General features: G+C 36.3%; 1 non-coding gene and 1 pseudogene across 1 annotated transcript; both read left to right on the top strand.

Annotated features, from left to right (window-relative positions):
- Window positions 1–9,172: 9,172 nt before the first annotated feature.
- LOC138148967 (U6 spliceosomal RNA) lies at window positions 9,173–9,279 on the top strand. Its single transcript, XR_011165215.1, has one exon. It is a non-coding gene; the product is annotated as a U6 spliceosomal RNA (small nuclear RNA).
- A 21,429-nt stretch (window positions 9,280–30,708) lies between these two features.
- On the top strand, window positions 30,709–36,927 carry LOC138148873 (palmitoyltransferase ZDHHC9-like; annotated as a pseudogene).
- Window positions 36,928–72,089: the final 35,162 nt, after the last annotated feature.

The following is a 72,089-nucleotide window of genomic DNA, read 5'->3' on the forward strand; positions in this document are numbered from 1 at the left end:
CACCTGGACTTGGTATTCCTGTTTTTAGTACATAGTGGCCATTCAAAACATGATATATATTCAAGAATCACCAGCAAGTCCTCAAAAGAATCAATTTGCTTGTTCAAATTTACAGCATTGTCTGGGATGTTCTACCCAAACTCCAGGGACTTCTTCACCATGAGAGATGGTTGCTACCCTTAGTTGTTTCTCTGGGAGGACCTGAATACAATGCCCTTTTGCAGATATTTATTGAAAGCACAGGCATAACTCAATGGCAAGCAGAAAGTTAGCAAACAAGCACTTATTAATCTTGTGCTATGTGGCAGGCACTCTGTTAAGGATACAAAGACAAAATGAAAACAGCCTCTGCCCTCACACTCCAGTAGGGATAATCATGTGCAAAAAGAGGGACAGGATGGAGAGGAGGACAAAGGCAGGGTAGCTAAATCTAGAGAATAAGGGATAGACAGTCTGGGACCCTTCCACAAAATTAAGATTTCAGGAAGAATTAACCAGTGGGAGAATGGGATAGTAGAAGTAGAGTCAAGATGAATCTGAGGCATGGTGGTTAAATCCGGAGAACTGAGGTTGACTGACTGGGGGCCCTTCTCAAAAAGGGAAACATTCATTTCAAAGTTGACGAGAAGGTAACAGCTTTAAAAGTAAGAGTTCTTCAGAAAGTTCAATGTCTTTTGCTCCTGGGAACTAGATTTCTCCTGCTGGCATGGAATCTTACTGTTTTTCACCTGGTGCCTATGTTCACTCTGCATTCATAAATCATAATCTCAAGTTTTATAGGGAATAAAGAACATAGTATTTCTGAGATGCTTGACCTCCTTTGAAATACATTCTTAAACTAATGAAGGTAAGCCAAGATAATACCAGTATTTTGATAATTTTATAGTCTCTATATATAATTGTATTGTATATAGAGTTGGAAAGAAACTTAGACATTATTAACATGATCAACTTTCCACACAATCTAAAAACTCATCTTGAAACCTCTCCAAGAGTAATCCCAGTCCTACATGTACTCTTTCTGTGACATAAAGTCTTCTTTCTCCCATTGTGTCCCTATAACAAGGTTCCTGGTTGTCAGGAAGAGTTTTCTAGTCTGAGGTGAATTCTAAACCCATCATTTATTGGTCCTAGCTCCATCTCCTCAAAGTGTAGAGCACAGTTTTCTCATCTATCAAATGAAGAAGTATCACAAGATGACTTGGTTTCATATAAACAGCTATTAAACTGGTTCTCATCATCCTGCACTTACACAGTTCATTACTTTTGTTGCTATCCTAAATGTAAAAGTTGGCATTCATCTGTTTCCATTTTCATTTTGTTGCTTTGGGGATAGAATTCTAGGCTATCCAGAAATTGCTGAATTTTGTTTATTTCCATTTAGTTAGTAATATTTTTCATAGGGTCATATATTATGTACAGAGCTTAAGGAAGACTTACAAATCATCTCATCTAACATCCATTTTGCAGACAATGAAACCAAGAGTCATTGAGTTCAAGCATTGTTCTAACAATTTTAAATACTTTGTTTTTCAAATAAACTAGTAATTAAAAAATTCTTTCCTTCCTACTTTGAATTCTTCCATATTGAATTGAGCCAATTGAAAAATAAAATTTTTCAATGCATAACTACATAATCTGGGGGAGGAGGGAGTTCACATTAGATATACTTGAAAATATCTGGTGGAATTTTAATTTATTATTCCTTTGTCAGAAGGTGAGAATCATGCTTCATTTTCATTCTTTTGGACTCATGGTCATTCACTGCAGTGATTATCATTTTAAAGTCTTCCAGACAATCTCTATGGTCCCATTCAGCCATAAATCCCTGTGATCCTATGAACTCAACAGTGAAGAAGAAATGGGATCTTTGATAGAGTACAGAGTAACAAAATGGAGAAATAATTTTGAAGTAGGGAAAGATAAGCCTAGAAGAGAATTATAATTGGATTTCTGGACTAAGCATAGAGCATGGTAAGGAAACTGAGTCCCTGTTAAAGAGGATAAATATTGTGCTAAGGAAAAAGAAGAAATTAAGAGAGGTGTGGTATGATGGCAAAGAGAACTTTTGCTTACCTTAATATTTGTGTCTACAATGGTCTTCCTGAATTCCTTAGTAGAGATTCAATGGAAAATGACATCTCCCATCATAAAATCAGGCCCAGGATATAGGATGCTCATGTCTTCTCTCCTCTAATAGTAGCAGCTTACATTTGTATAAGACTTTAAGCTTTTTGCAAAGTGTTTCCAAACGTAGCATTTTATCTTTGCAACAGCATGGGGGAGAAGGAAGGTGCTATTATTGTCCTCATTTTTTTAGTATGAGGACATTGAGAGTGATGGAGGTTGAATAATTTGTCAAGTATCATATAGCTAGAAAGTGTCTGAGGCTGGATTTGAATACAAGTTATCATGATTCTAAATCCAACACTTTATCCACTGTGCCACCTAATTGCCTGATGTACTAGTAAAACCTCCCCTAGATAGGCTGCTCTTACATGCATAGTGGCATTCTTTTTGTTCTCTTTTATCTTGAAAAGACATAATCTTGCTCAAGTTCATTCCAAGATCAGAATGAACTTCCCTCACCCTTCACTCCCACATCATATTCCTGAATCCTTGTGAGAAACTCCTCCAACCCTCTTTCTCCACAGTTCAACAGCTCCAAAATGTGGATTCCATGATAAAACAGAATGGAAACTGAGGAAATTTCAAAGTGGTTATGTTTTTGAGAGAGAGAGAGAGACAGAGAGAGAGACAGAGAGAGAGAGAGAGAGACAGAGAGAGAGAGAGAGAGAGAGAGAGAGAGAGAGAGAGAGAGAGAGAGAGAGAGAGAGAGAACCTGTTTCTACAGGCAAATCTAGTCTCTGACTACCCAAAGATGCACACACAGACTCATCTTACAGGAAATATTGATCACATACTTAAGCAATGTGGTTGGAAGAAGAGAAAAAATATTGTAGATGCAATCAGGGAAGCACTGTCTTCTGAAAGATATAAAGAGGAAATTATAGAAGAAATTTTAGTTGATGGTAATTACCAAGAATCCTGAGCTAACTATATTGCAGGATTTCTAGTATAATTAATCTGTGACAATAGGCAGCCCAGTTGGATTGATGCTTCATGAACCAGGGTAAATGCTTGTTTTCATAACATCTGAAAAGTTTTTTTTTTCTTGTTTTAAAATTACACAGTCAAAAATGCTTTCCAATAGCAAATTAAAAACCAATAATTCATTTGTCTATCATTTTAGTTGAGAAATATTTTTTCTAATATCTAGATTTTTAGTTGAGAAATTTATTTGACTTTGTGAGAAAATTGTCATGATTTAGAAAAGGAAATGATGGAAAGAAGTGTTCCAGATTTCAGAGCTGTGAAAAATATGTCATTATAGACACAGTTCTAGTTCATCAGGCAATTTAAAACAATCTGAGAATGAGTTACATTCATTATTTAAAAATTTCATGACAATGTCTCTCACTTGTATTCACTAGAGATTTCGTAAGTTCATGAGATCGACACTCCAATTATCACATTTTTATGGCATATGATGAGCAAATCAGATTTCCATTGTTAAATCAAAAACTATTCTAACAGTGTGAGGAATATTGCAGGTTGACATGGAGCAAGATAGATATGTGGTATTGGAAAGAATGCTGAGACTTTTGTCAGGATTTTTGTTGTTATTGTCCAGTCATGTCTGACTCTTTGTGACCCCATTTTTTGTTTGTTTGTTTGTTTGTTGTGCAAAGGTACTGGAGTATTTTACTACTTTCTTCTCCAGTTCAGTTTATAATGGATTAGGACACAGAGGCAAACAGGGTCAAATGGCTTACCTAGGGTCAAAAAGCTTGTAAGAGGCAGGAGTTGAACTCATGAACTCCAGTCTTCCTGATTCTGAGCCCAGTGCTCTATCACTGCCCCACCTCTATTCAAATCCCAGTTCTGCATTTTATGTCTATGGGACTCTGGTTGAGACTAATTTTTTTCTGAGCCCAAGTTTAATCAAAATACTGCTTCCATCACATGATATTTATGAGGCAACAACTGTAGGAAAGTAAGTTGTTCTGAGGATAACACTGAAACAGTCTGTCACTGAACCCCATAAATAGAAAATTAAGTGCTCCTGGCCATATATTTAAGAGAAGACATGATGTTGATATTGGCAATTCTATACTAATATTCTATTGCAATTCTCAAGTGTAGGGTCATATGGTATTACAAATTACATAGGACTTAAATGGGGTTTGGTTTCCATAATTCAAATCAATACAAGGCAATGGAAAGGACACCCCAAGTGTGACAAATTGATACATTATAGGCAAATATCAAATGATTAAAGATTGAATGCAAGTAAAAACAAATAAATGCATTGGCCTTTTGCAACTGAGAGCACAATAAAGTGGAAAAAATGTCAAAGAAAACCACTTCCTTCACCTCCAGGGAAACCTATTAACAACTTAACCTTATTGTCAGCAATATTATTAAGCCAGTGCATATCTGCAGGGTCACTTCTAGCATATTCATTTGGCACCAGAAAGTGGTCCCATATGGATCTATAGACCATGCCATATCACCTCTGTGGAGTAAAAGTAAAGTAACTTATATAAAGTACCCAAAGCCTTAGAAGTAATTAATGTCTCCATTAGTAGAGGGGAGTGCAGAGGTTGGAAGGGGAAGATCCTTTTCAAGTCTCTGCTCTTCACTTGCTTCATTCCTTAGCCATCCTTTGTGGTCAATTAAAGTAATACTTGCTATATGAGAAGCAATATTATTCTTGAGTTTACTACCTTTGTAACCTTGCACAAGCTGTTTTTCCTCTCTGCACCTCAGTAGGAAATGAGGTCAATAAGTGAGAGAATCTTTTTGATCCTATTGAGCTCTAAAAGAATGAAGGTATAGTTTATTCTCTTTTTAGCAATTAATTACTTCACTCTTGGATCTCTATAGTTCTTGATTTCACAATTCTCTAACATGCTAGTTACCTAATATATTGTATTATATTTATTTTTTATTTACATTTTTTAAAGCTCATCTGCCTATATTATAGAGCAGGAGAAGTTCTATCATGGAAGGCACTTTACCTTACCTAATTTTTCCATCATTCCTATAGTCATGAACAGTACTCTGCACATTATAGATATTTAATATTTATCAAATGATAAAACTATGGACTGATTCAATGATTAAATTACATAGGTTGTAATCCATACATTCATTCTCTGTGACCACTAATAGCACACTGGACTGGGAGTAAGGAAGATCTAATTTCAAATCCTGCTTCAGGCACTTACTAGCTGTTTGATGCTTGGGATTTCAATTAATTTCTGTTTCCTCAATGTCCTCATCTGTAAAGCGGAGGCAATAATAGAACAAACTTCCAAGGGTTGTTGTGAGGATAAAATGAAAGAATATTTGTAAAGTGCTTTACAAACTTTAAAGCATTATATAAATGCTATTATTACATCATCATTAATAGACATTAATATTATAATTTTGCTTTACTAAATAAATATTTTCAAAACTCATTTCTTATTAATTAGTTTGGGAAGAATATATATTTTCCAAAAAGAATACTGAAGAGGACATGAAGGAGTTCATAATGTCCTACTATACCACCCATACATGTGCTCTCTTTTCCTTTTAATGAGTGAAATTCCTATCAAGGGTTTTATTTTTTTTCCAGAATTTACTAGTTGCTGGTAAGATATAGGTTTATAATTTGAGCTAATTTTCCACTAGTAGCAATAGCCTACACTGAGTTACACATATCTCACCAGTGAGGAACTCAGCAATAAAAAAAAATAGATTGTATCTTTCCTTTCTGTACGTTGCCTTCAGAATTTAGCAGAGGGACTTAAATATAATTGGCATGCAATTTATTTTGGTCAATGAGTTCATTTATTTAATGTGTCTCTGTTGTGATGAAAAGTGTATATCTTGGACATGCTGAGTATTGCATGAAGTGTGTAGGTGTGAAATAAGTGCTTTTGCTTGTTTTCTTTCATTTTCGTTTCCCTATATAAAGCCAACTGGACATTGTGAACCAAGTGTTCCTTCCTTTGTGGATGATTCTTTCTTCACTGTGCTACATGCATTGTGCCTCACTTTATGGAACAAATATAGTATTCTGGCCTATGTTATGATATCTCTATGTCATGGTTATACTTAAAATCTGAACCATATGAATGATCACATAGCTAATAATGAAATAACTATTCAAGATCAGTTGTGGTCACCAAAAAAGAAGTAAATCAGTTACATAGTGGGAGTGCACATTCTATTGTTTAGGTGGCAAGTATTGTATTTCTCTTTGTCTTCATTTCTGTTGCCAACCAGCTGGTTAATTCTTATGGTTCATGCTTTCCCTCTTGTAAACCATGGTTACATGGCTAGATGTTTCATGACTAAAAAAAAATGGTAGTTTCCTGAATGCAGTGGAAATTAATCTCAATTTCCTTCTAGTTAATATCCCATGTCTATTTCCTGCAATGCAGGTGAGGGATTATGATCCCCCAAGTCCCCTACTTTCCTTGTCCCTGTTCTGTTCCTATGGATTTCTAGGTTACAGAAAAACTGCTTAACCTTGAATCTACTCTTTGGCATTTTGAATGCAGATGTCTAATGAGTTATTTGTGACTGGACAATTATTTCAAATCTCTGGGGATGTTATATTCTCTCTTTAATATTTAGGTTCTTCAGGGGTGTCTAGGTGGCACAGTGAATAGAGCACCAGCCCTGGAGTCAGGAGTACCTGAGTTCAAATTCGACCTCAGACACTAAACCCAAAAACTAGCCGTGTAACCTTGGGCAAATGACTTAACCCCAATTGCCCTACCTTCTCCCTCCAAAAAGCTAAAGAATAATTTCTTCCATTTGTTCCTAGGCCTAATCAATTATGTCTCTGACTATAATTCTTTGCCTCAGTAATATTTATATTGGCCCTGCTAAATTAATGTCATTGCGTTAATCTGACTTCTGGTATGTTTATTCATTCCTTTCAGATCTCTTAATTTGGTTTTGTCTATACTACCTTTGGGGTAATTCTTAGGTCTAGGTATCCAATGCTGTATCCCTATATTCCCAGCCTAAGTTACTGATAGTCTCTGTATTCAGCTACCACCCAAGAATAAAGCTCAGTTTTAAGTCAAGAACAACTCCAATAGTTTTATCTTGGTCTAGTCACCTATTTCATATTTACTGTGTTAGGAATGAAATTGCATTTTGTTCTTTCATATTGGTGGCAGTGAAATCACTTATAACCTATATTTCTCTTTCTTAAGGATTTACTCATAAGATCATAGATTTTGGAGCTAGAGGGACTTAGAAAAAAAAGAAAATTATCTTACCACTTGCTGAAAAATCAAGAACCCGAGGTAGATAGGTCAAGTGACTTACTCAGGAAAGACTGATGAGCAAATAATTATCTGAGGAGGGATTCAAAACCTAAGATTGGTGAGTCTGCATCAGTTCTCTGGTCACTATCCTATTGTGTTAATAATCCTACGTTGTCAATTTATATTGGTATTTTCACCCCTAGTGTTCTATGCAGATGATATCACAATTTACCTTCTAGATGCTAGTTGGAATAAACTATTTTAATTTAAGGAAAAATGAAGAAAAATAAAATGTGTCATCTGCAATAATGAAGACAAAATTTCTTTTCTTTTTTTTTTTAAGCAATCGGGGTTTATTAACTTGCTCAAGGTTATATGGCCAGGTATTTCTGGGTGGATGCTAAGTGTCTGAGCCTGGATTTGAAACCCAGGTCATCCCGACACTGGTGCCGGTGCTATTACTGGCTGTGCTACCTGGCTGCCCTGAAGACAAAACTTCTTTAATTTCCTCAAAGACTGAGATGAATTTTTGAAAGATGAATGTTTACTTCAAACTGTCACAAGTCTGACAATGCCAGGATTAGTTTGGTTTTCCTCTAAATTGAGTTAGATGAAATTATGCCTCATCTTCTTGCTGTCATGTGATGGCCTGGAACTATAAATAGTACTAATATGTCTGCCTTTGCCCACTTGGATGTACATATGACTAGTGAGCACCAACCAAAATTAAATTAATTAAATGAGTTTTTATTTGATTTTTAACCTTTTAAGCACTCTAAAATAGGAGAGGCAGTCTGAGAGAGAGAGAGAGAGAGAGAGAGAGAGAGAGAGAGAGAGAGAGAGAGAGAGAGAGAGAGATGAGTAAAATGCCAAATCATATCTGACCCACAGGACAACTCAGATAAGACTTGGCAAAAAAGCCCTTTTTTGACCCAAGTACAAGTTCCTGATAGTGAATGAAATATATGAATATGATATTGATAGTTAATGAAATATAAATCACCAACTTTAAACTCCTGAAGATAAGTAATTTTCTTTAAACTCAAAAATCCTATGTTCATCAATAGGAGATAAAATTTCTTCTGTAGGATAATCACTGATTTCCTGTAACCCAGCAAATTACTTAGGATTCCTATGCCTAATTTCTCCAACTTGTAAAATATAATATAATATTGCAAATCCATAAGAACATTATACTTGGAACATTTCAAAACTCATCTGGACCTCCCAAAGTAAGTCACACTAGGCATTATCTAGTGTTTTACATATAGGTTCTTGACCTTTAATGTTTTATAAATTGCTCTGGCATAAGTATAGGAAATAGGAAAAGTATCAATCAACAGGGAGAGATTGAAGATAAGTGATAGAGAGATATAATGAGGATAACAGAGTGGGTGTTCTCTTGGAGGAGATGTGATGGTATTGGATCACTTGATAAGATACAGTACTTTGAAACAAAGGAAACCTAAGACTTGGGAAAGTCTTTAACTGGATTAAAATGTAGTACTTCTACTTTGAACTATATGAATTTGTGTTACAATATATAATTTGCATGTGGGTCATCTTTAGATTATTTTGTGGTGTTTATGGGTTCATTTCTATTAAATATGCTGTTATCTCTCAAGGTATAATGTAACCCACGAGGAATAATTCATTTGCTTCCCTTTTACTTTCTTTGCATGAGGGAGAAATAGTACAGCTTCATTGGTCTCAGATTAACAGTCCCTCCCCATTATACATAGTGACTCCTGTTAATCACAATATGAGAGAACCTCTCTATCTATGTTTGCTAATAGGTAAGCAGCATACCATGAATTTTCTACAGGAATATTAAGGTGCTTTGTTTGGAAGCACATTTACTAAAATTAGATTGTTGTATAGAAGATTAACATGGCTCTTGTGCAAGTATGACATGAAAATTCATGAAGCATTACATATTTTTTACACCCTTGGAACATAAAAATTCCTACAGAGTTAAAAAATAGGCTAGAGAAAACTCAATTGGATTTTATTTGAACTTAAAAAAAGTTGTGACCAAACAAGTTAACAGCAAAAATCTACTTGATTTTAAAAGATAAAGGTGAAAACTACATTATAGTGAGTTTCCACAATGAATTAATATCAGTATGCAACATAAAATGCAAAATATGACACAGCATTCAACTATTCAATGCTAATACTGAAGGATTTATAATTTATATGAGTAATAAAAATGAAAAGGGAATTTATAATGAATAAAGAAATATGGGAAATTGGGGGCGCCTAGATGGCACAGGGAATAGAGCACCAGCCCTGAAGTCAGGAGAACCTGAGTTCAAATTCGGCCTCAGACACTTAACACAAAATCCTAGCCTTGTGACATTGGGCAAGTCACTTAGCCCCAGTTGCCCTCCAGAAAGCAAAAAAAAAAAAAAATAGAAATGTGGGAAATTATTAGAAATTTGTTTGCTCAATTATATGTCAACAAAACTGACAATGCAGTTGAACTGTATTTATACTTACAAAATATAAAAGACCCTAATTAATAGAATATGAAATTAAGGATTTACATTGCCAAAAGTCAGAAAAAATAAATTTAACAAACCAAAGTAAGTTCTTAAATGTGGAAATATAGGGGCATATGTATTTTTCAGTGTGTATTTGTGAGCACAAACATGTATATGTAGAGACATACTTATATGTACATATATAATTTTGTAAACTAAATAAATATATAATGTCAATACATATGCTTGTGTGTCTGTATGTATGTTTGTGTACATATAACTAGCACACTTTCTCACTCCTTTTTTATAATCTTTTGTGAAATTATATTAATTCTCCCTTTAGAAAATCTTTCACATATGCTTCTTTCTCTCTTCTGACACTGCCACCATTCCAGTGAGGGCCCTCATGACCTAATACATGGACTACTACAATAACTCTGCCACAAGATTCTCTTTATTCTAGTCCATCCTCCACTCAGCTGCCAAAATGATTTTGTAAGCCACGTGTTTGAACATAGTATTCCTTCCTAATCTATAAATTCCAGTGACTCTCTGTCACCAACAGGATCAAACAAAAAATCCTCTGTTTGAAATACATAGCCCTTCATAATCTGTCATTTTCTCCACCAACCCTGTCTTATTACACCTTATAGTCCTTCATGTACTCTGTAATTTAGTGACACACCTCCTTGTTTATGGCAAAAGTAACTCTATATCCCTAATCCTTGTATTTTGATTGTTATTTCCTCCCACTCATAGAATGTGCTTCTTCCTAATCTCTATTTCCTACATTCACTAGATTATTTCAAGTTCAAGCCAAAAGTTCCACCTTTTACAAGAAGTTCCTTCTAATCCCCCTTAATTCCAGTGAATTCCCTCTCTTAATGATCTCCAATTTATCTTGTCTATAACTTGTTTCTATATAGTTGTTTATGTGGTGTCTCTCCCATTAGACTGTGAGCTCTTTGAGAGCAATGCCTTTTGCCTCTTTTTGGAAACTTTAGCCTAGTGACTAATACATGATCAATAATATTCATTGAATGACGGACAAAAATAAAACTGTTTTGGCTAAAATTAGATGGGAGTGCAGGTGACAGAGGGAAATTTTTGCACCAGGTTTTTCTGATGAAGGTCTTATTTTCAAGAACAAAAGAGAACTGCTTCAAATTTTAAGACTAAGATCAGTTCCCAAATTAGTAAATAATCAAAACATTTGGATAGGCTTATATCAAATTAAGTCATTTAAGCTACCAAAAGTCATTTTAAAATGCTGTAAATCTTTTACACTTATATAAATGAAAATTAAAGCACCTCTGAGGTTATATTTAACACCTATCAGAATAACAAATTTACAAAAGATGGAAAATGACAACTATTGGAAAGGCTAGAAGAAAACAGACACACACACACACACACACACATTCACCCACTCCTGGTGGTGCTGTGAATTGACTCAAATATTATGGGAAATAATTTAAAACTGTACCCTAAAATTCATTTTCTTATGTATGCCATTTGTCCCATTATTAAGCCTATAGTTCCAAAGAAATGAATTAGGAAGAGGATCCAAATATTTTAGGTAGATTGATATAGATAGTTTATAGATATAGAAAAATCTATCTATGGCTTTTTTCCTTCCTTTCTTTTTTCCTTCTTTCCTTCTTTCCTTTCCTTCCTTTCTTCCTTCTTTCCTTTTTCTCTTCCTTTCTCCCTTTCTTCCTTCCTTTTTGGAATGGTGGAGAGCTAGAGACAAGAACCAGAGCAAAGAGATGGAATGTCTTATTTCTGAAAACATAATGAGGTCAGTGTCACTTGATTAAAAATTAAATAGTAGGAATAAGTTTTAAGAAGACAGGAAAAATAGGAGGGCATTGGTTATGAAGAATTTTTTGAATACATTTTGTTTATTTCCTTAAATATTTACAAACTTTTTTTTATTTTAACAATCCTTATTTAAAATTTTAATTTTTCAATTCTGCCCTTGTCTCTTGCTACTCTCCCTCCCAATAAGAAGAAAAGCAATATAATATAAATTAAACATGTGAAGACATGCAAAACATGTCCATATTACCCAAATTTCAAAAGAAAACACACATATACACAAAAAAAAAGAAAAATAAAGGAAAAAAAAAGTATGCTTCAACCTGTACTCTGAGTTCATCAGTTCTCTTTTCTGGAAATGAATAACACATTTCATTGTGGTTCTTTTTTAATTGTCTTGCATGATTCTTTTGATCATAGTACCTAAATTTTCACAGTTGATCATTGTTACAGTTTTGCTGATACTGCGTGTCATGTTCTCCTGGTTCTGCTTACTTCACCTTGATTCAATTCATTTGAGTCTTCCCAGGTTATTCTGAAACTATCCTGTTCATAATTTCTTAAAGCACAATAGTATTACATCACAATATATATCACAACTTTTTCAATCCCACTTCAATTGTCAGGCATACCCTCAATTTCCATTTCTTTGCCATTACAAAAAAAGGATGCTATAAATACTTTCATACAAATGGTTCCTTGTCCCTCTTCATTGATTTCTTTGCTCTTGTTGAATCAGAAGGTATTCAGAGATTTATAACACTTTGGACATTATTAATTTATTCTCCAAAATGATCAGAATTGTTCACAACTACATCAACAATGCCAATTAGTATGCCTTTTTTATAGTCTCTCCATATTTTTTATTTTTCTTTTCTGTCATATTAGTTAATCTAATTCATGGTATCTCAAAATTGCCATAATTTGTCTTTCTCTGATCAGCAGTTATTTACATATTTTTTTTTCATATGACTATATACACCTTTGTATTCTTCTTCTGAAAACTATCTGTTCACATCCTTTGATAATTTATCAACTGGACAACTGGAGAATTTCTATTTTTTTTTTAGAAATTTGGGCCATGTCTTTACATATTTGAGAAATAAAAATTTTATCAGAGAAGATTCCTGTAATTTTCCCCTAGCTTCCTACTGTCCTTCAAATTTTGACTGCATTAGTTTCATTTGGGCAAAAAATCTTTTGTAACTTCATGGAATCAAAATTATTCATTTTACTTCATGTGAATATTTCTATTTTTGTTTTGTCATAAAATCTTTATCCATATATCTGACAGATACATTTTCCCATACTTCCCTATATGCTATCATTCTTTTAAATATAAAACATTTATCCATTTTGACTTTTTTCTTGATTTACAGTGTGAGATACTGGTTTCTGACATCTTTCTATCAAACTGATTTTCTATTTCCCCCACAATTTTTTTTAAAATGGTGAATACTTAACTGAAAAAGCATATATCTTTGAGCTTAACCAACACTTGATTATCATGGACATTTACTATGTTTATTGTATACCTAAAGTATTTAATCAGTCCACCACTCTAATTTTTAGCCTGTACTGTTTTAATTATCAATACTTTGTAACAATGTTTGGACTCCAGCACTTCTAGGCTGCTTTCTTTTACATTGATTCCCTTGATTTTCTTAACCTTTTGTTCTTTCAGATGAATTTTGTTACTATTTTTTTATAGCTCCTTAAAATAATTCTTTGAAATTTAGACTGATATGATCTTGAATAAGTATATTAATTTAGGTAGAATTGAAATTTTATTACATTTGTTTAGTCTTCCAATGAGCAAGTAATCATTCTCCAATTGTTTAAATCTGTCTTTATTTCTGTGAAAAATGAATTGAATTATGTTCATATAGTCCCTAGGTTTGTCTTTGAAGATAGACCCAAATATTTTAAATTATATACAGCCACTTTAAATTGTATTCTCTATTACTGCTAAGTTTTGTTGATAACATATAGAAATACTGATAATCTATGGGGGTTATTTTATATCCTACAATTTTACTTAAGTTGTTAATTGTTTATACTATGTTTTTAGTTGATTCTCTAGGGTTCTCTATGAATACCACTGCATTATCTTCAAACAGTGAAAGTTTTGTTTCCTCATTCCCTATTTGTGTTCCTTCAAATTCTGTTTCTTATATTTGTTATAGCTGACATTCCTGATAAATATTGAATAATAGTAGTGATAAAAGGCATCCTTGTTTTCCTCTTGATTTTATTGGGAAGATTTCTGACAAATCCCAGCTAAAATAATGTTTATTCTTATTTTTAGATAGATATAATTTATTTTTAGAAAGGTCCATTTATTCTTATGCTTTATATAATTATATTTAAATATGGGGTGACTTCCTTTACATTTTCTCATTGATTCTTTTGATATCCTTGACTTTTTGTTCTTCTAGATGGGGTTTGTTAATCTTTTTTTACTCTATAAAATAATTTATATGACTTTTTCTGTTTTCGTTATTGATCTGGTCAATTATGCTTATGGTTTTTCTAATATTGAACTAGCCCTGTAATCCTGTTATAAATGTTACCTGGTCAGAGTATGTGATCTTTGTGATATATTGCCAGAATCTTCTTGATAGTATTTTATTAAAATATTGACATTGATATTCATTAGTAATATTGACCTTTAGTTTCCTTTCTCTGTTTCTGTTTTGCCTAGTTTAGGCATCAAAACCATATTTGTGTAATAAAAATACTTTGATAGGACTCCTCCTTTACCTTTTTTTTACAAAAGTATACATAGTATTTTTCTTGTTTCTTAAATGTTTGGTAGAATTTACTTATAAATTGATCTGGTGCTGGTGACTTTTCCTTAGGGAGCTCATGTATTTTATGATCAACTTCTTTTTCTGAGGTAGGATTATCAAAGTATTTTATTTCATCCATTAACCTCCACAATTTATATTGTATAAATATTCATCTGGAGCGGCAGCTAGGTAGCACAGTGAATAGAGTGTTTTGCCAGAAGTCTGGAAGATTCAACGTTGTCAGTTCAAATCTGGCCTCAGAAACTTACTAGTTTTCTGAACCTGTACAAGCTACTTCACCCAGATCCCTCAGTTTCCTCAGCTTTCACCTATAAAGTGATTTGGATAATAAATTGGCAAACCACTCCAGTATCTTTGTCAAAAAATAAATGTGGTCATGAAGAGATGATCATGAATGAAACAACTGAATAACAAGAAAAATATTAATCTAATTAACTCAAATCATTTATTTTACCATCATATAATCAGGTAAAATAACTCCTAATAATTCCTACAATTTCACCTTCATTGATGGTGCATTCACTCCTTTCATTTTTGATACTGTTAATTTCTTTTCTTTTTTATCAAGTAAAATTTGTTTCCTCTAGTTTTTTTCCCCAAGAAACAAGTTATTACCAGTTTTATTTATTAGTTAATAATTCTTTATTTTCAGTTTTATTAAACTTCCCTTTGATTTTCAAGATTACGATTTTGTTGTTTAATTGAAGATGTTTAATTTGTTATTTTATTAGTTCATTTTTCTTAGTTGCAAGCCCAATTCACTCATCCTTTCTTTTTCTTTTTTGTTGATGTATGCTTTTAGAGATATAAAATTTCCCTTAACTACTTCTTTGCCTTCATTTTACAACTTTTGGAATACTGTCTCATTGTCATTCTCTTTAAGGAAATTAAGTATTGTTTCTATGATTTATTCTCCAATTCATTCATTTTGGGGGATTAGATTATTTAATTAGCATTAATTTTTAAGATATATTTTCATGACCCTTTATTGAATGTAGTTTTTAGAATTGTGGTTTGAAAAATATTCATTTAATATTTCTCCTTTTCTAGGTTTTTAAGGATTTTCTTTTCTGATACATGGTTAATTTTGTGAAGGTGCCACTTATAGCTGAAATAAATTAGTATCCCTTTATATTCCCATTATATTTTTCCAGTGTTCTACCATTTCCATTGCTTTTAAGTGTTCTACCATCTCCATTCTCTTTCACTTCTCTTTTCTTTCATTTATAGTTGGATCTATCAAACTTTGAGAGAGAAAAGTTGAGATCCCATACAATTGTATCTTTGTTATTTCCTCTTATAATTCATTTAACTTTTTCTTTAAGAATTTGGATGCTAGAACATTTTGTCCATATATTTTTAATATTGATATTACTTCATTGTCTATGGTGCCTTCTTGTATAATGTAGCTTTCCTGCTTATCTTTTTTAATTGGGTCTATTTTTCTTTTGCTTTGTCAGAGATCATCATGATTATGCCCTATCTTCTCCCTGCAGCTGAAGCATACTAGAGTTTGCTGCAGCCCCTTATTTTAACTCAATGTATGGGTTTTGTATTTTAAGTGTGTTTTCTGTAAATATTTTTTTAGATTTGTTAACCCATTCTGCCATACACTTTCTTTTTAGTGAATTTTTCCCATTCACATTCACAGATATGACTGAAAATTGTGCATTTCCTTCATCCTATTTTCTTCTGTTTATCTTTTTTCTCCATCATTTAATCCTGTTTTTTCTCTAAAATTCATTTTGCTTTTTACCACTGCCTTTCTTTATCCTTCCTCTTTTTTATCACTCCACCTTTCTCTAATCCCCTTCTTTTCCTCCTTCCTTGTTGGGTAAGATACTTCTATACCCATCTTAATGTATGCATGTCTACCTGTGTGTGTATTCATCTCTTTAAGCCCATGTAGATGAAAGTGAGGTTCAAGTATTACACCCCCTTCCAGTTTTCTTCTTCACTGTAAAAGCTCTTCTTTGAGTGCCTTTTTATGTGAGATAAGCTTGCCCATTCTTCCTCAATCTTCACCTTCTCCCATTACATCCATTTTTACCATCACTTCATTATTCATGTCCTCTGTCTACGAAGACTCCTTTTGGTTGCTCTAAAAATGATAAAATTCTTAGGATTTACAAATTTCACCTTCTCATATAGAAAGGAACAAAACTTTATTGAGTCTATTATGATTATTCTTTCATTTTCACCTTTCTATGCTTCTCTTGAGTCTTACATTTGACAGGTAAAATTCCTATTTAGTTCTGTTCTTTATGTTAGATATCCTTGAATGTCATTTTTTCATTAAATGTTCATTTTCCCTCCAAATGTTTATACTTAGTTCTTCAAGGCAGGTTATTCTTGGATGTAATCCTAACTCTTTTGCCTTCTGGAATATTATATTCCAAACCCTCTGTTCCTTTAAATAGTGCCTGCTAAATTTAGTGTGATACTGATGGTGGTGCCATGATATTTTTATGTTTTCTTTTGGCCTGCTTGAAGTATTTTCTCTTTCACTTGGGATCTCTATAATTTGACTATAAGACTCCTAGGAGTTTTCAATTTTGGATCTCTTTTAGGTACTGATTGATGTATTCTTTCCATTTCTATCTAAACCTCTGGTGCTAGGAAAGCAGGGAAGTTTTTTTTTTCTTTATAATTTGTTGAAATGTGATGCTCAGGTTCTTTCTTTAATCATAGCTTTCATGTGATAAATATAATACTCAAATTATGTCTGCTTAATCTATTTTTTAGGTCAGTTGTTGCTTCCAATGAGAATATATTTCACATTTTTTTTGTTCTTTTGACTTTTATTCATAGGTTTCTTTATATGTTATGTAGCCATAAGCTTCCATGGGTAAATTTTAATTTTTAAGCAGTTATTTTCTTCTGTTACCTTTTGATTTTTTTCTGCCATTTGACATTTGTTTTTAAGATGTTATTTTCTTTGATATTTTTGTGCCTTTTTGACTAATATGTTCATTTCATTCTCAATTTTCTTTCCTAACTTACATTTCTTTACCCAATTTCTTCCATCATTCTTATTTGATTTTGAAAATTCATAGTAAACTTTTGTGGTTGACTTCTTTGTTGTTTGCTCATTTTCTAGTCTATTTCTTTATTTTGAACTTTACACAGGCTTTTGTTTGTTTTTACACTGTTGTTTTCAGAGCTAGTTCTGGGGCTTTAGAAGTTTTCAGTGCTTCAAAGGTGGTTGAATTTAGGCACAGTGGTGGTTACTGCTCTCCTGGTTTGTGCTCTGGTGCTTATCCATGAAGAGCCCCTCATCCCTTGGGATTTCAATTGATTATGCTCATCAGGACCCTTTCTTCTGAGGGCCTAGAAACAATACTATTCCTCAGGGTACCTGTTCCCCCCAGGATCACAATTGATACTATTCCACAGGGTCTCTGCTCTCTCTTTACTGAAAGGGCTTTTTCTCTGCCCTTGAACTGTGACCTAGAAGTAGGTATAAGAATCAAGTGACCCAAAAGCATCGAGTCCTACTCTGGGGCTATTTCAGAAAAGTTCCCTGTAATCTCCTTTTGGCCACATGACATATCTCCTTACCATCTCTGATTTGAGAGTCTCAAAGCTGTTGATGCTCCTATTGTCACCAACAAAATTCATCACTGATATTACATCTATGTGTGCTCTGTTTCAACCTCCACCCCATGTTACAGATCTCTCCTTCTGACCTCCTAAGTTGTCTTGGACTCAAAGAATGTCTCATTGTGACTTCTTGTTGCTTCTTTCACTCTAGAATTTAATTTTAGCTATTATGTTAAAGTTGCTTGAAGGAGAATAATAAAAAAATAAATAATAAAGTTGTTTGGGAGAGGTTAACTGAGCACTTTATCCATTCCTTCATCTTGCCTCTGCCTTGAGAAATCCTACAAAGGGTTTTGAATGCCAATGAGCACATTTTGCATTTGAAACTAGCGATAATTTGGGTCCAATGGATTTTGTTGAGAAGGGGAATTCTGGTGATATGGTCATTTTTGAGAAATATTTCAAAGGTCAAAATGGCAGCCTTTGGCATCAGATGCCATGAGGCATGACAGATAGTGAAGAGTCAAGGATGACATGTAGGTTGTAAACCTGAGGTACTGAGAGTATAATATTGCCCTCTTCAGTAATAGTGAATATAGTGGGAGGGATACAATTTAGAGGGAAAAAATAATGACTTTGGTTTTAGATATGTTGAGACTAAGATGTCTAGTATACATCTAATTTGAGGCATTGTAAAGGTAATTGGAGATGAGAGATTAGAGACCAGCAGAAAGTTAAGGAAGGTTAGGCAAATTTGCAAATCATAAGTATAGAGATGGCAATTAAATGCATCACAGATGATAAGATCACCAAGTTAAGTAATATATATGGAAAAGTGAAAAGTCTCCCAGACAGCATTCTATGAGGTATCTACAGGTATATGTGGATGGGGATACAGCAGATGAAATTGAGGAGGAACAGTCAGATGGGTAAGATGAGAACTAGTAGAGACCATTGTCCTAAAAATATAGAGAGATTTAAATATCAATGAGTTAAGGGTGATTAATAGTGTCAAAGACCGAAGAAGAGTCGAGAAGAATAAAGACTGAGACAAGGCCATTAGGTGTGGCAATGAAGAGATCATTGGTAACTTTAGAGAAACCTATTTCAGCATCATGATGAGTTTGGAAGTTGGACTGTAAGCAAGTAACAGAGAAGGTGGAAGTACCTTTTACACACATCCATTTCAAGGAGTTAAGTCATAAAGGTTAGAAGAGATATAGAATGATACCAGGGATGAAAGAATAAAGTAAAGTTTGGTTCGGTTTGCTTTTGAGGATGGGGGAGATATAGGTTTGTTTATATGAAACAGAGAAGCAGCCAAAAACAAGATTAAAAAAATAAGTAAGAAAGTGGGGATGAAAGAAGAAGTAATGTGTTGGAGGAAACAGTTTAGTTTTGGTAAGGAATAAGGCACCTTATCATATGAAACAGAGATGAAGGCATCTACTGGTAGAAGGCACTTAAGTGAAAGTATATGAGAGATAGGGGAGAAGAGGGATAACACTTTTTCTATAATATATAAGGTAAACTTCTCAGTTGAAAGATTTGGGGTAGGGGATCTGTGAAAAGTTTAATGAGGAATGAGAAGGTTGGAAGAGTTGCTGTGCAAAGTGGGATAGTAATTTGATAAAAGAGGAATAGAAAGATTATCTAGTAGTAGTGACAGGCCAGTTGAGGGTATTAAACATAAATCTGCAGGCCCACTTGAGGTTGTGTAACATAAATTTCCACATTGTTGCATGATTCCAAATCATGGAATAACACCAACAAACATACTTTATAGATAATGTAATTCAATTCTCTTATTTTTCTGATGAAGTCTTGGGAAAATAACTTGTTTAATATCATATAAAAAGGAAGTTAGTAAGATTGGATTAAACTCAGTTATCAGCTCCACACACAATGATTTTTCCACCATAATATCCTGTCACATCAGTAGTAGAAGGATTACTAAATACCTTTATTATGAAGAATTAGGGGATAATTAGTCAAATAGAAAATAATTGTGACTTATTTAAATGAGAGAGAGATAGAGGTAAAGAGAGGGATTTTTCTTTTATTTTCTTTATGATAGAGAAGATAGAGTCAAAGTGACTTAGTAAAGGCAGTGACTGGCCTGAGTTCTCCCACAACCCCCTCCAAATACCTTTAGAAAATTATTTTAAACAAATTCTAGAGTAGCAGGACCCACAAAAAAGATGGAGTGAAAAAAAATATCCCTACTTAAGAGAATTTGGGAGATAAGCAGGAAAGGACTATTGCACCAGGCCAGAAGAGGAGCATAGTCCAGTGCAGGCCCCACCAGCACAAACCTGGCCTCATAAAACCCAAAGCAGACTTCAGGGAGGATAAATCAGTGGCAGAAGTGGCACTTGCTAGACCACTCAGCCCATAGATGCCAAAGACACCTTAGAAGGTCAGCAGGAAAATTCTGTCACACCTGGGTGAGAGTGGAGTATAGTCCAATGCAAACCATGCCTGCATGGCCCAGGTCCCAACAAACCAGGACCAGCCTTTGGGATTGACTGAATCAGCCATCTCAGTGGCAGCTGTTGCTTCCAGACCTCTCAATACACAGATGTCAAGGAGGTAAAACAACTGGTCAGGAGATCAATGGTATCTCTGCTAGCACGGAGGCAGGATCCTGTCGCTTTGCCCATATTAACATACTGATTGGCAATCCAGGGTGAAGAAGAGTACTAGCATAGCAGAGCTTGTGGCAGCAGTAGAGGGGATTCCTCCTCACAGTTCCATGGTAGAAAAGAATGCTTGTGGTCCCTCTGAGACAACAGTACAGGCCAGGAAAGGAGGAAACATCTCTCCTTAGATCATACCACCTTGAAAGAAATGAAAATGTAAATTTGCCTTGCTATATCTTTGAAAACAGCTGCAAAAAACTCCTGAAGCTTGGGAAAATATTCCCTCCATCCTGGAATCAGAGCCCTACTTTAAAAAGAGTTTAAAAGTCAAGTAATAGACTGGAGAAATGAGAAAACTACAGAAAAACATTTTGAACATAGAAAATTACTAGGGTGACAAGGAAGATTAAAACACACACTCAGAAGTCAAGAAAGTCAAAGCTCCTACATCCAAAGCCTACAAGAAAAATATGTATTGGTCTTAGGCCATGGAGAACTCGAAAAGGATTTTGAAAGTCAAGTAAGAGAGATAAGGGGAAAAAAAACTGGGAAAAGAAATGAGAATGACGCAAGAAAATCACAAAAATGAACCAAAAGCTTGGTAAAGGAGACACACACACAAAAAAAATACTGAAGAAAATAACACCTTAAAGAAACAGACAAGTTCAAATAGTAGAAGAGGCACAAAAAGCCAATGAGGAGAATGCCTTAAAAAAGCAGAATTGACTCAATGGAAAAGGAGGTCTAAAAGCTAACTGAAAAACGCATTCCTTAAAAATTATAATGGAGCAAATGGAAGCCTATGGATGAATGGGAAATTGAAAACAATATAATAGAAAATGAAGACAATGTGAACTATCTCATTGTGGGAAAAAAAAGCAACTGTCCTGGAAAAAAAATTCTGGGACTGATAATTTTAAAATATTGGACTACCTGAACCCCATGATCAAAAAAAGACACTAGATGTCATCTTTCCAGAATTTATCAAGGAAAACTGTCCTGATATCCTATAAACGGAGGGTAAAATAGAATTTAAGAGAATATACCAATCAGTTCCTGAAATAGATCCCAAAATGAAAAATGCTAATAATATTATAGCCAAATTCCAGAGTCCCCATGTCAAAGATGAAATATTGCAAGTAGCTAGAAGGAAATGATTCAAGTGTCATGGAGCCACAGTCATTATAACACAAGACAGTGGCTTCTATATTAAAGGACTAGAGGATTTGGAAAGTGATATTTCAGAAAGCAAAGGAGCTCAGATTACAACCAAGAATCAATTACCGAGCAAAACTGAATATATTGTAGGGGTGGGGAGGGGAGGCAGGAATGGACATTCAGTGAGGTAGAGGATTCTCAAACATTCTTGATGAAAAGACCAGAGATGAGTAGAAAACTTGACTTTGAAATACCAGACTCAAGAGAAGTATAAAAAGGTAGAAATAATAAGATATTTAATCAATTTAGACTGTTTACATTCCTACATGGGAAGTTGATATTTGTAACTCATAAAAGTTTTCTCATTTTTAGGGTAGTCAGAAGTAGTATATATAGACAGAGGGCATGGGTGTGAGTTGTATATAAAGGGATGATATCTATAAAATAAAATTAAGTGGTGGGAGAGGAATGTACTTAAAGAAAGAGATAGAGAAATGTAGAATGAATTAAATTATCTCACATAAAAGAGGAAATAAAAAGAAGGAAGCAAGAAGACCTCATCACAATCGACTCAAAGAAGGAATAGTATACACATGCAATTGAGTATAGAAATTTTTCTTACCCTATAGGAAAGTAGGAGAGAAAGGGGAATGATAGAAGGGCAGGCATAATGGAGAAGGGGGTAGTCAGAAGCAAAATATTTTTGAGGAGGGACAAGATGAAAGGATAGGTAATAGAATGAATGGGGGGAACAAGATGGAGGGAAATACAGTTAAGAAAAGTAATGGTGAAAAATATTTGAAGCAAATTTCTCTGATAAAGCCCTAATTTCTTAAATATATAGAAAACTGATTCAAGTTTATAAAAATCAAAGCCATTTCCCAAAAGATAAATGATCAAAATATATAAAGTTTTCAGTTTAAGCAATCAAAGCTAATGATAGCCATATAAAATGCTCTGATTCACTATTGGTTGGAGAAATGTAAATGAAAACAATTCTTAGGTACTACCTCCTACCTATATATACCTGGCTAACTGACCAGAAATTGTAAATGAAAAAATGCCGGGGGGGGGGAATGTGGAGAAATTGAGATATTAATGCATTGTTGATGTAGTTGTGAACTGATTCAGCCATTCTGTAGAACAATTTGGAACTGTTCCCAAAGTTCTACACCATGAATACCCTTTGACATAGCAATATCACTACTAGGTCTGTATCCCAAAAGAGATAAACAAGGAAAAGAACCTAAATATACAAAAATATTTGTAGCAGCTCTTTTCTGAGGATAAAGAATTAGAATAATAAAAGATAGAAAGAATTAGAAATTTAGGAGATACCCATCAATTGGTGAATGGTTGAACAAATTGTTGTATGGGGTTATGATGGCATGATATTGTACTGTAAGAACTGATGAGGATACTGTCAGAAAAAAAAAAAAACCTGGAAAGATTGTATAGGCTGATGCAAAGTGAAACGTTCTGTATACAAAGTAAGAGCAAAATTTTAAGATGATCAGCTATGAATGACTTAGCTATTCTCAGCAATAAAATGATCCAAGGCAAATCTGAAAGACTTATGATGAAACATGTTATCCATCCCTGGAGAAAGAACTGATGTTGTCTGAATACAGATTAAGGTATCCTTTTTATTTGCTTTATTTTTCTTGAGATTTTTTGTCTGTTTTCTTTCACAATGTGACTTTATTATTTTATTATTATTTATTATATATAATTATTAAATATTATATATGTATAATCTATATAAAATTGTTTGTCTTCTCAAAAGAGTTGGGAGGGAAGGAGAGAATTTGGAACTCAAAGTTTTAATATGAATGTTAAAATTGTTTTACATGTAATTGGGGGAAAATAAAATACTAAATACAAGCTAAACATTTAAAATTATTTTCTCATGAATCTGGAAACAATAGAGTTGATGATTTCCTATGTTTCTTTTGTTTTTTTTTGTTGTTTTCCTTCTTGAAATGATAATTTTGAAATATCCTTTTTTCTGACTTTTGCATTCTATTAAAGAAAATTGGGTAATGGGTACTACAAAATGTTTGATATTGAATGAGTTTTCAGTGATGATACAATTTGACAGGTAAGCCTTATCTCCTACTCACTGATACATTATGAGCAGATCATATTTAGTAAAAATCAAATTTATAATTAGTTACGGGGTAGATTTTTTAAAAGTCATCAAATGGCTGTGAGTTCCTTTTTTGTTTTTGTTCAAAGTGAAAAAATAATGTTAAGAATATGTATTTTGGCCCCTAGTAGGAAAAAAAACAACAACATTATTTCAAGATGATCCCTAAGAAATCCGTTTAAAAACTCATAGTAAGCTTATATAAATTGTTCTGTTACAATTCATAGATAATAATAGGTACCAGTTTCCAACTGAGACACCATGTTTTTGGCAGTGTAAGTAGCGAATCACATATTTAAAGGTTATGATTTCTAATCACATCATCCCAGAACCAGATGGGATGTAAAGGTGTTATCTAATCCAACCCACTGCCACCAGGCTAATCTACAACAAAACTATATTAAATATATATTAATAAATATTTTCTTAAAGTTATTCAGGGGATGCATTTTATAAACTTCCTTGGAAGCTTATTCTCACATATTATAATTTATTTATAACTGAAGTCTTCTGCCTTACCACTGCTCCACCATGGATTTCTTCTTCAAGGAAGGATAGAGAGATGGAATAGTTATCAAATGAGCTTTAGAAAGTATCCCAGGATTTCTAGTGAGAAGGACGGGAAACAGAATGGTTTTCCATAAGCTATTGATTACAAAAAAATGGAATATCAAAATAAAATACTTAACATTTGGGAGATGCACCTTTTCATAAGGCTAATCATGACAGAACCGCATGGGCATTTCTCCTATCTTTTGTAGAGTAGAAGGATGCACAGTCAGTTTACTTCTCATTATATTCCTTCCTTTGTATGTAAGCAAGATAGATTCCCTCCTTTTGTCATTTCTTTTTCCACACAACTTTTTCCATTACCTTTAACCTTTCCTTATACAATCTAATTTCCATTCATTTAATGAATGTTACTAATGAACATTTCTTGAATCACACCACTTTAAACTTTGCTTAAGGGCTTTAAAATTCCATATCCACCACTGACTTGCAGATTCACATTCCATAATTCACTTTCCTCCAGCCTAAGAGGATGCTAACCTACATTTGTCATAGGCTAAGTGTGGAGAATACAAATGAAGAGGTATTGTAATTTACTAAAAAAAAAAAAACCTGCTGATGCTGCATAGATTTAAGACCTAGTATCCTAGTCATGCCTTTCATCTGCAGTAATGGGAGGGAAAAGACTAATACCTCCCATGCAAGGAGCAGTTAAATTTAATTCTTTCTTTCTATTTCAGTTCAAAAACATTTACATTTCTATCATTTACATTTTCTGACTTACTAACTGCTAAAGTGAACAAAGAAAGTCAATATATTGCCATTCTTCCCTCCTATCCTTCCCCCCAAAAGAGCAAAATAAGTCAAACCCCCAAATTCAGAACTGACTACATTCTCTATTTCTCAACAAAAAGTATGAATTCATGAGAAAACAAAAACTCAATTTGGAGGGAGAAATGATACAATGAAAATTCTCATATGGAAAGTTATCAGAGGGTATACTGTCAGGAAATAGTTGCTGGAGTATTTGGAGGACTTAATAATATTTCATGGAAGCCATAAGACTTCTGGAAAAGTGTTGAAGTTACAGGGAAATAAATAATTCCATTCTACCATCTGGGAAAATCTTCAAGCCCACAAATCTTCTTAATGAGATCATAGAGGTAAATCAAGGTAAAGCTGGGCCTCCATGACCTCTATCCTTCCCTGGGAGGTGATGTTCATATGGCAAAGGGTCATCTTCTTTCTGTTAGATATCTAGTACTGAACTTTTTTTTTGTCTTTTGAGCATATTTTGCAATTGACTTCTGGTATACATATTCTATTAAACTCTCTTCCCTACTTTCTGTCTTTACTGTGTCCCTACTGAGAAAATAAGAAGCTGTAGAAAGATATAATAAAAAACATAATAAACATTTATATGGTGCTTTCTATGTTCCAGACACTGTGCTAAACACTTTACACTTATCTCATTTGATCTTCCAAACAATGCTGGGAGGTAGGTGCTATTATTATGCCCACTTTACAGATGAAGAAATTGAAGCAAACAGAGGTTAAGTGACTTGCCCAGAGTCATACAACTAGTAAGTGATTGAGAATGCATTTGAATTCAGGTCTTCCTGACTCCTAGCCCAGTGCTGTATCTACTATTATCATTTGTCATTTCCTAGGCCTAACTAAAATGAGCAAAATAAATCTAAGGGAGTTACTATCTAGTTTCCTTCCTCACTTCTCATTTTATCCCAGATTTCTCACTGAATTAATTTTAGGAATATAGCAATAGTATGAAATAAACCAAGATCATCAAACAGAATTAAGTCAAGACAAGACAAAGGAACATCAAGCAACCATTTGTCTGAGGAGTCATTTTTTTTTATTCATATGGGGTCTAAAAAGAAGGGTTAGACTGCTAGATGGCTCCAGGCTTCTTCCTCTAGCCTCTTTCTCTTTCCCTTCTAAGCTGTCAGCCAGGCCCCATGTGTCCTATTTAGAAAGAAAAATGCAGGTCTCTGAAATCCATCCTGTGACCGTGTGGCAATGCTTAAGAGAACAACATTGTCATTTTGTTAAATACAGACTGTCTATTGTGGAGTCTTTATACTGGGAAGGCAGTTTATACAGGGAATTACTTTGATGACTAGACCTCCCTATGTCTGGGAACAGAATTTAGTTTTGTAATTTACAGAACTCAGAACACATCAGGGGATACGCATTTCTAAAGAGACTATATTTAGGAAACAATAGACTGCACAGCATATTTCTTTTTCTTTTGCACATAAAGTTCGAAAACTAATTCACATGTAGCTATTTGTTAGAAATAGTCTAAAGAACTTTCCATTTGGGTTGTCATCTAAGAACTGAAAAAGAGAGGGAGAACATACTGGCAACCCTTAGAAAAAGTAGCATTTGAACATGCTTGGACCTTTTCCAAGTTTGATAATGTGGTTTCATTAAGTCAAATTAAGTAAAATAACTAGTGAACATCAGTAGTTTTCTTATCACATCGATTTCTTACTATCAAATAGATCATTACCTTTAAACATAAATGTACTGCAAGGTTAAAGGAGAAAATGCCTGAATGAAGAAAACCTGCCTGTTGTAACACCAAAGAAATTAATGTAGACCTCCTCCATCTTAATTCTATATATGACAAGGTGTAAGTTATCTGGACAAGTTATGAATTCTCCTTTTCTGGGATCTTCATCACCCTAATTAACTGGCATTTATCCTGGTACTGAGTTAAGTTCCCAAATTACCTCAAACACCTGAGCTGGACTCTTATACAGAGAGGTCAGAGATCTGAATGTATCTGTTCAGATCCTCCAAAGAACCCTTATGATTAAGGAAATATTGTACAATGGAGATACAAGGTGATGTAGAGTTAGAGATAATGACTGACATGGAGACTTTCATAGGTGGGGAGTAGAAATAAGAGATAAATATAGAAAGAGGCAGACATACATACAACCAGGAAAATGAAGAACAGTGCATTCCCAAATGCTTTTACCTCAAAAATAAAGTAGAATCCTACTGTTATGTCATTTGATCTTCACAATAATCCTATTAGGTAGGTAGAGGTAGATACAGTAGATAGAATACTGAATTTGGCATCAGAGGACTCATATTCATGGGTTCAAACCTAGTCTTAGACGCTTACTAGCTAAGTTGACTGTGGACCTGTCACTTAACCCTTCTTGTCTCAGTTGCTCTGTAAAATCTGTAAAATGAGCTGGAGAAGGAAATAGCCAACCAATTCAGTATATTTGCCAAGAAACCCCAAATGGGATTACCGAATCAAATATACCTGTAGAACAACAAAACCCCATTTTATGAATTAGAAAATGAAGCTTGATTTACTCCAAAACATAAATTACTTGTTTTTTTCCTATTTGTTAAAAATTTCTGGGAAAAGTTGAATCAAACACACTGAAATTAAAATTAGGTCATCATCTTAGACTGTTCTACAATTAATTCAAACTGGATATGTGACTAATATTTTTTTATTTTTTATATATTTAATATTTTATTTTTCCACAGTTACAGGTAAAAACAATTTTAATATTTATTTTTAAAACTTTGAGTTACAAATTATCTCCCTTCCTCTCTCCCAAGCCTACCCTCATTGAGAAGGCAAGAAATTCAATGTAGATTATCCATGTGTTGTCATGAAAACATTTACGTAATAGTCAGGTTGTGAAAGAAACAAAAAAAGTAACTTCAAGAAAAATAAAGAAATTAAAAAAATATTCAGAGACCATTCATCTTACTCTGGGAATTGGTAGCATTTTTCATCATAAGTCCTTCTTCAAAGTTGTCTTGGATCATTATTTGCTGAGAATAGCCAAGTCATTCACAGCTGATCATCTTACAATATTGCTGTTACTTTGCACATGGTATATTTCACTTTGCATCATCTCATGCAAGTCTTCCCAGGTTTTGTGAGATCTACTCATCAATTCTTATAGCACAACAGTACTTCATCATAATCACATACCACAACTTCTTTAGCCATTCCCCATTTGATGGCTATCTCCTCCATTTCTAATTCTCTGACTCCAGAAAAGAGGTGCTATTAATATTTTTGTACATAGAGTTCCTTTTACTTTTTGTTTCTTTATTTGTTTTAAATTTCTTTTGGGAGGCAGACCTAGTAGTGGTATTGCTAGGTCAAAGGGTTTTATAGCCCTTTGGGCATATTTACAAGTTATTCTCCTGAAAAGGTGATCAGTTCATTACTCCACCAAGAGTGAATTAATGCCTCATTTTTCCCACATCCCTTTCACCATTGTTGGTATTTTTCCTTTCCTCTCCCATTAGCCAATCTAATAATTATGAAATATTGCCTCAGAATTGTTTTAATTTACATTTCTCTAGGCAATAATAAGTTAAAGCATTATTTCATATAGCAATAGAAAACTTTGATTATTTCATCTGAAAACTCTTAATATCTTTTAATCATTTATCAATTGGGCAATGTCTTATTTTTTATAAATTTTACTCAATTCTCTACATGTTTGAGAAATGAAACCTTTATTAGAAAAAAAAACTTGCTTCAATTATTTTTCAGTTACTGTTGCTAACTGTATTTCCCTTCATACTATCACCCCCTTTTATTCTATTCTCTCTCTCCTTTTACCTTGTCCTTGCTCAAAAGTGTTTTGTTTCTGACTACTCCCTCTCCCAACCTGCCCTTCCTTCTATCACCTCTCCCTTCTCTTATCCCCTTTGCCTTCTACTGTCCTTTAGGGTAAGATAGATGCCTCTACCCAATTGAGTTCTCATCAGAATTGACCTAAAGGAATTATACACACTCATTTGGGTATAGTATTTGCCCTCCAGGAAATCATATTACAAGCCCTCTGATCTTTTAATGCAGAAGCTGCTAAATCTTGTGTTATCCTGACTGTGCCTCCATGATACATGAATTGTTTCTTTCTGAGTGGTTACATTATTTTGTCCTTGACCTAGGGACACCAGATTTTGGATATAATATTCTTGGGAGTTTTCATTTGGAATCTCTTTCAGGAAGTGATCAATGTATTCTTTCAAATTACATTTTTCCCTCTAATTCTAGGATATCAGTGCAGTTTTCCTTGATAATTCATTGAAAGAAGATGTCTAGGTCCCTTTTTAGTTATGACTTGCAGGTAGTCCAATTTTTTTTTTTTGGTTTTTGGAGGGCAATTGGGGTTGAGTGACTTGCCCATGGTCACATGGCTAGTCTGTGTTTTGTCTGAGGCCACATTTAAATTCAGGTCCTCCTGACTCCAGGGCCAGTACTCTATTTACTGTACCACCTAGCCACCCCCTGTCCAATATTTTTAAAAATTATATTTCCAATATTTTTTCTAGGTCAGTTTTCCCCCCAATGGTATATTTCACATTGTCTTGTATTGTTTTTCACTATTTCAGTTTTCTTTTACTGTTTCCTTAATTTCTCATACCATCATCAGCTTCTATTTGCTCCATTCTAATTTTTAAGGAATGATTATTTTTTTCTTCAGTCACATTTTGTACCTCCTTTTCCATTTGTCCAATTCTACTTTTTAGGGAGGTTTTTTTCCCCCTTTGGTGAATTTTTGGGCCTCTTTTTCCATTTGGCCAATATTGCTTTATAAGGCATTCTTCTCCTCATTGACTTTTTGTAGCTCTTTTTACCATCTGGTCCGGTCTGTTTTCTAAGATGTTATTTTCTTCAGTATTTGTGTGTGTGTGTGTTTGTGTATGTGTGTATCTCCCCCACCAAGTTGTTGACACATTTTTCATGACTTTCTTTATCACTCTTATTTCTCCTCCCAAATTTTCCTTTACTTCTCTTACTCTATTTTGAAAATCCTTTTTGAGACCCTCCATGGCTATAGATCAGTTAATTTTTTTTTCTTGAATTCTTTGGACACAGTAGCTTTGGCTTTGTTCTTTTTTCTGAGTGTGTGTTTTTATCTTCCTTGTCACTAGAGTAACTTTCTATGGTCAGAATTTTTTTTTCTGTTGTTTGCTCATTTTCCCAAACTATTACTTGAGTTTTACCTCTGTTAAGATCTCTGCTTTCAAGTTGGTTGTCCCAAGCTTCAGGGGTTTTATGCAGCTGTTTTCAGAGATACTTCTGGGAACCTATAAATTTTCAGTTCTTCCAAGGTGGTATGATTTAAGGAAAAGTGTTTACTTTTTTCCTGACCAGTGCTCTGGTCTATGAGTGACCATAAACCCTCTTTTTTGCCTTGGAATTGTGACAAGGTTCCCTGTTCTACTATGACTGTAAACTCTGGTTTACTGGTGTTCTTCATTGGCCTGGGACCTGGAGGTGAGTATGGGAAAAGCAACAGAGTCCTGCCTCAGTGCTAGCAAAGATACTCCTGTAATCTTCTGATCAGTTGTTTGACCCCCTTACTGTCTATAGGCTGAGATTTCCAGAAGCAGCTGCTTCCATTGCTGATTGAGTCACCCCCTACACCTACTCCTTGTTTGCAGAGGATAAGTCTATGCTGGTACAGCCTACACTGGACTGTGCTCCATTCTCAACCATGTGTGTCAGACCTTTCATGCTGACCTTCTAAATTTCCTTGACATCTGTTGACTGAGAATTAAGGAAATTGCCACTGCTGCCACTGATTCGATTGTCCTGAGTTCTGCTCTGGGTTTGGTGGTGCCTGGTCTGCACTGTCATAGACTGCACTGGACCATGATCCTCTCTTGTTCTGGTGAAACAGAACTTTCCTGTGGCTTTTCAAGTTTCTTGGTCTGGAGAATTGTTCCATTCCATATTTGTGTAGGTTTTGCTGCTCTACAACTTGTTTAGAGTCAGTAGTTAATGGTATCTGGTACATTCACTCCCTCCCAGAGAAGAATACCACCTTTTCCACCACAGTCCCAGTTGCCAAAGTTAAAAGTCAGATTTTTGATGATATCGAACTTGATAAAATCAGCAGCCACCAGTACCATTGAAGCTGTGGTTCTGAATCTGGACTTGTCCCAAATCACATTTCTCCTGTGACTAAAGGTAAGCTTAGGAGGTGAATTTCAGCCATATCTGTGATGATGGTGAGGAAGAAGTTTACTAGAAAACCAGAGAAGCTCCCAGACAAGAACATTTTCTGCTATGATGGACATGTCACGTTGGCCCAGCGGAAGGGTATCTTCTACTTGACTCTTCCTCCTGGTGGGGACCTGTGCACTCTTCTTTGCTTATGAGTGCTTCTACTTGGCTGTTCAGCTGTCTCTTGCCATCCTTGTCTTTTAAGTCATCCTTTTTCCTCTTTTCCCTGGCTATGTTGCTATGGAAAAGCTTCAGTGACCCCAGCATCATTCTCCAGACCCTGCCAGATGAAGCAGCTTTCATTGAAATGGAGATAGAGGCAACCAAGAGCATGGTGCCACAGGGTCAGTGCCTGCCGCCTTAAAACAAGAATTTCCAGATCGCCAAGTAAAGATCTTGAAACTAAAGTATTGTTATATATGCAAGATCTCACCCCCCCCACACACACACACACACTCCTGCCTCCCATTGCAGCATCTGTGACAATTGTGTAGAGCACTTTGACCATCATTGTCCCCGGGACAGAAATTATGTGGATGTAAGGGTTATGGGATTTAAAGATCTCCCATGCCCCATGGACGTGCTGACATAGCAGAGCAAGAGAAAGTGAAAAGCCGAGCTAACGGTCCTGCAGTTGGCAGTTGGCGGCGGTTGCCTTTTTTTTTTTTTTGAGTTAGGACTCCTGCTGGGGACTGCCAGGGGCCGGAGCTGCTGGGAGAGTGCTTCCAGGATGCTGGGTGGTTGCTGTGAGTGGGGAGAGGAGGACCTTTGCCTGAGGTAGCCTGTTCTGTTTTAAAGGCTTGAGAATGTGGGTGCTTTCTACTTTATCTACCTGTGCCAATGTCATAACTACTCTGATGGCTTTCACTTTCTGGTTTTGGGACTCAGTCTTTTGGTATCTTAATAAATTTTCTAGTTTATTTCCCCATATGGCAAACCTGATGTATTTTGTGATGGATAATTATATCAGCATATTTGTAATCTCTATAGGCATTGTGAATATGGCATTGCTGATACATTTGGCGACCAGGATGGGATCACAAAATGTCAGGCCTCTATTTGGAAGCAGTGGGGCTTTAGAGGGAGAAATGGCTATTCCAGGATGTGAGGATTTGCCTTATTCCTCTCTAGCCAGAGAATGGGCTAAAAGCACAGGGCCCTGTGAAAACTGGGAACCAAGGCTAAAAGAGGGAGAACCTGGAGATTTGGAAAGATGTTTGAAAGCAATACCCATAGAACCAGGCAAAGAACTGGCAGGAGTGTGCAGGAGAGGCTGGGTGCTGCTAACAAGTTATCGCCTTATGTGTAAAAGTAGGGATAAGCTGCTGAAGGAAAGAGCTAGGATGGCTAGGGAGTCAGCTGGTTTGCCTGAGGATTCTTCTGTGTACAGTACTCAGAAGAGCAAACTGGAGGGACTCATGTGGTCCAGGAGCAAGCTACTGTTCATGTAGCTAAAAGGAAGCAAAAAACTAGCAGAAGGAATGTGCATGCAGCTTTTGTACAGGCTGGGCAGAGTTGCCCTGACAGCTTCCAGGAGAATGTGTGTGAGGAGAATGGAACAAGGTTAGATGAGGAGTCTCCTAATGTAGAAGCTCTCCCCATACGAAGAAGAAGGCAGGAGAACCACTGAGGCAAAACAGAGTCGAGGGAGATAATTGAGGATTTCACTCAACAGGAGATCACTGATATATTGAGTAGATTTACCCAAAGAATGGGGGAGTCTTTAGTGTCTTGGATAGTAAGAATCACTGATGAAGGCGCAGGAGGAATAACACTGGACTGTTTAAAATTCATAAGTATCAGTCAGAATCCTTTTGTACACCAGGCTTTTAGGGATCACCATATGCAAGGAGGAAATAACAAAACGAGTCTTCTAGCTTTGGCTGCAGAAGGTTGCAAAAAGCAATATCCAACTGAATCTATGTGGCCTAGGGGAGACAGACCCTGGTACTCACTTAGAGACTGTATGAGAAAGTTAAAGGAGGAGGTAATGAAAACTGCTATCCTGATTGGAGATGCAAATGCATATTATGATACCCCCCCTAGGAGTTCCTCATAGAAATATCATAGTGAAGACGGCTCCTCCTGCATATAAGCACCTAATTCTGACCCTTTTAATTGGAGAAATAGGGCACCCTCTTTCAGAGGTGCTGGATAAGATTTCACAATTAAGCGATTTAGGGGAATGGGAAAAAGACAAATTGCCTCGAGAGAGAAGAGTAAACAGCCAGAGGATTCAGAGACAAAATAGACCCACAAGAAGGGAACTGTTTACTGCTCTATTAAGAGCTGGGGTGGACTTTAGAAGAATAGATGGTATTCCAACTGAAGAGCTGCATAAGCTGTACCAAGAAAAGGTACTTAGCATTAGAATGAACAGGGAAGCAGGAACCACCCCCGCAGGTATTTCTGAATCTGAATCTTTGTATCCAAGTTTGCCCCACCTTCAGGGGGAATAGGAGATAGGCCAAGCCCCAGCCCAGATAAAAGAAATATGCAGAAGAGATTTCAGACCCCATATTGGTTTAACAATATATTGGAAGAATGGATCAACTACTGTGACTAGGGCATTGATTGATACTGGGGCTGAGGCCACACTTATCTATGGAAACCCTGATAAGTTTAAACATGGAACTCCTATTACCATCACAGGTCTAGGAGACACTGAAATATCAGCCAGACAGGTTAAAATAACAATGAAAATTGGGCAGTTACCTAAGAAGGAATATACTGTGGTTGTTGTACCCATTCCTGAATACATCATTGGAATAGATGTATTGAGAGGCATGACTGAATTTACCTGAAGGAAGATACCAATTTGCTGTGAGGAAGATAGGAATTAATACAGTTTTAGTGGGAAAAATAAAAATGGACCCAATCACTTTACCTGAACCTTCTGAAGTAATTACTTTAAAACAGTATCGTGTGCCAGGTGGGAAAGATGAAATTGCCACTACTATAAAGGAATATGTTGAAGCAGGAGTGTTAGTCCCTACAACCACAAGATGGAATAATCCTGTCTGGCCAGTAAGAAAATCAGATGGGACATGGAGAATGACTGTGAATTATAGACAGCTGAATAAGGTGACTCCTTCTTTGTATGCTGCTGTTCCAGATACCATCACCTTAATAGAAAGGATGCAGAAATATGATGGGACTTGGTATGCAGTTATTGACTTGGCAAATGCCTTCTTCACCATCCCAATAGACTCTAAACAATGGGACCACTTCGCTTTCACTTGGCAGGGTAGACAATATACTTTTACTCGCTTGCCACAAGGGTACATACATAGCCCCACTATTTGTCACAGGATTGTGGCTGAACAGTTGGATGAATTAAAGCTACCTGGTGTACAGCTTACCCACTACATTGATGATATCATGATACAGGGAAAAGATGCGAAAGTAGTGGAAAGGAGTTTGACCCTTCTAATTGAGCATATGAAAAGTAAAGGGTGGGAAATTAACCCTGCAAAGGTTCAAGGACCAGCTCAGAATATGAAGTTTTTGGGTATACAATGGAACAAGGGGCTAAGGGAGATTCTTCCTCAAGCCCGACAAAAGATTCAGGATTTTCCTACCCCTACCAATAAGAAGGAGGCCCAAAAGTTCATAGGATAGTTCAAGTGATTATCGTTCCTTGTAAAACAATGCCACTTGTAAAAACTGACCCTCCTTCCAAAATAACTGTCACAGGAACTGAAGGATTTGGTTCTACTGATAGAATAAAATCAGGAGCTAAAGTATGGGTAAAACGGAAGCCAGATGATGTTCCAAAGGCTGCAGAGATTATAGCATATGGGAAGGATAACACTGTAACTATTGTTTATTCTGGAGAAGATGATTACAAAATTGTACCCTTAAATCATTTATTCTACCGTGAGTGAGGCTACAATAGTCTGGTTATTGTCTCTTTGCTTCTTCTTGATTTTTTGTTTGTTCACCTTGTTTGTTAGATTTGTTTCCACAGGCTTGGTACCCTCCATCTGTAGATGCCTGATAGCTTAAGCTGGATGTCACCCCCTGTCTGCAACTGTGATGTGTCACCCTTGGACCTGGCATCAAGCATATTAAGAACTGACCTCTCAAATGGGACCCCTAAGGACAGGGACAGCTCTACATCCGATTTCAGCAGCAAGTAGCCATAGAAGAAGAGATCTTCACCCCTTACCACAAGATTTTGGGGCCCCATTTGTTTGGGGTGGGGGGAATGATGGGGAGCTTGTGCTCAAGCCCCACCCTAAAATATGGTTTTTTGTGTTTATTGTGTGCTATTCTTGTTATATTGTTGTGAAATTTTGTTGACACCAGTTATTCCTACTGTATTTTTGCCAAGTAAGGGACATGAAAGATCTTGGGGCCGAATGTAAGGGTTATGGGATTTAAAGATCTCCCATGCCCCATGGACGTGCTGACATAGCAGAGCAAGAGAAAGTGAAAAGCCAAGCTAACGGTCCTGCAGTTGGCAGTTGGCGGCGGTTGCCTTTTTTTTTTTTGAGTTAGGACTCCTGCTGAGGACTGCCAGGGGCCAGAGCTGCTGTGAGAGTGCTTCCAGGACGCTGGGTGGTTGCTGTGAGTGGGGAGAGGAGGACTTTGCCTGAGGTAGCCTGTTCTGTTTTAAAGGCTTGAAAATGTGGGTGCTTTCTACTTTATCTACCTGTGCCAATGTCATAACTACTCTGATGGCTTTCACTTTCTGGTTTTGGGACTCAGTCTTTTGGTATCTTAATAAATTTTCTAGTTTATTTCCCCATTTGGTAAACCTGATGTATTTTGTGATGGATAATTATATCAGCATATTTGTAATCTCTATAGGCATTGTGAATGTGGCATTGCTGATACAGTGGACAAGAGAAACTATCACTACTTCTACCTCTTCATCATTTCTTTCTTCCTCTTCACCATCTATGTCTTCACCTTCAACATAGTCTATTTGGTTCTCAAGTCCTTGAAAATTGGCTTCCTGGAGTCAATGAAAAAATTCCTGGAATTGTGCTGGAAGTACTCATCTTCTTCTTCACCCTCTGGTTTATTGTGGGATTGGAAGGATTCCATAATTTCCTAGTGGCCCTCAACCAGACAAGGAATGAAGATATTAAAGGTTCCTGGGCAAGGAGGAAATAAGTGCAGAATCCATAGAGTCATGGCAACATCCTAAATAACTGCTGTGAGGTGTTGTGTGACCCCATGCCTCCCAGTGTGTTGGATCAATGGGATATATTGCCACTGGAAGCAAGTGGAATTTGGCCCTCAATCACTCGAGATCCCAGTAGCAGCCCATTTCCAAAGAACCCAGTGTTCCCCACAGAGCGATTGCACTCAAAAGAGCTGTCCCTGAAAGCATGTGCTCCTGAGGAGAGACAGTTCAATGTTTAACCCAACAGGGTACAGAGTCCCCAGAGACTCCTCAGGAGGCTTCTGGAGCTGAGAAGTAGCTTCTCTGTGCAGCAGAGAGACCTTTGCTTTCCTTTAAGTGACATTAAAAATGACATTAAAGAATGTCATTTTAATTAGTTTTATTAATTATCTTGTTTATGTCATTCTTTAAAAAATGACATGAAGCAGAGAGTGATTGAGGGAGAGAAGACAACCTTGAGACAGAGGGCAAGTGAGCCATCCCTCTTGTCATTTTCCTTTTGTCCCTGTCCATCCTATGCTGGATTAGAATATTCTCTATACAAACTATTTTTCCTCAGCTCTAGGAAGTAGCAGAGTGAAGTCCATTATATGTAGCAGCTTGAAACTTGGGTTTCAAGGGTCTTGGCCTCAAGAGTTCCCCTTGCATCACTTTTCTGTCTTTGCTAGGGAAGTAAGGAGAGTTGTTGACATTCCATTGCTTGTCCCTGAACCAGAGATAGTCTCACAGGCTTCTGTCCATTGAATCCCCAAAGGGCTCCAATGCAAGCAATTTGAGCCCTATTTCTACCCCTAGATAGAGGACAAGAATGAGGATGGATCAAGGCTGTGACTGGCAGAGTCTTAGTTCCATTGGCCATGCCAGTTTGTACCTGTGAGGTGTGATCCTTGTATCTGGACACTTTTATTTTAATGTAGTTTCCTTCTTCAGGTTCCCTTCTCATTCTTTACCTCTCTAACCCACTTCTTTGTCAATCAGATAGAAGTTAGTGGGAATACTTAGTGAGTTAACAATTTGGAGTTTTCATAGCTCAACCCAAATCTTTGTAATGACTGCACCACGTTCAATAGTAAATTGTGTGATGCCAATAACAACAGCCCCATTGTTCTATCTGTATCTCATCTTATTTATCTGTCTCTTTCTCACCCCCTTTTATAATATCCTTTTCAGACTCTGGCTCCATTTGGGAGCAGTAACAATATCTAAAAAGTCTGCATTTTTGTGCCTTCTTTTCTGCAAGTGGTTTGCAATTGTTCATAAATGCTACCCCTTCTACCACCCCCAACTTCAAGTTCAATCCATGAGACCTCCAGTGGTCTTAAGTGCACAAATGAATACATTGAGGTACAAAAGAGTTGAGGGCCAACTCTAGTTAGGCAGGTAGAAGCAGCCAACTTCTTGCAGATACTCTTAAGCCAACTGGATGCTGGGTCACCACTCTCCCTGATGTGCAGGGACCAGAGTGCCTGGAATTCTTACTTACACTTATAGTAGTGACTCCAAGGGAATTAAATATTAGGGAAATGTACAACTCATCCCCATGTGATAAAAGAAATATCTTACTCTGTAATAAGTATATAAATCCTGATACTCAGATGAATAAATGGAATTCACTGCTGTGACACTCCCATCTGGCCCATGTCTTCTTTCCATGCTCTCCACTGCATCATGGCCACTCCAGATCTGGCCTCACAAAATAATGCCTTCGGAGCCTTGTGAGAAAGGGGAACCTCCCACTGAACTGATTAAGTCACAATCATTGGCCTGTGTTTCCTTCCTTCTTTCTCTTCCTTTAGGGCTAACTTCTTCTGGCCTCTGTAAATGCAGAGGCTTATGATGATCCCCACCCCTACCCCTTCTCCCCCTGTGATGGACTGGGTCCCAAGTCAAGCATTTGGGGAACCTGTTTTCCCTAGTCCTCAACTGTAATTCAGGGATATGGATCTGTGTATCAAATGCAGCAGTTTCTGAGAGAGTCTATGTTCCCCCCTCCCTTACTAAACTTGGGTCCTGTGGACATGCCTTTAATGGGAAGAGGGTTAAGAAGGGCATTTTATCTGTTTGAAGGTGATTAAACTGTGTTGATGCAAATAAAACATTGGTATTTGGTTGGGTTTGGGGGAGAGTTCAAGCGACCCCGTACTTTTACTCTGTCATCTAAGCTTGGCTTCCACAACCTCAATATTAAAATGGCAATAATAAAAACTTTAGTAGAGAAGCAGATCATATACCTTTTAAACTTATGGACAGCATATGCATTCTTAACCAAACATGAGGTAGAGGCAATTACAAATGATAAAATAGAAATTTTGAATTACATAAAATTGAAAAGCTTGTGAACAAAGAGCCTTTCTTAATGCATTTAGAAACCATAGGAGGTTGCCTAATGGGGAAAATATTTTTTGTATTAAACTTCTCTGAGAAAGTTTTGAAATGCAAGATATAGAGACAGCTGTATTGCATAAAATTATATACCATTCTTCAATATATAAGTAGTCAAAAGATATGAACAAGTAGTTCTCAAAAGAATTGTAACTATTACAATCATAGTAAAGAACCTTCTGAATTACTGATAATAAAAGAAATACAAATCAAAGTAACACTGAAGATTCGGTAACTTCACACCCAGAAAATTGACAAAAACCTCATTCTGTAATGGTTAATGTTGAAAGGATGATGGACACTAACTAGTTCATTTTGGAAAGTAATTTGGAAGTATGGTTATAAATTGACTAAAATCCTCACAAGATTTGACTGAGACATTCCACTGTTAGGAATATGACCCGAAGGGAGTCATTGCTAAAAGAACGTCCTCTGTACAACAATATTTAGCAATAGGTTTTTGTTATATTTTTGTTTGTATGTTTGTTTTACTGAAAAGAACTGGAAACAAAGTAGATGCCCATTAATTATAGAATGGATAAACAAACTATGGCACATTAATATAATGGAAAATCATTTTGTTCTATATAAAAAAAAAAAACTTACCTGAACTAATGCGGTAAAATAAGCAGAGCTGAAAAAGCAATATAAATGATAAATATAATAATATAAATAGGAGTAAAAACCACAGCAAAATAAAAATGGAATGGTTCATAAAATCAAAGAAGTATGGTCCTGAATATATCTTCTGAAGAAAGAAAAGGCATTCCTTTGCAGTGCAGAGAGATCTACAGATGTCAAACAATGCTTAGATTTTCAGGTTTTTAAAAAGATATTGATCAGTTTTGATGATTTTCTTTTCCTTCCCTCATCCCTTTTTCTTAAAAATAGTCTTTTCTATATAGAATGTCTCTCTGTAGGTTAGGGGAATGATGTAGAGGAAAATATATACAATGTCAAAACAAAATATCAATATAAATTTTCTTTAAAACTAAGAAAGTTCAGGATAGGAAGTTACCTTTCATGGAATTCTCTAGGAGAATGAAGACTAGAAAGAAAACCACCATGCCCTTGTTCAAATGAGGCAAGGTCTTTTTTATGTTAAATCAGTATTCCTGCCGAGTGGAATTTTGACACATCAGATGAGGTTTGGGGGATGTGCAAGATCAGCAAAATGAGAACTAGAAATGCTCTGTGACCCACAAATGCCTCATTTAATATCATGCTCATTTCCTTGATGGGCAAGAACATTTTTGAGAGTGAGGACTTTTCTTGAAGTAGCTTTTCAAATAGCTTCTCAAAATTTGAAAACCCTGTCCACACCAGGGGATAACGCACATACCATCTCTCTGCTTCTTTTTAGAACAAATCTTCTTTATGAAAAACAAACAAACAATCAAGTACACTAGCCCCTCCAAGTAGGCGTGCTTAGTTTTTCATCAGCATGGGATCCCAGGAAGTTAGTTCAAGAAGAGATTTTTCAGAAGCTTCAGAGGAAAGATGAACATTCTCTTCCCCTGCCATGAATTCTGACTCCTGCAAAATAAGAGAGATAAAAGGCAAGACTGGGACAGAGCTATCTTCCAGAAGTAAAATTCTCTGTGAAAGCAGTACATATTGATTTTATAAAAGTGTCCTTATTCTATCTATCCCACAGAAATTGTTAAAATTGTAGTCTCAGGGAAATGCTAACTTGCAAAAGATGAAATAAATGTGTATCAATATGTGTGTGTGTGACTCAGCAATGCCACTACCAGTTCTTATACTTTAAAGACATCAAATACAAAGGAAAAGAACCCATATATACAAAAATATTTATTAAATGTTTGTTGCTGTTGGCAAATAATTGGAAACTAAGACATCGCCCACCAATTGGGGAATGACTGAATAACATAGCATATGATTGTGATGGAATAGTATTTTACTATTAAAAATGATGCACAGGATGGATTCAGAAAAATCTGGGGAGATTTCAGTGAACTGATATAAAGGGAAATGAGCAGAAACAAGAGAACAATGTACATAGCAATATTATAATGATAATCAACTGTGAAATATAGTAATATTGATCAGTACAGTGACCCATCACAGTTCCAAACTACTCGATTAAAATACTATCTACCTTCAGTTAGAGATTTGATGGATTCAGAGTACAGATTGAATAATTTTTCTCATTCTTAATTCATTTGCTTTTTATTTTTATTGAACATGGCTAATGTGAAAGTAAGACTTTTAACATGTGGTGGCATTACTCCATATGTATAATGGGCATCATACGTCTTGCCTCTTCAACGGGTAGAGCTGGGCGTGGAGGGAAGTAGAGAATATGGAACTGAAAAAACAATTGGATCTCCAAAAACAAAATGTAGAGAGAATACTCTTTTAAAGTTAGTCTGCATTATTAACATTTTCCATCACTTGTCTTAAGTCTCCACAATCACCTCAACAAAAAATCAAAGCCCTGATATGGGACACATCGCATTCTATTTGTAGCATGTCTGAGATGTGAAAACTTTAACCAAAATTTTAAGAATCAGCTTTCTGACATCATTATGATTTGGCTCCAACATACCCTCGACTATGATGGCTTACCTCAATATCATGTGTTTCTCAGTGTCTTGCACATAATGCATGTTTGTTTATGTGTTTTTTTTTTATTTCTCTGACAGCATACATTTTGGACTTCATGACCTTCTTCCACGATGACCCTCAGTAAACTCATCATTGGAAAACCTTCTCACTTTGCTAGATCCAATTAATTATTCACACCTCATCCAAGTCTGCCTCATGATTGGAGGAGACATAAAGTCCTTTATTAAAGGAGAGGAACAAGACTAATATCTCATGTCCCACAAGGCTGAAATCATTTTGGACTTTGTTGGCTACTCCAATATGCATTTTGAGCTGGGTACCAACCCACATTCTTTTCAGTTTTCTTTTTTTTGTTGAAAGTATAATAACAAATTTATTAAATACTTGATTTTGGAACATAAAAAGTTATTATGAGGAAAATTATTAGGCTTAGGATTTAGGAGAGGTATCCCTGTATAAGTAAGGGCCCTCTAGTTTGTGGTAATATTAGTTTGTTCTTTAGCTCCAGCTTTATTCTAATTAGTTATTTTTTTTAATGTTCTTGGCATTTATTTAAAAGTAGGTTGTAAATTTCACTGGCATTTCTCACTTACTCAATAGCTATGTAGAGAATTTGTTCAAGATGTTAAATAATTACCATCCTTATCTTGAATGCATTAAAGAAAAGTGTATGCAGGTACCAAAGTAAACTATGTTTTCCATATTTGAATGCTAGCTGAGAGAGCAAGCTCCTTGAGGGAACTGATTATTTTATTTCTTTTCTCTTTTTTTAATTTTTTAAAAATTTTACATCATTCATTTCCACAAGATTTTGAGTTACAAATTTTCTCCCCATTTTTCTCCACCAATCACCCCAAAACAGCGATCCCACTGAATATCCCTTCCCTCAATCGACTCTCTCCCATATTTTTCCCCATTCCCCCTCTGACATTCCAATGGAACACAGTGGATCTCTATGTCCCAGTGCCTGTATATCTCATTTCCCAGTTACTTATAAAAATCACACACACACACACACACACACACACACACACATATATATATATATATATATATATACTTCATTTTAAACTTTAAATTCCAGATTCTTTCCCTTCCTACCTCATCACCCACCCTCACTGGGAAGAAAAGCAATTCAATATAGGTTGTACATGTGTAGCTATGCAAAGCATTTCCATAGTGGATATATTGTGAGAGACTAACTATATTTCCCTCTATCCTATCCCACCCCCTACTTGTTCAATTCTCTATTTTGATCCTGTCCCTTTTCAAAAGTGGGTCGTTCCAACTTCCCTCCCACCCAGCCTGCCCTCTCTTCCAGTATGTCCCCTCTCACCCCCTTCCTCCCTACTGTCCTGTAGAGTGAGTTACCCTATTTAGTGTGCATTTCATTCCCTCCCTAAACCAAATTCTATGAGAACACATTTGACTCCTTCCCTTTTGCCTCCCTGTTCTTCCCCTCCATTGTAATTAACAGTTTTCCCTTGCCTCTTTTATATGAGATAATTTACCCCATTCTGTCTCTGCCCATCTCCTCTCATTATATGCCTCTCTCACCTCTTAATTTATCATTTTAAGTATCATCTCTTCCTATTAAATTGGTCCTGTGCCCTCTGTCTATGTATACCTGTACATATATCTATACACACACTCACATATGTATTCATATGCTGATATACCCTCCTATATAGACATATATATGTATGCAAATACATATTATATGTATACACACATTTCTATTCCCTTTAACTATTCTCATACTGAGAAAAGTTTCATAAATTACAATTATTGTTTTTCCATGTAGGAATGTAAATAGTTCAACTTTGATAAGTTCCTTATGATTTCTTTTCCCTCTTTGCCTTCTCATGCTTCTCTTTCTTCTTACATCTAAATTTCAAATTTTCTATTCTACTCTGTTTTTTTTCATCAAGAATCCTTGAAAGTTCTCTATTCCACTGAATGACCATATTTTCCCCTGAAACATGAAACTCAGTTTTGCTGGGTAGGTTATTCTTGCTTTTAATCCCAGCTTCTTTGACCTCCAGAATATCATATTCCAAGCCCTTCAGTTTGTCAGTGTAGAATCTGCCAGATCCTGTATTATCCTGATTGTGTTTCCACGATATTAAAATTGTTTCTTCCTGGCTGCTTGTAATATTTTCTCCTTGATCTTAGAACTCTGGACCCTAGCTATAATATTCCTAGGACTTATATTTTTGGGATCTTTTTCAGGAGGTGATCAGTGAATTCTTTCAACCTCTCTTTTGCCCTCTGGTTCTAAAACATCAGGGACATTTCCCTTGAGAAGATCTTGAAGGATGACTTCTAGGTTCTTTTTTTGATTATGGCTTTTAAGTAGTCCAATAAATTTTAAATTATCTTTCCTGGATTTATTTTCCAGGTCAGTGGTTTTTCAAATGAGATATTACACATTGCCTTCTATTTTGTCATTTGTTTGGATCTGTTTAATAGTATCTTGATTTCTCATGAAATCATTAGCTTCCATTTGCTCCAATCTAATTCTTAAGGAGTGATTATCTTCAGTGAAGTTTTGAGATTCTTTTTCCATCTGGAAAATTAGGCTTTTTAAGAAATTTTTTCTCCTCATTGCCTTTTTGAGCCTCTTTTACCATCTGGGTTAGTCTATTTTTTATGGTCTTATTTTCTTCAGTCAGGTTGTTGACTCTCATTTCATAATTTTCTTGCATTGTTCTAATTTCTCTTCCCAGTTTTTCCTCCATTTCTCTTATTTGGTTTTCAAAATCCTTTCTAAGCTCCTCTATGGCTTTTAACCAACTCATATTTTTTTGGAAGCTTTTGGTGCTGAAGTTCTGACTTCACTGTCTTCCTCCTGTTCCATGCTTTGATCCTTTTTGTCCCCAAAATAGGAGTCTAATGTTGGATTCCTCTGTTTGCTTTGCTTCCTTTGCTGACACATTTTGCCACTCACTCTCTTGACTTTTGAAACTTTTGCCACAGTAGAACTCTGCTACCAGAAAGAGGAGCTTTATCCCAGTCACTGGGATTTTCGCAGTTGCTGTAGCTATTAGTTGGGTGCCCTCTCTGAAGCTTCCATATGCTCTTTGACAAACTGGTCATGCAATCCAGGAGCTTCACCTTTGAGAGCAATCCAGATCCAAGCAGGTTAAATAAGAGTGATTATCCCTCAGATTGGTCTCTTGGTCCCCTTACAATCTGCAGGCCTGGGGCTCTGAAGCAGCCATGTGTTGGTGGCTGCATGCCAGTGGACCCTCAACTGCTTCTGGCCCTAGGGGGCCAGACTACACTCCCAAATTCACTGTTCCTGCAAAGTCTACATTGACCTCTCACTTTGTCTTTGGCATCTATGGTTTGATAATTCTGGAAACCACCACAGCTGCTGGTGATCTGCTGTCCCAGCTGGAGGCTGGTCAGGCCACCCAGAAACTAAAACCCTGGGCTCATGCAGGGCTGGGCTAGGCTCCCAGAGTGCTACACTGGCCCCTTCCTGCCAGCCTGCTGGGCTGTCTTCAGTGGGAGGTTAGCTTCTCTCTGTCATTTTGTGGGTTCTGTAGCTCCAAAGTTTGTCTAGAGTCATTTTTTACATGAATTAGAGGAGGTGGAAGCCTGAACTATGTGGAAATCCTGTTTCTACTCTGCCATATTGACTCCACCCCCCTCTTTTCAGCTTTCTTGTATGTGTTGTCTTCCCCCAATATAAACTCTTTGAGGACAGGACCTATTTTTTTCTTGTTTATATCCTTAGTGCTAGTACAAGGCCTAGTTTATAATGAGTATTTAATAAATGTTTATTTGTTGAATTAGTGTAATAGGCATTTTGTGTGTGCATACACACACACATACACACACACATATACACACACACACACACACACACACACACACACATATATATATATATATATATATATATATATATTTGATCCCACCTATACATTTTATGGAATAAATCAATTAGATGTGATAAAGTATGGGTAAAAGCTTTTTTGTTTTTTTGCCTTTCTGCCTTTCCTTTTTCTTCATGTGTGGGATAGGTTCTGTTATCAAGTAATAACAGTAGTGATTGTCCAGTATAGACTTACAATGATGTTATCATGATGTAGAATTGACTCTGAGTTCTTGCTAACTGTACCAGAAAAATTTAAATCTAGCAGAACCTGACACTAGAAACACTAAGTATAGTCAGGAAGCAGAATGCTATACATGGACCCAATGAGAATGGAGTTAGATGCAGTGCTTTACCTTGCTGGGCATGGATTGATGAAATTTTTTGCCACAGCAATTCTCAAAACCAACTATCTATTAAATTGTAAAAGATTTGTACTCTTCACTGGTAGAGAGAGCACCTCAGAATTGGTTGTTATAATTATTAAATATAAATATCAAAGAATTTATTAAAACTAAATAGCAACTTATTAAATAAGTTCAGTATTTTAATTATTTATTTAATTTTAATAATTATAATAATAACAACATGTATATGAAACCTATTATGTGTCAGGTGTTATGATAAGTGCTTTATAAAAATTAATTCATTTTATCCTCTCAACACTCATGGGAGGTAGGTGATATTGTTAACCCCATGTTACAGCTGTAGAAGTTGAAACAAAGAGAGGTTAAATGATTTTCCAAGGTCACATGTCTAGTAAGTATCCAACTCTAGGTTTAAATATAGTTTTTTCCTAACTGGGCTTCAAAGTATGACATAGTAGTAAAAATAATGATTTTATATATACATATATATATATATCTGTTGTAAATATGCTAAATTCATTACATTTATTTCCCTGTAGTATTTAATGTGCTTGCAAACATATTGTCATCTGAGATGAATTGACATCGTCTTTATGTACTTAATACTTAGACTTCTCAGAATATGTTGGAAAAAAATGTAAATAAGCATTAAAGTTTTTGGAAGTTTCCATCAAAAAACTCACTATAAATAAAATAATAATTTTCACTTATACTGAAATGGCTGGCAATGATGTAAGCAGAAAAGTGTCACAGAAAATGTGATCAGTTTAAGAAAGGTATAAGGACAACTAAGTAGTTCAATAAATAACGCACCAGGCCTGGAGTTAAGACCTGAGTTCAAATTCAATCTCATCTACTTGCTAGCTCTGTGATCCTGAGAAGGTTGCTTTATTTTTGTCTGCCTTAGTTTCCTTCCTTATAAAATGGAGATAATACTAACCTGAAATAATGTCTCCTGTGGTAATTGTGAGGATAAAGTGAGATAATATCTGTAAAGTCTTTATAAACCTTAAATCACTATGTAAATATTAACTGTTATAAACATTACTAATATTCTTGCTCTGTACTTAACTTTTTTTAAGAATAACTAGATAATCTCTTCAATATAACTCTTTCTAGTATCAAAGGAACATTGAGAGGTTAGTTGTTCCCCTCTCCCAGTGATAGAGAGAAAAAACTAATAATGAATTTCATTGTTTTTGTCATTCATTCAGTCATGTCCAACTCTTTGTAACCCCATGGAATGTAGCACCACAATTAAAAAGCATTGGTTCTTTGATGCCCATCTTTCCTTATGGTTCAACTCTTGCAGTCATATATTGCAGTTGGAAAAGTTATGGCTTTGCTATGCACACATTTGTCAGGAAGGCAGTGTCTCTGATTTTTAGTATGCTGTCCAGAATTGCCATAGTTTTTCTTCCAAGGAACAATGGTCTTTTCATTTCATGGCTGCAGTAGCTGCCTGCAGTGATCTTTGAGGCCAAAGATATACAATCTGGCACTGATTCCATTTCTTCATTTCTTCTGCCCCTGTTTGCCAGCAAGTGATTTTCCAGCAGTGGACATAATGTTAATTCCTTATTATTAATGTTGAGATTCAGGCCAGATTTTACACTCTCTACCTTCACCCTGATGAAGAGGCTTCTTGATTCTTCTTTACTTTCTTCCATCTGCGTACTATCATCTTCATATCTGAGATTGTTGATCTTTCTCCAGGCAACTTTAATTCTGTTTTTTTTTTGTCTAACCTGGAATTTTACATGATATACTCTGCATGTAATTTAAACGAAGTGAGAATGGGGGCAAATAGGTGGTGCAGTGAGAGCAGCAGCCCCAGAGTTGGCAGGACCCGGGATCGGTTCCAGCCTCAGATACTTAACACCCACACAAAATAACTGGCCGTGTAACATTGGGCAAGTTACTTAACCCCAATTGCTTTATAAATAAATTGATAGATAGATAGATAGATGAATAAATAAATAAATAGAAATAAATAAATAAATGAGGTGAGAATGGAAAGTATTGTCATACTCATTCCCCAATCTTAAACCAAACAGTTGTTCCTATGTACTATGTAAATTGTCATGATCTTTACATACTAAACTCTGAAATATCTTCTCAGAATATGTTGGGAAAGATGTAAATACACCAAGAAAATATGAATGCAGAAACCTAAAAGCACATCTAGTTATACTTAGAGGGTTGTATTATGAGTCAGGAAAAAAATTTCCTGTAAACTTTTGTCTCTAGAGGTGCCAGTAAAAAAAAAAAATATATATATATATATGCCTTTTGCAAGGGAAGGGGAGATTACCTCTATGAAGTATCATAGTGTATTAAAAAAAAGATGGGAGGAAATAAAGGAAAGATTTGTGTTTCTAACACTATCTCTAGCAGTAAAATTACCTACTGTGTGATCTGGTAAATCCTTATCTTTTTGGTATTTCAGTTTCCTTCCCTATAAAATTGCTTGCATTATATACCTCACTTGATAAAGATGCAATGAGACACTCTAGTTTCATTGGGGTAACTTTGGAAAGTATATAGTAACTCCTCTAATGTAAATAAAAATTCCATTTTGAAATACTACAGAGCACTGATGAGTGTTATAACCAATCATAACATCAGAAGCAACAGTGGGGTAACATAAAGAACTTTTGATTAGAGGTCGAAGGAACTGGGTTTGAATTCCACTCTGTTGCTTGCTATAGCTGTGTCCTTGTCTAAACCTCTATGGGCATCCACAAGTTTTTTATCTGTAAAAATGAAGGGGCTTGATCAGATGATCTCAGAATTCTCTAACATCTATAAATCTATGATCTATGGAAAATTACAATACAGCATCCTGGCAGAGAGATCATTGTATAGAGATAGAATGATAATGTCTCAGCAATCTACTCAATTCTCTAAGGCAATAAATTATGTAGATGGTGTAAATTTGCACTACTAGAGGGAGTTTCCTCATCTGAGGAAATGTTATTAATTCATTACCTATATCAATGAAATTATGGGTCCAATCACTATTTCTACTCTTCAGGAGTTTCCCACAATCTCTATACAACAGTATTATTTCATTGTTATTGAAGTCTAGTGAAAAATGTTACTGTTAATGTTGCTGTTATTGTCATTACTGCTTCTTTCCTAGTCTTGCTTCAAGAAATTCTCTGTTCCTTAGCCATTCCCCTCCTTTGACCTGATATTATCTCCATTCATCCTGATGTTTTCTCTAGAATCTTCCATACTTAGGATCTTTAGTTACAAACTAGAAACTTTGATTGTCTTAACTGGTTGATAATGTTCTAACTGTGCCCTCAGAGGTGAGAAACTTGTCAGACCTGACTGGGCAGGATACTGTCCCTTCCTATAAAGCACCCAAATTGTTCTGATCCCAGTACTATCTGATCTTCAAGTATCCTAGAACCATGGGCGGGGAATCTGTGGCCTCCTGGCCATATGTGACCATCTAAGATATCAAATATTGCCCTTTGACTGAATCCACGTTTTTGTTCTGTGATTTGAATTCAGTCAAAGGGCCATACTTGAAGATCTACAGGGCCACACATGGCCTTGCTGCCAGAGTTTCCCTGTCCCTGGAGCCTAAACTATCATGGACGCCCTCATTATTACATACCTAAAGATCATTAACCTGAAGCCTTTCCATTGCCATGCCTAGTGGACTGTGTGAGTGTGTGTGTGTGTGTGTGTGTGTGTGTGTGTGTGCATGTTTGTATGTGTATGGGAGGGGTAGCTCCTTTCAGAGATAGTATTTTAGATGATGTGGGAGAAGGTCAATGGATTATCCTAGCTCTTTTGCTATCCTTCTCACTCACTCACTTGACGTTCTCTAGCTAAACCAAAGGATCTTCCCTTTAGGGCTTTTGCCTAAATACACCAGGTAAAAGAATTCACTGCCTCCTTTAATATCGCTGAAGCCCATTTAGACCCAGCAAGGGAAACTGAAAGCTGAATGCATTTTAATCTTTATCAAGAAGAATGTATGCATTCTAAAATGTGTATCTTCATTTTTTTTATATTATGAGTCATAATAATACTTTTTTCCAAAGAAACATAAACCATTCAACAATTATCTATATAAGGAAGGACAAGAATTAATCTTGCTTTCACAAATATGAAGCAAGAGAGACTCAAAATTTTTCATGCTCTTTCTCTTTATATACACTAAAAGCCCTTATTCAATAATGTCCAGTTCGATATTGGTGTGCTTTGCTGTTTCCTTCTCCAGCTCACTTTATAGATGAAGAAACTAAAGCAAAGAGTTTTAAGTGACTTGCTCATGGTCACACAATGGTCCAGGACCAGCTCTCTATCCACTAGTTCCCCACACTATAGGCTGCTAAAGCCTAATACATGTACAGATCTTTGAAGCCCTTTAGACTATATTCTATTTATAAATCACAGCAGACATAATGTATGAAAAAGATACTGCCCAACAGATCTTTATGTAACAGTTCATTCCCTATCACAACTTGTTTCCTTGTTGTGTAGACAGTCCAATTTACATTTTCTTTGTGTTTTATTCTTCATATTTAAATGTGACATTTTAGTAAAGTCATTTAGAATTCAAAATTGTCCCGAGAACTAGCTTTAATATAACACTACCATTTTTCATTAAAATGTCTTAAATTCTTAATCAAATGTCACCTCATTGACATAGAACTCTTTAACTGAAGCTCAATATAATTTCTCCCTTCTTCATTAATAATGAGAAGATGGTTTCTACATTAGGAAGATGGGAAATTTCTAAACTACTAGAATATATCATTGAAATAACCAAACATAATCAGTGTTGGTCTCAGAATTAAAGACTAAGATTTTCGGGTGCCAAGGGAAGCCATCACCAGTGTTTAAAATAATAATAATGATAATTTCTCCGGAGCACTTTGGGCAATTACCACAAATTATGCCTGAGTAAAGGGCTAAAAGGATGTTCTCAGTGCATCCCTCTGTGAAGCTTCTATAAAGTACTGTGTGGATTAGGTGGAGTAGGGAGGAGCTCATTTCAACCCAGATATGTGGTAATGTTGTTGTTGATGATAATGATATTGTATACATATAAGTTTTGCTAAGCAATTCACACATCTTATTTTATTTTCAATACAACCCTCTGATTATAGGTGTGATTATTATTCCATTTTACAGATGAGGAAATTCAGGCTGAGATAGTTTAAATGACTTGACCAAGGTGACTCAAGTAATAAGTGTCTGAGGCCAGAATTGAACTTCAAATTTCATAATTGCAGGACCATTATTCTGTCCACAGCAATATTTTTTGCAGTCTAAATGTAAAATATATATGTAGTGAAATTTGAATTCAAATCTTCCTAATAATTTCCTATCTCATTTATTGAGGCAACATGGCAAAGTGGATTGAGGGCTGATCTAGGACTCTGAAATACCTTGTTCAAGTTATGTCTTTGATTCACTACCTGTGTGACTGTTCACAAGTTACTTAAATTTCAAGAACCCCCAAACAACACACTAAGATTATGTTATAACATGCATTTGCCATTCTTCATTAGGGGAAGGAATCATTTTACTAGAAATTCAACATTCTTATAAAAACACAGAAAAAAATATTGCTAACTAGGTACTGCACTCCATTGTTTCTAAATATTTGAATTACTTTGAAAATTCTACTTGTATCAGTGCCCTGGGAGAAGAGGATCCCACTTTGCCCCATTGTGTTCTGGCTTCTCTCTTCTCTAATCAACATTTCTTGTATTTTGTTTAATGCATTTGCTATGGACCAAAGCAGTATTTAAATAGCATAATGTGAAAAAAAATGTCTTTAGTTTCACAAAATACCTATTGTATATGTCATTTACTCAGAACCCAAGTCTAGCCTACAATAAGATAATCCTTTACTTAAAAATTCTATAGTATATCTGCAAATAAGGAATAAGGTAGAATATCTGAGTTGCCTTGAGATGATAAGCTTTCAAATGTGAGAATTTATTTCAATCAAATATTTAAAAATCCAAAGGTTCCAATAATTTTGAACATTTTAGTTAACAATCTGGCAGGCCTATAGGAAGGGTGCATTGCAGCATGCTGGTAGCTGAGCCCAGCCCCATGTGAGCCCATGGTTTTAGCCCCAAGTAGAGTGGACTTTGCAAGAATGAATCAGCAGCAACAGTGGTTATTTCCAGAATCATCTCACCAGCAGCAGTGGCAATTTCCAGAATTATCAACCCATAAATGCCAAAGACAAAGTAAAAGTAAAAGAACTCTGTTGGAACTGGGGGAGGTGGGAGATGGCATGGTCCAGCCCCTGCCTCCTGGGGCAAGTAGTGGTAAATGTGTGGTAGCCTTGCAGCCACTTCTACATAGCTGCTTCAGAGCTCTTGGCCTGCAAATTTTAGGGGGACCAAATGAGAATTCAGAGGGTAATTGCTCTTGCTTTAACCTGCTTGGTTCTGAATAGCTGTCTTGGGTGGAGGTCCTGGGGTATGTGACCAGTGAGCCGAAGCTTGTGGGGGCTGTAGAGATGGCACTCTTCTAATAGCTCTGGCAGCTGCAAAAATCCCAGCAATTTGGGACAAATCTCTCCTCTCTGGAAGCAGAGTTCTACTGTGGCAAAAATCTCAAAAGGCAACTAATTGAGTGGCAACAGGAGCAAGCAAAGGAAGCAAAGCAAGAACAGAAATCAAACATTAGATTCCTTTTTGGGGGACAAAAAGGATCAAAGCACGGAATGGGAGGAAGACAACAAAATATAGTTATGTATTCCAATTTTATTTTATTATTTTTTAAGCAATTGGGGTCAAGTAACTTGCTCAAGGTTACACGACCAGTTATTTCTGGGTATGGTACTAAGTATCAGAGCCAAGATTCGATCCCAGGTCATCCCGACTCTGGAGCTGGTGCTCTTACTCACTGGGCCACCTGGCTGCCCCTAAGCAATTGGGGTTAATTAACTTTCTCAAGGTTACATAGCCAGGTATTTATAGTTGGATACTAAGTGTCTGAGCCTGGATTTGATCCTAGGTCATCCGGACTCTGGGGCTGGTGTTCTTACTCACTGTGCTACCGGGCTGCCCCAATATATATTCCAATTTTATAGTTCTTTCCCAAACATGTGTGAAATTGTGAATTATATATATACATATATATATATATATGTATGTATAAATATATATTGTTTTGTGAAGTTAAACTGGAACGTCTTTCACCTCAATTCTTAATTAGCCTTTATTCACTGAATGGATGTTGCTCCAGACAAACTGAGACCTTAGCAATCTCCCACCACATGTGGAACCATCACCATTCATCCTGATTTATGTTTTGCCACTGGACTCTGATTACTCTGAAGACAAGAGTGAAGCTGTTGATTTTGCACAGCCCTGCCTCATCTAAATTCAATGCTCTTGCAAATCAGAACATCACCCTCCTGATGTCATTGGTCTTCTTCTAGCATGAAGGATGAACAACACTGGATCGGCAAAGATACTGCTGTTTTCTTCTCCAGTGGATTAAGAAAACAGGATTAAATGACCCATATAGTAAGTATCTGAGACCAATTTGAATTCAGATCTTCCTGACTCTAGTCATGGCATTCTATCCACTAAGCCATCTAGCTGCATAGAAATAGATATAAATATGTATGTTTGAGTATGTGTGTATAGTACTATATACACAGACACAATATGTTATGCATAATTATATACATATATATTATGCCTATATTAGGTATTATATATATATATGTATATATTGTGTGTGTGAAATTCAGAAGGGATATGATTGGGAAGCAACCATAAAATTTAAGTAAATAAATGTATTTTGTGCATATGTATGTGTGGAGTAGGGAGGCCCAATTTAAAATCTCTGCTCTACCTCTTAGTAGTCATTTAATCTTCAGCAAGTAACCTATTCTCTCTTAGCCTCCGTTTGCAAACTGTGAATAGCGCTACTACAACTACAACTGCATCTCCTACTACTTGTGCTACTCCTACTCCTGCTACTATACTACTGCTATTGCTGCTTCTGTTGCTGTTGCTACTAAAAATATTAGTGTAATAATTATTTTACTTACCTCACTGGATTCTTGTGAGGCTGAAGTGAGATAATACATGGAAGCATTTTATAAATGGTTAATAACCATATAATTGAAAAGTATTATTATTTCCTGGTAACAATGCCAAAAACATTTTTAATAATAGTAAAAATTATTTATATCCCTAAAGATAGGAACCATGAATATGTTAAAGTCAATTTTAAGGGAGATTTTACTTTATAAATATAATAATTTAGAAAAATGTCCTTTAAGTAAACCCATGATTAGGGCCCCCTTCACACACAGGCTGATTTCCTTCTGTTTGGTTTTCTGTGCAAATACCAAGGGATAAGAGCCCCTGTCTTTTTGTCTTAATGACCACTCAGACAAAGAGAATATTTCATTAGAAGGAGACACACTGTCCTCAACACTGTATCATTTTTCAAAGTAGCTGGCAGTTGCCATTGTCAAGTTTCCTTTACCCAAGAGTGGAATTTAGGAATGTAGGAAAGAAAACTGGAACAAAGTTTCCAAAGTTCTAAGCCCTGAAGATATGCAAATTATTTAGCACTCAGTGGTACAAATCACCTATGTAAATGGCTCTTTTCAAATATATTTCCTATACCCAAATGAAAGAAAACTAAATATTATCTTAGGTATTCGTATATTAACCAACTCAAATTTATTAAGCATCTTCCCTGTATATACTCTGTGCTATGCATTGTACGTAATACATGATTTTATAAGACCCGATATCATCTCTCAAGGACTTTTTAGTGTTATTGGGGAGACAAGTTTAATAAGAGTAAAGCAATGGGAATTATTTAAAGTAAACATCAACCCTAAAGACTGCCAGAATTCAGAGAGCACAAAGACTTAATCAAAGTGGTTTAATATCTCCAGGGAAAGATTCAAATATCTGTTGGAATTTGAGCTAAGTTCTGAAGGAGAAGGATTTAGGGAAAAATAAGAGAAGCTGAGAAATGAAAAGACCAAGGTCCTTTTTAAGAGTCACACTGAAAAACTCTGGTAGACATAATTCTTTTTTTTTTAAAGCAATCAGGGTTAAGTAACTTGCTCAAGGTTACACGGCCAGTTATTTCTGGGTGGGTGATAAGTGTCTGAGCCCAGATTCGATCCCCAGGTCATCCCGACACTGGAGCCAGTGCTCTTACTAACTGAGCCACATGGCCGCTCCAGATAGACATAATTCTTAAGAATACCACTTTGCAAATTGGGTCAATTCAAACAACCTTTGGTAGAAATAAATTGTCAAAAATATTTATAGTAGCTCTTTTTGCTGTGGCAAAGAATTAGAAATCAAGGGGATGCCTGTCATTTGAGAAATGGCTAAATAATTTGTGGTATATGAATATATTGGAATACTATTGTGGTATAAGAAATGGGGAGTAGACAGACTTCATAATAACCTGAAAGTACTTATATAAACTGATGCTGAGTGAGGGGAGCAGAACCAGAACATTACCGACAATTAAGACACATTGTATGTCTGATAACTAACATTGATACACTGGGCTTCTCTCAGCAATGCAAGGCTATAATAAACTCCAAAAGAGTCATGATGGAAAGGGCTATCCACATCCAGAGAAAGAATTACAGAGTCTGAATGCAGATTGAAGCAAACTATTTGTTCTCTTTTTTGTTTTGTTTCATTCCTCCTTTCTCATTGTTCATTCCATTGATTATAATCCTTCTTTACAATTTGACTAATATTTCATGTGAAGGTATTTGCAGAACCCATATTGGATTACATGCCGCTATGGAGGGGGAGGGGGCGGGGGACAGGGGAAGAGAGAGAGGGGATGAAAATTTGTATCTCAAAACCTGATGGAACTGAATGTTGTAAACCAAAAGTGAATAAATAAATAATTTAAAAAAGTAAGAAATTGTCAATTCCATGCCTCAGTACAGTCTACTTTGCATGGCATAGGAAAATGTTTGGGGCAACCTTCTCCCTGGAAAAGCTGAGTAAATGCCCTATTAGGGTTGGCAATAAGGCCATGGTTCTTTTAGAAGACTACAAAAATACCTGTTTATTCCACGGATTAAAAAAATCTATCCTGGGGGCAGCCAGGTAGCACAGCGAGTAAGAGCACCGGCTCCAGTGTCGGGATGACCTGGGGATCGAATCTGGGCTCAGACACTTATCACCCACCAAGAAATAACTGTCCCTGTAACCTTGAGCAAGTTACTTAACCCCGATTGCTTTAAAAAAAAATCTATCCTGTTTGACTAGCAGGTGACTGAATCTCATTTCTGAGCAAGCTATAATCTAAATGGTTTCTAACCATCACACATTAAGTGACAGCTGTGACATGAGTGCTCAGTGAATTTAAAATGATGTTTACTAAGCATCAACACTTAAATGAGATTTTTGTTTAAAAGAATGTTTTAATGTCATTGTGGCTGATAACACCTATAAATCTGTGTTACTAAAGCACAAGGATCCTACCAGATGACAAGCATCCCCATGGCAAAAGTAGTTATTTATGATATTGTAAATCTTCTTGCTAATTTATTGTTTTTATTTTATTGTAGCTCTTCTGTCAAACCTTTTCTCAACACTGAGGATCCACTTTGGAGAATTTCTCATTTCACTAGCCTGTAGTCCCCATCCAGAAAATTTAAGGACATTATTTTCCCATAAAATCCAGTCTTTTACCACAAGCTTTCCCCAATCTCTCTTGATTTCAGTGCCTTCCCTTTGTTAATGATTTCCTATTTATAGCACTTAGTAACTGTGTGATCTGGGTAAGTCACTTAACCTTGTTGGCCTCAGTTTCCTCATTGCTAAAATAAAGTGCAGCAGGGAATGGCAAATGACTACATTATCTCTGCCAAGAAAACCCCAAATGGGTCACAAAGAGTAACACACCACTGAAAATTACTGAACAACAATGTATCTGGTATATGGAGCTCATTTTATATACAGTTATCACTTCTACATCTGCATTTTCCCCCTTCATGGTTTCAATATATGGTAGGTTGCAAAAAGGAATTAATTGGGGGAGAGAGGATTCAGGGAAGATGGTGGAGTAGGTCAGAAAATTCCAAGCTCTCAAGAGTTTCCCCCACAAAAGAGTGAAAATCACACCTTGGGGTGAACAAAGTGTGGGTGGAGATAAATAAGAATAGGGGCACAACCAGGGGTCTTCCTGGGACAATTTGAGAAGATCAGAAGAAAAATCCCAGGATGAGGTTTGGTTCCTGTGAAGAGTAAACACATTCATGCCAGGTTCCCTTTTAACCACAAGCAGCAAGTCTTGGGGTTAGTTGGTTTGAAAGGCTGCCTCCACTCCAGCTACAGGAACATTTATCCCCATAATAATTAGGGTAATTGGGCATCTGAGTCCAGGAAGATTGAAGGAACCATTGCTGGTAAGGAACACCAGATCCAACTGTGTTTTAAAGAGAAATGGGGGTGAGAAGGAACCAGCACACACCTGATGAGTACAGAAGCAGTGGGGCAGAAAACCCCTGACTGTGGGCACTTATAGGAGGTTGAAGGTTAGGCTTTGCTTCCACTTTAGAGGGGAGACTCTAGAAGATCGGGAGCAAGAAGTACCATTTCCCATACCCCAGGGATAGAGATGATTAGAAAAATTAAACCATTACCACAAAAAATACATAGGCAAAGGAGAAAGAATCCAACAATAGAAAACTATTATGGGAATAGCGATGACCAGGGTTCATCTTTAGAGGAGGATATTGAATTAAAGAAACCCCCAAAAGTAATGTTGAGAGGATGCCTACCCAAAAAGAATCCAAAGAAGATCTTTTAAAAGGCTTTAAAAATCAAATAACAGAGATGGTCTTAAGGAAGAAAATGACACCTTGAAAATTAGAATTGGGCAGAGTGGAACCAGAGAAATTATAAGAGATCAAGAAATAAATAAACACAATATGAACAATGAAAAATAGAAGAGAAACTGAAACATCTTATAATAAAAACAACAGAAGTGGAGAGTAGGTCAAGAAGAGAAAATATAAAAATAATCAGAGTAACTGAAAGTCAGAATAAAAAAAACTTGATACAATAACACAAGAAGTAATTAAAGAAAATTGTTCTGAAACATTAGAACAAGGAGGAAAGTAGAAATAGAAAAAATCCATTGATCACCACTTAAAAGAGATTCTCTGAGGAAAACTCATAGGAATATCATGTTCAAACTCCAAAACTCCCAGCTCAAGGATAAAATATTAAAAACATCAAGATTAAAAGAATTTAAATATAATGGTGCCATACTTAGAATTACACAAGACCTAAGAGCAGAGACATTAAAGGACTGCAAGTCTTGAAACACAAAGTATCAAAGAGCAAAAGAACTAGGCATCCAGCTGAAAATATCACACCCAGCAAAGTTAAGCATTATCCTGAATTAAAAAAAGGATATTTGATAAACTCTCAGACTTTCAAGACCTTGTTAAAAATAATATATGATGAACCTAATAGAAGATGTGACATACAAGAACCAAGAGAAATATAAGAATATAACAAAGACTGTAAGGAATCCATAAGGACGGACTGTTTACTTTTTATATACATAAAATGTATGTCTAAGATTCTTCTTAATAATTGGGTAGCTCAAAAGAAAGGTTGGACTAAACCTGAGTATGATATTAATTTTAAAAGTGAAACCATTTAGGGACAGCTAAAAAGAGTAATTATTTTATACAAATGAGGTGAAAGAGAAAGAATAGATACAGAGGAATTAGTGAGGGAGGAGCCCTGGTAGTCCTTATAACCTACTTTCATCAGGAATAGCTTTAAGAGGAAACAATACATATATATTTAAGACAGTATAAATGATCTAAATTTAGAAGAAATAAAATGTTAGTCACATAAGGAGGATGTAGAGGACAAGGGAGGGATCTTTAGGGGGAGGGGGAGAGAATAGGTAACATAGGGGTAAAGAGGGGTGTTTAGATTTATGGGAATGGGAGGATAGGGGAGGGATACTTGGAGGGGGGTAGGCAAGTAATAGGAGGGTGAGGTAGTTGGTAGAAGTAAAGTAGAGGATGCAGGAAGGATAGGAAAAAAGAGATATGCACAAAGAAAAACAAAGATAAGGAATAGAATATGTTTGGGAAAGTTTATGTCTATATATGTGCATGTATATATCTATATCTATAGAGAAACATATCTAAACCTTATTATAGTCTTCTGGAGGGAGTAGGAGGGGAAAATAACAAAGTAAAAAATGCACAGCCAAGGAAAAAAGAAAACTTATAAGGAAGCAAAGAAAAGATGTATATTATTTATCATTTAGGCTTTCTTGAAAATTTATTGTACATATTTTGAATTCTCTCTTATATTCTGCTATGGACGACATGCTTTTTTTTTTTCTTTCTTTGTATTTAAGTTCGAATATTTAAGTTTATGAAATGTTTTTTGTTTCTTTTCTCTATTCTGTATTTGTTTTCTGGCTATTGAATCTAAAATAAAATTTTAAAAAAGAAATTAAGTGAGAATTTTTTAGTAATTTTGTGGAAACCACAGACAATACACAGAGTACAGTAGATGACATACAAAGTTTAGAAATTCAGAAATGCATAAGATATATGTATAATATTTTATAATATCAACACATTTTATCTTTTAATACTGTAAGGATTCAGTCTTCTTCCATGGCAAGAAGGGAAAGTCAAACAATTTTACATAGATTTTTCAGATTTTGGGGGTGGGGGAGGAGAGCTGGGGGGGAGCACTGCATCTCTTAACCCCCTTGATGTGAAAGGGATAATTGTGTATTTATGTGCACATTGTTTCACCCAATAGACTGTAAGCTTCTTGAGGGAAGGGACTGTCTTTTGAATCCTTTTGTATCACCAATATTTAGCACAGTGCCAGACAGATGCTTGAGAAATATTTAACACACACCAAAAAAAGCCTAGCTGTGTGACTCTGGGCAAGTCACTTAACCCCAATTGCCCTACATTCCCCCCTCTAAAAAGCAAAATAATAATAACAATAATAAATATTTATTGGTTGATATTATCAATATGCTGACACCAACTCATCTTAAAATAATATAGTTCAACAAACAAAATAAGGAAATGCTTATTTTGTTTTTGTAAGATCAAGGTAAATTATCTAAGGATACCTCAGAACTAAACAAAAAAAAAAGCCAGCTTCCAATGAATATACTTCTGCTAAAGACCAATGTAGATTGTTGAGTCCTTCAGAATCGTGAATACACAGGGACTATGCCATGCTTCTGCTAGCAGGCACTACCAGGCATGGTTTCTCCTGCAGTTCCTTGGCCTCTCCTAGCACAACTCAGTGGCACTCCATTGAATGGCATCAGCTATTGTTCTCTGCCTGTTTTTTTTTATCATGTACTTTCTCCAACACTGCTCTTTTAACAGTTTTCTATTGCTCTCAACAGATGGTGCCTTACAATATTCTCTGTCTTGGTTCCTTTCACTGTTTTGCTTTGTTCACAGAGCATGATACCAGATATTGCTCTCAAGGAAGGCACTAGAGTTGTATCTTTTTGGTTCTTAGCCACTACAGAGGGACAGAACTGGGGAGGTATTCTTGCTTGTTTTTGTTTCCATTTTTATTACACTTTGTTTTGTTTCTGTGTTTATTTCTCCTTCTTAGAAGGAGACAGAGTTCTCCCTGTATTACAGTTTTATGAATGTAGTGCCATGCAAGGGACTTTCTTTCACTTAAGGCTATTTTGTATTCCCTATTCCTGTTGATTTCTAGCAGCACAAAAGCCTGGTTCTGTTGCTTTTCAACTTCAAGTGTATCTCTGTAACTGATTCCAGTTTAAGTTAAGATAACTACAAATCTTAACATCTTTTCTCCCTCTAATACCTGGGATAGGTATCATGTACTAAAGAGAATACTCCCTACTATTAGAATTTAATGTTACCCTCAATTTATTAATTATTATTATGATTATCATCTATCATAATTATTTTTAAAAATCTCTCTTAAATCTTTGGGTCAGATTAATCCTACTACAGTAAGTTCTTTAGCAACCCCTGCTACTTAATAGTTCAGCTTCTTATATTTCCTGCTATTTACTTAAAGTCTAAAGAAGTAGATAGGGGAGCCTATTCATGCTTCAAGTTCTTTAATATACACTTCCAATATAACATTTTTAGACAATAGTCAATGTACCAGGTATTCTTATCCTTTCTTGTGCTGTAGACTTTTTGACAGTCTGGTGAAGCTATGGAACCTATCTCATAACACTGTTTTTTTTTAAATGTAGTTGATGGAGAGGTTAAGTGATGCAGTGAATAGAGAATTGACCCTGGAGTCAGGTGAACCTGAGTTCAGATCTGGCCTCAGACATATCACAAAACTAGCTGTGTGACCTTGGGCAAGTTACTTAACCCCAATGACCCTACCTTCCCCCTCTAAAAAGAAAAAAAATGGAGTTGAAGGAAATGCTAATTTTCACTTAGAAATTAGTGACAATAGGGGGATGGAGTCAAGATGGCAGAGTAGAAACCAGAATTCCACCGGGATCTGGCTTCCATCTCCCCAATTCATGTACAAGGTGACTCTGAACAAACTTTAGAGCTACAGAATCCACAAAACGACACAAAGAAGCTAACCTCCCACTGAGGACAGCCCAGCAGGCCAGCAGGAAGCAGACAGGGCAGCACTCTGTGAGCTGACTACAGCCCCGAGCCAGTCAGAGGTCTTAGCCTCAGGGTGGGCCTGACCAGCATCCGACTTGAGGGACTTCAGATCAAGAGCAGCTGTGGAGGTTTCCAGAATTATCAACCCGTAGATACTAAGGACAAAGTGAAAGGTCAGGACAATGTGGACTTGGGGATCCAATAGTTAGGGAGTGTGGTCAGCTTTTGCTCCCAGGGTGAGAAGCAGCTGAGGCATGGCAGCCATGCAGTTGTAATCACATGGCTGCTTCAGCTCCTGGCCTGCAGATTGTAAGGGTACCAAGAGACCAGTCTGAGTGGCAATCTCTCTTGCTTTACCCTGCTTGTATCTGGATTGCAATCTAGGTGGAGGTCCTAGGGTGTGTGACTAGCTTGCCAGAGCATGTGGAGGCTTGAGAGAGGGCACCTCTGGCAGCTGAGAAAACCCCAGCATTTGGTATGAAGCTCCAGTGTCTGGCAGCAGAGTCCTACTGTGGCAAAAAGCCCAAAAGTCAAGTAATTGAGTGGCAACATGAGCAAATGAGAAAATCAAAGCAAGAAGAGCTACCCAACTTTACACTCCTATTTTGGGGACAAAAAAGATCAAAGCATGGAACTGGAACAATACAGTGAAGTCAAAACTCCTGCACCAAAAGTTTCCAAGAAAAATACAAGCTGGTAACAGGGCATGGAGGACCTTAAGAAGGATTTTAAAAACCAAATAAGAGAAGTGGAGGAAAAATTGGAAAGAGAAATGAGAATAATGCAGGAAAATTTTGAAATGAGAGTCAAAAACCTGACTGAAGAATATAACACCTTAAAAAATAGACTATGTCAAATGGCAAAAGAGGCTCAAAAAGGCAATGAGGAAAAGAGTGGCTTAAAAAGCCAAATTTGCCAGATGGAAAAAAGAGTCTCAAAAGCTCACTGAAGAGACTCATTCCTTCAGAATTAGATTGGAGCAAATGGAAGCTAGGGACTTTATGAGAAATCAAGATACTATTCAACAGATCCAAACAAATGACAAAAAAGAAGGCAGTGTGAAATATCTCATTGGAAAACCACTGACCTGGAAAATCGATCAAGGAGAGATCATTTAAAAATTATTGGACTAGCTGAAAATCATGATCAAAAAAAGAACCTAGAAAACATTCTTCAAGAAATTCTCAAGGAAAATTGCCATGAGGTTTTAGAACCAGAGGGTAAAATAGAGGTTGAAATTATCCACCTATCACCTCCTGAAAAAAAAAACCCAAAGAAAACTCCTAGGAATATTATAGCCTGGTTCTGGAATTCCCAGATCAAGGAGAAAATATTACAACCAGTCAGGAAGAAACAATTTGAATATTGTGGAAAAACAATCAGGATAACACAGAATCTGGCAGCTTCTACACTGAGGGATTGAAGGTCTTGGAATATGATATTCCAGAAGGCAAAAATCTGGGATTAAAACCAAGAATCACCTACCCAGCAAAACCGAGTATCTTGTTTCAGGGGAAAATATGGATATTCAGTGGAAGAGATGACTTTCAAGCATTCTTGATGAAAAAACCGGAGTTGAATAGAAAATTTTACATTTAGATACAAGAAGCAAGAGAAGCATGAGAAGGTAAACAGGGAAAAGAAATCATAAGGAACTTACCAAAGTTGAACTATTTACATCCCTACATGGAAAAACAATAATTGTAACTTATGTAACTTTTCTCAGTATAAGAATAGTTGAAGGGAATAGAAATATATGTGTGTGTGCATATGTGTGTGTGTATACTTACATATATATGTCAATATAGGAGGGTATATTGGCTTATGAATACATATGTGAATATGTGTATATATGTGTACAGGTATACATAGATAGAGGGCACAGGACCAATTTAATAGGAAGGGATGATACATAAAAGGTGAAATTAGGAAGTGAGAGAAGAATATAATGAGAGGAGATGGGAAGAGACAGAATGGGGTAAAATATCTCACATAGAGGAGGCAAGGGAAAATGGTTAAAATGGAGGGGGAAGAACAGGAAGGCAAAATTATTGGGAATGGGTCAAACTTATTCTCATTGAATTTGGCTTAGGGAGGAATGACATACACACTAAATAGGGTATCTCATCCTACAGGAGAGTAGGTGAGGGAGGGAAAGGGGGGGTAGGATGGAAGGCAGGGAAAGCTTGGGGGCCAGGAAGTTGGAAGCAAACACTTTTGTAAAGAGAAAGGATCAAAGTAGAGAATAGATCAAGTGGGAGGTGGGATAGGAGGGAGGGAAATATAGTCAGTCTTTTACAATATATCCACTATGGAATTTTTTTGCATAGCTACACATGTACAACCTATACTGAATTGCTTATCTTCTCAGTGAGGGAGGGTGACATGGGAGGAAGGGAATGAATCTGGAATTCAAAGTTTTAAAATGAAATGTTTAAAATATATATGTATATATACTATAATTAATATTATTTTGCATGTAACTGAGAAATAAGACATACAGGCATTGGGGCATAGAGATCCACCATGACCTACTGAAAAGTCAGAGGGGTTATGGGAGAACATATGGGAGAAAGGAGATTGGAGGAGGGTATATCTAGTGAGATCACTATTTTGTGGTGGTGGGTAGGGGAAAAACGCAGAGAAAATTTGTAGCTCTAAATCTTGTGGAAATGAATGATGTAAAGTAGAAATGAATAAAGCATTTGATAAAATAGAAATTAGTTACAATAAAGATATATTTTGGCATTTTTTTGCCCAATCAATTTCATTCATCCTTTGAAATTTATTTATAGACCCCTTGAATCTGGTAACCCCAGGTTATGATTCCTGTGCATAAACCAATATTTTTTTTTTCTGAAGAAATGCACCAATGCATCTAAATAGTAGAAAACTACATCGTGTTTCAACCTCACTTAATAGAGATTAATAATTCCAATAAGGATGGCAAAAAGGGAGTCATCTGAAGAGACCTGATATAGTTGCAAAGGGAGCTCATCAACAAATTTAAATTTTAATGAGTAAGAGACAGAAGATGGAAGTGAGAGTAAGCAACAGACTATGACTTTTTTTTTTTCAGTGAGGCATAACTGACAAAGAATAGGATCTAGACTGCTAAACCTCAAAATGGCATAAGACAACTGAGGAAAGTTAAGGAACAAAAAGAGTTTTATTTTTCTGTATTTGAGAAAAGAAGTGTGTTATAGGATTAGAGGAGGAGGAAACAGAATAAACAGAATAAACAGAGGTGGGGATAGAATAGAGGGAAATACAGTAATTAATCATAAATGTTAGAAAAAAAATTGAAGCAAGTTTTTTTCTTATAAAGGCTCATTTCTCAAAAATATAGGGAACTGAGTCAAATTTATAGAAAGACAAGCCATTCCCCAAATGATTAATGACCAGGAACAGTTTTCAGATGAAGTAATCAAAGTTATCTATAGTCATGTAAAAATGTTCTAACTCATCATTTATTGGAGGAATGCTACTTAAAAGAAGTCCGAGGTTACTACCTCATACCTGTTAGATGGGCTAATAGAAAATTGCAAATATTGAGCAGAATGTATGAAAAAAATGAGACATTATTGCAATGTTGGTGAAGTTGGGAAACTCATTCAACCATTTCGTAGAGAAATTTGGAACTATGCTCAAAGATATGCTTTATTCATTTCTGCTTTACATCATTCATTTCCACAAGATTTAGAGCTACAAACTTTTTTTACTAAAATGCAAAGTTGGAATAGGGCCATAATATGAAACAAGATGAGAAATATTGGTGGGAGAGAGGCTAAAGAAGAGTTTAAATGAAAGGTTGAGGAGTTTGTGGTTTTTTTTCCCTACATTTACTAGGGAGTTACTGGAAAAAAATGTAGTTGATGTAGAGTGGAACATGGGTTGTGTGATTTGGTAGCTGTGAGAAAGATGGATTGGAAAAGGAGTGTATAGAGGCATAGTGACAATTAGACTCTTTTTATAGTCTGAATCAGGGGTCGGGAATCTGCAGACTCCAGGTCACATATGACCCTCTAGGTCTTCAAGTACTGTCATTTGACTGAATATCAATCTGTTTATTATAATATTTGTACTGTGAGGCTGGGATTCAGTCAAAGGGCAACACTTGAGACCTAGAGGGTCACATGGAGCTTGGAAGCTGCGGGTTCCCCATCCCTGGCCTAAATGATGGGTGTTGGAGATTGCCAGTATTGTAGAGGTTGGGAGAAGGGAGAGAGGGCTAAAAAATTAGTGAATGTTGTTGTGGGGGCAGAATTGATAAGACTTGAAAGCTGATTGACTATTGGGGTAAAAGATTCAAGGATGGTGTTTTATAATAGGAAATTGTAGGCAGAAGAATAAGTTTGTAGAGAAATATACTGAATCCTTTTTTTCTGAGCATATTAAGTTTGAGATGCCTACTCATATCTAGATTGTTAAGTCCAAGAGATAGCTGCTGGATGGGATTGATTTTTGTTGTTGTGTTTATACTTTGTTTTCTTTTTTGGGTCTCTTTTTTGTTCTTTTTTTATCTTTTATTTATTCATTTTTAGTTTTCAACATTTATTTCCACAAGATTTTTGAGTTACAAATTTTCTCCCCATCTTTCCCATAAACTCACCCCAACATATCAAGCCCATTGAATACCCATTCTCCCAATCTGTTCTCTCTTATATCCCCCCCTATACCCCAACCCAAACTTTCTAGTAGAGCAGGACGGATTTCTATATCCTAGTGCCTGTATACCTTATTTCCCAGTCGCATGCTAAAAAAAGAAATTAACATTTGTTTTTTGTTTAAACTTTGATTTACAGATTATTTTCCTTCTTCCCTCCTCACCTACCCTGCCTGGGAAGAAGAGCAATTCAATATAGTTTGTACATGTGTAGTTACACAAAACATTTCCGTACTTGTTACATTGTGAGATACTAACTATATTTTCTTCCATCCTCTCCAGCACCTCACTTATTCTATTTTCTACTTTGACCCTGTTCCCTTTCAAAAGTATTTAATTCTAACTACCCTCTCCCTCAATCTTCCCTCTCTTCTATCATCCCCCTCTTATCCCCTTCCCCCCTACTTTCCTGTAGGGTAAGACACTCTAAAACCAAGCATTAGCAGCTTTCCAGAAGAATGCTAGTGTGACCAGCTTTTATGTTTCTGATTACACAGTATAGTGAACACTCTATTTATTCAATAAGAAATCAGAGCAAAACATTCACAGAGAATCAAGGTACAGTATTCACAATCTTAAAATTTATCACAGAAAATCAAAATATAGCACTCACAATTAATTATCACTAAATGGCCACATAATTTTCACCAAAGTGATCACAATAGTTTTCACCAAAGTACAATCATTTACTAACTCAATAATTCAATCATCTTTAAGAAGGCTTGCCTCCTTAAAGGACACAAAATACAATAGTCAAAACTCATGTGGCACAATAAGTTACAAATCAGTCACTATTCAGTCATCAGCCACTATTCAATCATCAGTCACTACTCAGTAATCACTAACTACTCAGTAACCTCTTAAGGGGTAGTGGAAAATACACAGGTCATCTACCCCTAGGTCACAGTAAAACATAATCTTCTCAGTCAGTACACAGTATCTAAGTAAAGTCTTCTTTCAGATTGACTCGAGGCTGGCTCTCAGCTTCCATGTTTCCTATTCCATGGTCTCAGCTCCAAGTGTCACCTGGGTTAAAAGGCAGGTATCTCCCAGTACTTGTCCATCACCTTATCCAGTTATTTGTCCAATTCCCATTCTATATTGAAGCTCACAGTATCCAGTCTACCACAAGTTCTTCACAGTTCCTGTTTTTGGAAAGACAAAGCTTAATAGAGCTACTATAATATTCATGCACATTGCCTGCACAATCATCAATCTGCCTGTGAAATCAACTCAGACCCACCAACAAGGTCTCAGAACTCAACACAAATCAACAACATAGAAATCAACACTGACCGACAAACAAGTTCCAAGAGGTTGGCACAAATCATCAGCAAAGATCCAGGACCTTCAAAACCCTCCCCCAGGACTTCCTGAAAATCCTCTTTCAAGGCTTCCAGTAAGGTCCCAGGGCTTCTGTACAAAGTATCACAAAAGTATCACAAAGAAACATCAACACAGATAGAGCAGACAGAGCACTGGGATACCTCAAGTATTCTCCTTGACTCTGCCACCACCAGAGTCCTCTTTTTAGCCCCTAATATCTCTAGCACTAGGGCTTTACTTATATAGTCATTAGCTCCTTCCCCAGGAGTTGGTAAGTTCTAGGGTTCACAAGTTGTGGAAATCACACCTTCTGTTTTGTAACAAACTGAAACAAGGTGTTAATTCAATAGCTGCTTCTGTGCTTGTCATTAGACAACAAAATGAGTGTATATTTTCCCTCATTAACCCAAATACACTGAGAGGAAGGTTGACCTATTTCTTTCACCATTCTGCTCTTCCCTTGCATTGTAACAGTTTTCTCTTGTCTCTTTTATATGAGACAATTTACCCTATTCTATGTCTCCCTTTTTCCGTTTCCCATTATATTCCTATCTCACCTCTTAATTTTATTTTTTGGATATCTTTCAATATTTTTAGATATGTTTGTATACATGTATATACATATATATTCCCTTCAAATATCCTCATACTGAGAAAAATCTCATGAGTTACAATTATCATTTTTCCATGTAGGAATGTAAATAGTTCAACTTTAATAAGTTCCTTATGATTACTTTTTTTCTGTTAACCTTCACATGCTTCTCTTGATTCTTGTATTTGAAATTCAAATTGTCTGTCCAGCTCCAGTTTTTTCTTCAAGAATACTTGAAATTCCTCTATTTCATTGAATGATCATATTTTTCCCCTGAAGCATTATACTCAGTTTTGCTGGGTAGGAGATTCTTGGCTTTTATCCTGGCTCCTTTGACCTCCAGAATATCATATTCCAAGCCCTTCTATCCCTTAAAGTTGAAGCTGCTAGATCTTGGATTATCCTGGTTATGTTTCCACCACACTCAAATTGTTTCTTCCTGACAGCTTGTAATATTTTCTCCTTGACCTGGGAACTCTGGAATTTGGCTATGATATTCCTAGGAGTTTTGTTTTTGGGATGTTTTTAAAGAGGTGATTGGTGAATTCTTTCAATTTGTATTTTTCCATCTGGTTCTAGAATATCAGGGCAATACATATATTTCAATATTAGTTTTTTAAAACTTTGAAATCCAGATTCATTCCCTTCCTCCCTTGTCACCCACCATTACTGGGAAGATAAACAGTTCAGTAAAGGTTGTACATGTGTGGCTAATGCACAACAATAACATAGTAGATGCATTGTAAAAGACTGACTATACTTCCCTCCCTCCTATCTGACCTCCCACTTGTTCTATTCTCTACTTTCATCCTGTCCCTTTTCAAAAGTGGGTGCTCCCAACTCCCCCCACCACCTGCCCTCCCTTCCAAAATTCCCCCTCTCATGCCCTCCCCCACCCTGACTCTCCTGAAGGGTGAGATCCCCTATTTTGTGTGTATATCATTGCCTCCTCAAGCCAAATTAAATGGGAATAAGGTTGACCCATTCCTTATTGCCTTCCTATTCTTCTGCTTCAATGTAACCATTTTCCCTTGCCTCTTCTATATGAGATAGTTTACCCCATTCTGTCTCTCCCCATTGCCTCTCATTATATTCCTCTCTCACCTCTTGATTTCACCTTTTAAGTATCATCCCTCCCTGCTAAATTGTTCCTGTGCTCTCTATATATACTTGTAAACATATATACACACATTCACATATGTAATCATATGCCCATATACCCTCATATATAGACATATATGTGTGTGTGTATATACATATATATACATATATATATTCCCTTCAACTATTGAGAAAAGTTGCATAAGTTACAATTGTTATTTTTCCATGTAGGAATATTAATATTTCAACTTTGATAAGTTCCTTATAATTTTGTTTCCCTGTTTACCTTCCCATTCTTCTCTTGCTTCTTGTATCTGAATGTCAATTTTTTTTTTATTAAACTCTGTTTTTTTCAGCAAGAACACTTGAAAGTCCTCTATTTCACTGAATGACCATATTTTCCCCTGAAACACGATGCTCACTTTTGCTGGATAGGTGACTCTTGGTTTTATTCCCAGCTCCTTTGACCTCCAGAATATCATATTCCAAGCCCTTTGATCCCTCAGTGTAGAAGCTGCCAGATCCTGGGTTATCCTGATTGTGTTTCCACAATATTCAAATTGCTTCTTCCTGGCTGCTTGTAATATTCTCTCCTTAATCTGGGAATTCCAGAATCTGGTTATAATATTCCTAGGTGTTTATTTGGGGGGATCTTTTTCAGGAGGTTATCGGTGGATTCTTTCAACCTCTATTTTGCCCTCTGGTTCTAAAACATCAGGGCAGTTTTCTTTGATAACTTCCTGAAGGATTATTTCTAGGTTCTTACTTTGATCATGGCTTTCAGGTAGTCCAATACTTTTTAAATTATCTATCCTACATCTATTTTGCAGGTCAGTGGTTTTTCCAATTTGATATTTCACATTGCCTTCTATTCTTTCATTTGTTTGGATCTGTTTAACAGCATCTTGATTTCTCATAAAGTCATTAGCTTCCATTTGCTCCAGTCTAATTTTGAAGCAGTGATTCTCCTCATTGAGCTTTTGAGATTCTTTTTTCCATCTAGCAAATTTGGCTTTTTAAGGTATTCTTCTCCTTATTAGCTTTTTCAACCTCTTTTGCCATTTCAGTTTGTCTAATTTTTAAGGTTTTATTTTCCTCAGTCAGGCTGTTGAGTTTCATTTCATAATTTGCTTCCATCATTCTCCTTTCTCTTCCCAATTCTTCCTCCATTTCTCTTATCTGAGTTTTAAGGTCCTCTATGGCCTGTAATCAGCTAGTATTTTCCTTTGAAGCTTTTGGTGCAGGAGTTCTGACTTGACTGTCTTTCTCCTGTTGCATGCGTTGCTCCTTTTTGTCCCCCAAATAGGAGGCTCATGTTGGAATCATTTGTCTGCTTTGTTCCCTTTGCCTGGTCATGTTGCCCCTCAATCACTTGACCCCTGGGCTTTTTGCCACAGTAGGACTCTGCCATCAGACAAGGGAGCTTTCATCCCAAATGCTGGGGTTTTCTCAGCTGCTGGAGGTATTAAATAGGTGCCCTCTCTGAGGTCTCCACACACTCAGGCAAGCTGGACACACACCCGAGGGCCTCCACCCTAGACTGCAATCCAGATTCAAGAAGGTTAAAGCAAGAGCAATTACCCCTCAGACTGGTGCTTGGTCCCCCTACACTCTACAGGCCAGGAGCTGAAGCTTCCATGTAGCACTGGCTAGATGTTCCAGTGTCTCAGTAGCTTTTTGCCCCAGGGGCAAAAGCCATGCACTCCCACTTACTGGGTCTCAAAGTCCAGACTGCACTGACCTCTCTTTTTGTCCTTCGCATCTATGTTTTGATAAGTCTGGAAATGGCCACAGCTGCTGCTGATCTGGAGTCCCTCTGGCCAGTGGCTGGTCAGAACCACCCTGGGGCTAAAGCCTCAGTGGGGGGTACACTCGGCTCCCAGAGCACTGCACTGGTCAATTCCTGCTGGCCTGCCAGGCTGTACTCAGTGGGTGTTTAGCTTCTCTGTGTCATTTTGTGGGTTCTGCAGCTCCAAAGTTTGTTTAGAGTCCCCTTTTTACATGGATTGGGGAAGGTGGAAGCCAGAGCAACGGGGAGGTCCTGCTTCTGCTCCACCATTGTCTGCTCAAATATAATTTTGAAGGATTTATTCTCTTCAGTGAGTTTTTGAAATTGCTTTTCCATTTGGGCAATTTTGTTTTTTTTTATGGCATTCTTCTCCTCATTGGCTTTTTGGGCCTCTTTTGCAATTTGTGTTAGTCTATTTTAAAGGTATTATTTTGTTTAGTATTTTTTGGGTCTTCTTTATCAGGCTGTTGACAAGCTTTTCATGGTTTTCTTGTATCCTTCTCATTTCTCTTCCCAATTTTTCCTCCACTTTTCTTACTTGATTTTCAAAATCCTTCTTGAGCTCTTCCATGGCCAGCTACCAATTCATATTTTTCTTGGAAGAATTTAATGCAGGACTTTGACTTTGTTGCCTTCTTCTCATTCCATATTCTGATCATTTTTATCCCCATAAAAGAATTCTGTGGTCTGATTGTCCTTCCTCTGCTTGTTCATCTGGTCTGTCAGGTATTTAACTTTTGAACTGTTTGCCAAGGTAGAAATTTACTTCCAGAATGGAGAGTTCTGTGTCCCAAATTGCCAGGGTTTTCACAAATGTTTTCAGAGGTCTGAGGAGGGCACCCTTTCTATAGACACCACAATTTCTGGCACACTTGCCACACACCAAGGGACCACCACCCAAAACTGTGACCCAGATCCAAGCAGATCAAAGCAAGAGCAAGTACCCTCTGAATGATCACTTGCTCCCCCTATGATCTGAAGACCAGGTGGTCCAGAGGCAGCCACAGGGAAGTAGCTATAGCCATGGCCACACCTCCTCTTGCCTGGGGGCAGGGGCCAGACCTTATTCTTCAGTCACACAGTTCCAACAGTGTTCCCTACTGACCTTTTACTTT

This window comes from Petaurus breviceps, unplaced genomic scaffold (genome assembly GCF_028583685.1).
Source record: "Petaurus breviceps papuanus isolate PSGF00001 unplaced genomic scaffold, PetGlider_PUasm1.0 90842, whole genome shotgun sequence".
NCBI classification, from domain to species: domain Eukaryota; kingdom Metazoa; phylum Chordata; class Mammalia; order Diprotodontia; family Petauridae; genus Petaurus; species Petaurus breviceps.